Source organism: Ictalurus punctatus, chromosome 29 (assembly GCF_001660625.3).
Source record: "Ictalurus punctatus breed USDA103 chromosome 29, Coco_2.0, whole genome shotgun sequence".
Lineage (NCBI taxonomy): Eukaryota > Metazoa > Chordata > Actinopteri > Siluriformes > Ictaluridae > Ictalurus > Ictalurus punctatus.
The window spans coordinates 8,956,099-9,028,187 of record NC_030444.2 but is presented as its reverse complement, the minus strand read 5'-3'; the positions used below and the strand labels follow the sequence as shown (position 1 = coordinate 9,028,187).

The following is a 72,089-nucleotide window of genomic DNA, read 5'->3' as shown; positions in this document are numbered from 1 at the left end:
ACTAAATTACATAAAAAATGTCAATACTTTTTGGTACCAATGTTATAAACACCAAGGGACCGTTTAGTGTGTGTGTGCGTGCGTGCGTGCGTGTGTGTGTGTGTGTTTGAGAGAGAGAGAGAGAGAGAGAGAGAGAGAGAGAGATTGAGAGAGGGAGATATGTAAAATTGGTATGTGGTTGAAGAGTGTGTCGTGTTTATACACTCTAGAGGGGAAATGTTGAATAGTTGGAGTTATCAGCAGCTGTAGCTGCGCCTCTGTAGCGCATCTGTTCTACAGTAAGTGCTGAGGGTGAGTCCTGAATGTCTGGTTGCCAGATAGAGTAATTTAAACTATAACTTACAGGAGGAAGATGGGTGTGGTTAACATTCGGCTAATACGTCTAGGTCAGTAGTTACTATTTACTACATCCCGCTTTACCTTTTTTGAGACGTGTTGCAGCCATCATATTCAATATTACCTTATTTTTCCCTTAAACTGGTACATAGCCCCAGTTTAAACAACTGATATGTTTTCTATGTTCTTTTGTGAATAAAATATGGGTTTATGAGATTTGCAAATCATTGCATTCTATTTTTGTTTACATTTTACACAGCATCCCAATTGTTTGGAAGGCTTGGATGCTAGAAATGCACAATCAGATTTTACAAAGAAACAGCAATGTAAAAATAGACAAACTAAACAAGGACTAAAGAGTGACTATTGTATTAACAGATACACTGTCATGCCAACACTGAAGAAGGTACATAGAGAACATTTATAGTTACATATATAGTCTCCTTGGTTGGTCCTGATCTGTGAAGTCAGCCACTGCATCAATGGAGAACTGCAGTGAAAGTGCCCCATAAATCATGATGTAGAGTCTGTTGTAGAGTTCAGAGATTGCAGAGGACATGTGTGGATATTATGTGTAATATACAAATATACTCATATCAGTTGCTCAGTATCTTTCTTTGTTGTTCTTTCCAGCTGTAGTGCTTTTTAATGCTGTTATGGTGGAAAGTATAAGGAAGGGATTTGTTTAGCCAGTGTGGCTTGGAGAGATTGATACTTGTATAAAATCTTTTTTATAATCTGTCTTTGTCTGGTTCACATGCAAAAAAAAAAAAAAAAAAAAAAAAAAAAAAAGTATTTGGTGATATGATTCAAATAGAAGCAGATGTTTGGCTACTATGTGAAACTGAATTTTCAAAACAAAATCGTAATAAGCTTAACAACCTATAGTTTAATCATTTACACTCCGCAAACTACAATTCCAAGGAAAGAGACGTCTCAATTCTGAGAAACAAAAAAAATGTAATCATACTGGATTATGTGTTTACAGTACTTTTCTGACAGCCCAGGTCTAGAATGTAAAACATATTATCTGAAATATTTCACATATTATACAAAACATAACATGTATTACTTAACTCATTCAAATGTGGCAACCCCAAAAAATAGGGGGTGGTGGTGAAGGAATATTGTTACGATTCCCCCTTTAGATGGCGCTGCGGCATGCACGTCGCATGAGCCAGAGTGTGTGAAAGCTCAGCAAAATCATGCTCTTTGACTGTGGATGATTGTGACTGTGTTTACTATGGACACTATGGTTTCTGTTTTGCCTCCTCCCTATTTAGTCACTGTTTTTTGTTTGAGGGTGTGTCATTATTGTTTCCAGCTGTCTGCGTTCAACCTTGATTATGATAGTCATTTAAACCCCTCGTGTTTCTGTGCCATATTGTATCAGTTGCCTTCATGCTAAGCAGTCGTGATCTTGTTTAATGTTTGATACCTCGGTTCCTGTTTCATGTTTAGTCCTCGTTTCATGTATTGACCGTGCTTTTGAGTGAATAAAGACTTTGATCTGCACTTGCTTCTGCTTCCCAGTCCCGGTTCGTAACAAACATTCTAAAATATTTTTAGAGATCAAGTATGCAGATTTTGAGGTATGCAGAATGTTTTTAAATGTGCAAGAATATAAAGTATAGGATTTACACAAAAAAAATTTCAGAATTTGTTAGAGGTTCACTGACTAATGGACTCTTGCCCAGTCTGAGTTCTGATGGTAGGTGTACTCTAGGTAGAATGTTTGTGCCATATTATTTCTATTTTTGGCTTACTACAAACATTTTCAGGAAAAATACTTGTGGCAAAGGGGGTGTAGTCGATGAAGGAAGGACAGAAACACACACACACACACACACACCCACACACACACACACACACACACAGGGTTCTATAGAGTATTTTGCATTACTACCTGATTTTAGCTTCTGTTTGTACACTCACCATCCACATTAATAAGAACACATTACTAATACTGGGTAGGATCCCATTTGCTCTCAGAACAGCCTCAGGTCCTCATGGTGTGGACTCCACCGCAAGGTGTTGGAAACATTCCTTTGAGATTTTGGTCCATGTTGATATGATTGCATTACATAATAGAAAGAAAATATTCTGCACACATTGCACCACCAGCAGCAGCCTGGATTGTTGACACAAGGCAGGTTCATGTTGCTGATGCCAATGTCTGACCCTATCATCTACATGTCACAACAGAAATCAAGATTCATCAAATCCAGTTCCAGTGAGTCCACGCCCACTCTAGCCTCAGATTCCTGTTCTTGGCTCACACACAGGAGTGGAACCAAATATGGTTGTAGCTTATCCACCTCATTTGGTTTGACGTATTGTATGTTGTGAGATGGTTTTCTGCTCATCACAACTCTAGAGATTGCTGTCTGTTAAAATCCCAAATTAGCCTCTAAAATTCTCAAAGCAGCTCATCTGGCACCAACATTCATACCATCATCACTGAGATTCTAATATTTGATGTGAACACTAACTGAAGTTCACTGAAATACTTACCTGTATCTACATAATTTAAGCATTGTGCAGCTGACACATGAATCAGGTTAGTTCTTTTTCAAATACATTCTGCAGAAGCAAATAAGATCGGCACTCCGGGTGCTTTGAGTAGCCTAATGCAAAGTGTATTCAAAATACTATTTTCCCTAAACAATTCTTTAAGAAGGCCAAAACACCTGAAATAGGATTCAACACACTCACTCTTACTCATAATTAATGTCGCTTTACAATTACAATGTTTAAAAAAACATGGAACGTGTGGTAGGTTAGAAAAATATGATGTAAAGTTTACATAAAAATATTACATTCTCATCAAAACATGATTTCACTGCTTATGATAACAAGTTTCTAATTACAAGATTGAATTATGTAAATTGAGCATTATCATTATGTAAATTGAGCATGTAGTATTAATGTAAACCTATTACATTGTGAAATCTTGTGCGGTTGTTGGCACTGACAGGTATTATAACTATAGTATTTAAATTAACATGATTAAAATGTGTGTGACAGATTAGCACAGTAGTTATATGGCCGTTACAATATGCCAGCAACCTGGGTTTGATTGTTTGATCGTCACTCTCAGGTGAAAGTGCAGATTTTGATTTTATTCAGGGCATTTAAAATGTATGACCAAATCATGTTGGATGTGCAAACTGTGTTAATGTAACTCAATTCAATCACATGGAATCATTGTACGCGTTTGAATGAGGTCAATTCAATGCTAATGAATATTATTAGCACATGAATATTATGTGCTATTATTAATTAATATTATCCTGGTTTCTAATATAATTTTTTTTTAGAACAGTTTCCTCTTAAAATACAATTAATCTGCACATTTAAACAGTTCAAGTGGAGATGGTCTTAATGTTTTGTCACATTAAAGATTCTGTGTCTCATAGCTAGAAATAAAAAAAACCTCTCGACTCTGAAAGTCAATTTAACAATATTCATCTCTTAAAGGAGAAACAACAATTAATGTGTCTTCAGATGACCAAAGGGAATGCTGGGTGATCATTACATCAGTTTTAGCCTGACATTTTTGCTTTTGCACCACACATTTGTACAACAGTTTTTATGAATCAGACATAAATTGATTCATGAATCAGTTATCACACTGGATAAAACCTATTCCTATATTATGTATTTCTGTATGTGTAAAACCTAAATGGAAAGTTTTTTCTTCATGGTTTTTACAACTTTGCTATAGACTGGTGTTTGAGGCAAACTTATTTGCATTTGTGAAGCACAAAGTGCATTTGCCTTTTAAATAAACTACATATTCATTTACTGATACACCAAGTGGACAGCTCTGAGTTTAAAGGGTCAAAGAGATGAAGAGCATGTAGAGCAAGGTAAGAAATCTCTCTAAACGGGGGCTTTATTTGGCTTAATGCATTAAATATTTGCTATATGATGCACTCATTTAAATTGAAGTACACATTTTCTTCATTGAGTGCTGTTGTAAATCTGAAGTTGTTATCTTTCTATTTGTACAGAAAATGGAGAATTCACAGAGGCCCATGCTTCTATTTTTAGGTAAACTACATAAGTATCAAACTGATTTCAAGTATAGTTAAAACAAACAAACAACAACCAAAAAAACTATCTAGTGTTAGTTTGTTGCAATAAAGTAATAATGATTTAATACCTTTTATAGATTTTTGTAAAAATACCAATCAAAAGTTATTCCTATTACGTCTCTCCCCAAGCAGACACACAGTCAAATGTATAATTTTAGATTGCATTTTTTTGCACAGGGATATGCATTTTCTCATTGCAGTGGATGCTGACCCATCAGGAAAGTAAGACTATACTAACATATATACATATACACACATGTACATATATACACACCACCGGGGTTCAAATGTCTGAGACCACAATGAAAATCTGGAAATAAACAAGTTTTAGAATTTTGAATTCAAAATTCAATTCTCCCTAATTGTAAAATACATTTGTGATATTGACCATGTTAACTGCATTGTACAAATGTCTAATCTCTTCTATTGAAGTATATGTTCATAGGACACTACTATGGATTTGATCTAAAATGGAATATAAGGTTTTGCACAAACTTGTGGAGTCCATGCCAGCTCGAGTTCACAAAGGGGACATACTAAATATTAATAAACTCAGAAATTCATGTAAATATTTCAAAGATTCTACTTTTCACTGAAGTTATAGTCAATAATATAATTTCTAATGAAAATTGTTAAATTAAATGTAAAAAAATGCAAAATAGAAACATTTTCCACTAGTGCTCTCAGACTTTTGGACCAGACTGTGTGTGTTTGTGCATTTGCGTGTGTGTGTGTGTGTGTGTGTGTGTGTGTGTGTGTAAACAAACAATTAATAAAAATAAAATTTAGTTCAAGATTAATGAAAGAATAAATATGTCCTCTTCTCCCCTCCAGTTGATGTGGCCTTAGGAGGAATAGCAACACAATCTTCTGTATACAGTAACTATTACCAAGCTTACTTTGCTATTGATGGCAACAGAGCATCTTACTTTAATTCTCACTCATGTTCCTGTACAAATTCTGACTATAACCCATGGTGGAGGGTGGATTTGTTGGCAGTGTATGATATTAGCAATGTAATCATCACTAACAGAGGGGACTGCTGTCCAGAACGGATAAATGGTGCTGAGATTCACATTGGCAACTCCTTGCTCAACAACGGCAACAATAACCCTAGGTGAAATTTTTAAAAATACATCTATACAAAGAATATCAGCATAAACGAGTCAGAGGTTATTTATAGAGTTTTGTCAACAGTTCAAAAAGCTTGTTGCATATAAGGCTTTGCAATTTGGTAACAAATATTTGTATGTATTTACAACTTTAATAAGAACAACATTCCAGTACAATTGTTCATAATGTAATATATATAATTATAAAGCATTTGAAGTCTTTTTAAAAAGCTGTTGAAAAATATATTGTGAAATATTTTTAAAGACATCAATTAGTCTTTTAAATAGTCAATCATAGTATTGCTGATATTAAAGTATTTGACACTTTATTTTTACGTATAACTCACATTTAAAATGAAACTTATTACAGAAAATGTACATAAAATATATTACAGCAGTTCTTTACCTGATTAGCAAGGACATTTTAAATTATACAAATTGTATAATTCTCACATGTAAATTGACAAGGAATGAATTACTACTTACTGACAGTAGTTCTGACTACATGTCAAATCGCAGGTTTATATGAATGCACTCACTGTAACATGTTAGTCCTATAATTAAAACTTATAAAAATACATGATAGGGAGATGATACACATAAACGGATTCTTTCTGCAATTGGTAAGAATATAGTAGAATACGGCAATATGTCTCTCTTTCTGTGTGTGTGTGTGTGTGTGTGTGTGTGTGTGTGTGTGTGTGTGTGTGTGTACTTTATAGTAACTAGTCAATTAACTACATAATACATTGTCTCAACTTGCCTCCAGTAAATGGTGAGTCCTTCTATGCCTTACAAGGAATAGTGACACAGTGTGAAGCACAGAAGGATTTACTTAAGAAGGATCCCCCCCCCCCCCCCTTCATGTGAAAGCTTTTAGAATGGAGGGCTGCATTTTTCTTATTAACTTTAGGGGAGAGAAAAAAGAGAGGGTGGTGTGTTAATGACTGTCTACAGCTGCTATAATGTAAGGGATAACAGGAACTATCTTGTCTCACCGGCGTTCTGCAACATTAAACATGACTGTAAACTGAGAAAAAGTATGATCTGTCATTCGTTAATAATTTATCAATTATTCTGCACACTCCGGTATGAAAAGAATCAACTTCAGGGTGGTGACAGATATATTAAACATCATTAACCTTGGATTTAATATGTAAAACTAACTTTAAAACAAATTCCCCTCATCCATCTCTCTCTCTCTCTCTCTCTCGCTCTCTCTCTCTCTCAGATGTGACGTTATCGCTAGCATCCCTGGTGGTGCCTCTGCAAATTACACCTGCAAAATGAGGGGTCGTTATGTGACCATCATCATTCCCAATGTTAGCCAGTATCTCACGCTCTGTGAAGTGGAAATCTATGGGGTTCCAGGTTACACTTTTATATCCAGTTCACAATTTCATATAAACTTAAAGTCAAATAAAGTTTTATAACAGCTACTAAATATCAACCCTGCTAATTTTTTTAGTGCCTGTTACTAAGAGGGCATTTCTGAGACTGAAGTTTAACAGCAGTGAGGATCTCATGAACCCTACCATGATGGACAAAGTTCTTCAAAAGGTTTGTGTTTATGACATGTATGGAAGACACACACACACACACACACACACACACACACATATATATATATATATATATATATATATATATATATATATATATATATATATATATATATAATATATATATATATATATATATATATATATATATATATATATATATACCTAATAATAATTTTTCATCATAGATGATAACTGCGAATGTCCAGCCATCAGTGCTTCATATCCGTTGGACAAAGGAACCAGAGGTGGAAACTGAAACTTAAAGAACGGTAGGAAATATCACTACTACTACTGCAATAATAATAATAGTACAACTACTTCTACTGCTAATAATAATAATAATAATAATAATAATAATAATAATAATAATACAACTACTTCTACTGCTAATAATAATAGTAATATAGCCATAAGCGGCAATCTGCAGGGTCCAAACACTCCTTGCATATAGCACCCCCAATGGCCAGTTCTTGTCAACATTCATAGAACAATAAAGAGACCACACGTGAACATACTCACACATATCACACTTTGTGAAGATAGCTCAATGCTAGTTGTTTAATGTACCTGGTGAAAGCCAACTGGCAAAAGGCAGACATTTTTTTTTTAAGTATTTCAGTTACAGATTAGCAGAAAGCGCACACCAAATTCAGCTCAATTAGAATTTTGGTTCGAGGAGAAACAGCTACTTGAACTTAATGCTGACCCCTATGAACATGAACAGCACCCATCAGGTAGCCATTTTGAGTAAGATTGCATCAGATACTAGGAGGTCCTTCCCTGAATTTTCTATTCAAGTTTTGTGGCAATAGCTTAATGGGAACCTTTTCAATTGTCTGCTGATATCTGATTGGCTAATGACAGGCATGTTTTTTTTAGTTGACATTTTTCATGTTGACATTTGTAAACAGCAACATCTCACTTCCCTGAGTAATGGGAGGGAGTACTACAACCCCAATTCCAAAAAGTTTTGATGTTGTGAAAAATGTCAATAAAAACAGAATGCAGTGATTTGCAAATCTCATAAACCCATATGTTATTCACAATAGAATGTAGAAATCAAATCAACTGTTTAAACTGAGGAAATGTACTATTTAAAGGGGGGAAAAAAATACGTAACTTTGAATCTGATGAGCGCAACATGTCTAAAAAAATTGGGACGGGGCAACAAAAGGCTGGAACAGTAAGTGTTACTAAAAAGAAACAGCTGGAGGAACATTGTGCAACTAACTATGTTAATTGGCAACAGGTCAGTAATATGATTGGGTATTAAAAGTGTATCTTAGAGAGGCAGAGTCTTTCAGAAGTAAAGGCCAGTGTACACAATTCTGCGAAAATCTATAATTTGTGGAACAATTTCAGAATAATGCTCCTCAGTGTAAAATTGTGAAAGCTATGAATATCTCATCATCTACAGCACATGATATCATGACAAAATTCAGAGAATCTGGAGAAATCTGTGGCCCAAGTCTCTTTCAGTAAATCTAAAATAAACACCTCATTACAGATAACTTCACCATATCAATGACTAAAAGTTTTTATTAAAGAATAGCAATGCAAATCTGTTTATGATTAGACTTTGATTATGTGGAGCGTTTGCCATACAAAACTCTGTGAATTATTTGCTATTTGCTATTAAAGGATAATTTATTACAATGAGCACATTAATATAAACTTGAGATATGAATTGCAGCCTTCAGACCTTCTGACCTATCAGATTCCAGAATACAACAGCAGTGTGATATAATTTGTATTAAATACACAAAAATCTCTATTGATAGTGCCATGAAATTTGCAGAACATCAGTTTACTGTTACTTATTTATTAATTCATTGATTTATTTATTTTTACCTGAGTGATATGACAGGCAATAATTTTGTCATTCTGACTTACAGGTGGCAAAAATATATCTTAAACAAGAAGAAGTGGTGAAAGAACAAAAACAACAACAACAAAATAAAAAAACATCAAATGTGTGAGGTTTTAGGTGTAGCACTTGGAACTACTAGCCAACTGATGCAATACATTTATTAGTTAGAAGTACTAGAATTGTTTGTTTGTTTGTTTTGGAAATGTATCTATGAAAAACTATTGTTATTAGGCCTACAACAGCGTTCTTACAAGGTGCTTGAAGTGCTTGATTTTGGCATTTGGTAATTTAAGTACTGGAAACACTTGAAAATAGCCATTTTTTTTTTATCTAACAGTGCTTAAAAAGTGCAAAATCAGGATTTTAGCAGTGCAGAGCAGCAGCTTTCAAAAGGTTTGAAAGTGACTGCTGCTGAACCTATAGTCTTTTATTGGGCCGCGGTTCAGTCACTATTTCATACTTGTTCTGTTGTCTGACAACAGAAACAGAAAAAATACATGAGAACAGCTAAAGTAAATGAGAACAGCTTTATTGGGAATTTGGCTATAAAGGGCTGACATTAGGCAGAAGGAAAATATGATGTAATGATGTAATTAATATGCTAATTAGCACATGACATCATCTAGAAACGTTTGGACACAGTGCTCCTGTCACTCACTTGGAGTATTTTAACATTATAGTGAAGATGAAGCAATGCCTGGGAAATTCAAATTTAGTCCATCACAGCTGGGAAAAGGAGCTATATTAAAATTGGCTGTGTTTATTATTATTATTATTATTAATATTTTTTGGAATTTTAAATAGAAGAAATAAGGAATGTTTGAATGACATCTCTTGTATAGTCCATGAAAACAAAAGCATAAACAGTACTTGAAAAGTCCTTGAAAATCCTGGAATTTCATTATGAAGCATCTGTACGGACTCTGCTACTATGTACTATGTGATTGATGTATTAAACATGACCCCTTGATTTCTGGGTTTAGCATAGTTATAACTTGGATTGAGTTTAAAATAATAGCTATATTTTCTGGTAGAGTGATGCTGATTAAGATTCTCTGACAAATATTATTCAGTAGATAGAGTATATTCAGTAGTCTTTCTGGGAAAGTGAGAATTTCTAGGTTAACATAAAAGAAAATAAAACACTCAAATTATCCTGGTTGTAAGAACTGCTCATTCAGCTGTACACCTTTACAATTTTCACTGCGGATATATCATGAGCTTTATTGAAAGAATATAATACTCCTAATCCTCGTCACCTCCCAGCCAATCAGTCATCACAGTCTTGATGAAATTTGGTATAGTTGGAAGCATGTTTAAAACATAGAAAGTGCTGAAATCATGTAAGAATGAGGTTTTACTCACTGGCCTAACTGTGTTCACTTTAAACTTTGTTCCTTCCCTTGAACACTTCCCATGTTTGTATAATGATGATTCTCAGTACAGCACATTACCAATTATTAATGGGCTTTTAATATATTTATTTATTTGTTTGTTTACTTATGTGAGACAATTATGGGATTTTGTATTTAATACATGTTCTTTTTTATGCTTTTACATAATTTTATCTTATTTGTCTCATCCTTGTTCATTCCCTTAAATCAACATTTCCCATTGTTAGTATCAGAATCTTATTTAACATGCAACATATTCAATAATCTGCAATAAAGAAATTCTCATTACACAGAGTATCCAGAATGTTTCTGAAACACTTCAGCCTATGATTAGCCATAAATTCGTGGGAGGACACTGTAACAGTCTCTGAGGATTTCTTCTTATCACACCACTGTAAAAACCCAAACCACTAAATACTGGCTTCTTCTTTTAATTTGATTGTCAGTGCTCAACTCAAACCAACAACTGAATCATTACAAATATCAGGAATGATTGTGTTTGAAATAAACCACTGATTATATCCTACTTGTTTGTTTCTAGATTGTATGACTTATTTAGCCAAATCTAAACTCACCTCTCTATTTGTGTAATTGGATACTCAGGTTAATCAATTTTCACTCTGGTTTCTTAATTATAAATAAAACTATCAAATAAATATGTGAACCACTTTTAGCACAATGTGCTCTCAGATGACTGTGAGTGGGTGACTGTGTTCACTTTCAAAAGGAACTTCACGTCACGTTAGCTTAACACTGTGGTTAGCGCCCTTGCGTGTGACTTGTATAGCGCTTTTTACAATGGACATTGTCTCAAAGCAGCTTTACAGAAACATATAAACACGGTATACAGATTTTAAATGTGCAAATTTATCCCGATTGAGCAAGCCAGTGGCGACGGTGGCAAGGAAAAACTCCCTAAGATATTAGGAGGAAAAAACCTTGAGAGAAACCAGACTCAGAAGGGAACGCATCCTCGTCTGGGTAACAACGGATAGTGTAAAAGTAAAGGAAATAGCCTCTAATATTCTCAAACCAGCTTGTCTGGCACCAACATTCATACCATCATCCCTGAGATCACTGAGATTCTGATGTTTGAGGTGAGCACTAACTGTAGCATACTGAAATACTTACCTGTATCTGCATGATATATGCATTGTGCAGCTGGCACATGAATTAGGTTAGTTCTTCTTCAAATACATCCTGCAGAAGCAAATAAGATTGGCACTCCAGCTGCTTTGAGTAGCCTAATGCAAAATGTATTCAAAATACTATTTTTCAGTCCTCAGCGCATGGGCATTTAACGTGTAATTTCACAAGTTTTTCCATGTCTGTGTGGGTTTCCTCTGGGTTCCCTGGTTTCCTCCCACCTCCCAAAAACATACTCAGTGCATTGGCTCTGCTAAATTGCCCTATAAGTGTGAATGAGTGCTATACAGGGTGTATTGTTGGTGTATTCCGTGTGCACAGTGTTCCTAGGGTGAGATAGTTTACAGAAGGTAACTGAAATAAGAAAACTGATTATACTGTTTCCCTATAATTTGATGAGACTTATGAACAGCAGATGTCACCACTACACCATTTTCTTCTTGAGAAACATGAAATGTCCTGCAAATGTGTTGGCATGATATGAAGTCTGATCATTATAGGAATGTGGTTAGGTTGTTAAATTAGGTTAAATTAATGCATTTTATAAAGACTTCTATAGCCACTGTGTACACTAACCTTAATGCGTATGACGTCATGCAATATGTTGAAATAATAATAATAATAATAATAATAATAATAATAATAATAGTCGAATAATCGTTATCATTGGTCGGTCAGTTCACTGGACAGGAATGTGATGCAAAAACAGACATAAAAGTAATTGAATAAAGGTCTACTAGCCTGTAGTCTATGAAACAAATATCGTGCATGTGTGTGTTCTATTTCACTCTCTTTTCAGGGTGAACATATTGAAGGATATTTTGTAGATCTCGCACAAAATAAACTTTACATTGGAAAAAAAAAAGAACCTTTGCGTACCAAGGTTATAATCACTGAGTGAACGTAGGGTTTAGCATTTACCTACCTCAATTTCCCCACAGTCTGTGTGTGTAAAGGAAAATTGGTACGTGGATGAACAGTGTGTCGTTGTTTATACACTAGAGGGGAAATGTTGAATAGTTGGAGTGATCAGCAGCTGTAGATGCGCCTCTATAGCGCCGCTGTTCTAAATGCCGAGGGCGGGACCTGCTTGTTGGGTTGCCAGATCAGGATATTTAAGAGCTTCTATTAAAATGAGTGGTGGACTGAACCTTCGGTTAGTACAGAAAGTAGGCACAACTAATACGTCTAAGTCATATATAGTTAGTAGTAGCAGCTGTAATAATAATAATAATAATAACAAAAAAGAACCTATTATCCCGTATTCATAAGAAACTATTGTCAACATAACCTATATTTATATCATATCAAAGTCATTATAACATGATTATCTGGTTATCATACTGACTCCATTACTATAACGCGCTGATCATCTGCATTTCCCAAAGAATGGCTTCTGCAGGCTTTAACGGGAGAAAATTTTTAAAAATATATATTCAGTTGTATTGGTTCTATGTCCGCTCAATACACATTATTAAGACAATGCACATTATGTCCTTTTTGTGAGTTTATTTCTTGAGAAATAGAAGAGAGAAGCTTGAATGTGCAGCAAATGTCCAATATAAACCCAATTTTAACGCTATGCGCGGTTTACAAAACTGAGGGTGCGGATTACAAAACTGAGGGCGCGGATTGCAAAACTGAGGGTACAGTTTACAAAACTGAGGGCGCGGATTGCAAAACTGAGGGTACAGTTTACAAAACTGAGGGCGCGGATTGCAAAACTGAGGGCGCGGTTTACAAAACTGAGGGCGCGGATTACAAAACTAAGGGCATGGTTTACAAAACTGAGGGCACGGTTTACAAAACTGAGGGTACGGTTTGCAAAACTGAGGGTACGGATTACAAAACTGAGGGTACGGTTTACAAAACTGAGGGCACGGATTACAAAACTGAGGGTACAGATTACAAAACTGAAGGCATGGATTGCAAAACTGAGGATACGGATTACACATGGCTGTATTTTTTTTTCTTACCTGACACTAGGGGGGCTCTGTACACAGACACTAACACGAGCCATGTCTAGAAAGAGTGTACATTTCAGATTTACAGATGATATTGGATCACATGTCGAAGAAGAGGGAAAATATAATGGCCATGTAGGCGACGACACAGAGCTCAGTCATGGTAAGTGCCCCAGGCACAAATTCACTCATAAAACCTTTAGAAAATATTGTCTGTTTTTATATTTATGAGCCCTGCATGTATACAAGAGAGAAGAACTTTGTATATTTTGTAAAACCTTATTTTGACAGGTCTAGGTCAAAGGTCATCATCAATCATATTTATGTTGACAGGTTTTGACAGGTGTAGGTCATAGGTCATCACCAGCTGTCATTATCTTGAAAGGTGTAGGTCATTACAAACAGTCATTATCGTATCAGTTGTCATGAACGATCATCACCAGCTGTCATTATTGTAACAGGTGTAGGTCATTACCAACCATCATTTTCCTAACAGTTGTCGTTAACGGTCATCACCAACTGTCATTATCGTAACAGGTGAAGGTTAAAAATTTATAATGTTACACATTCTTTCCCATAGATTAATCATTGATCTTGACAGGCATAGTTAAAGATATATAATGTTACATATGTTAGGTTTGTTGTAATCTGTTGTGTTCCCCTGGATCTGTTTAAATATTTAGGCCATAGCTAATTGATTATTATCAGTAGTAAACTTTAAACCCGGTTCTGTTGCATTCCCGCACACACAAACACACATGTTCTTTCACATAGAATGTATTCATACATAGTATGGTCATGTGCATTCCACACACACACATCCAACCAAAAATATGACACACACACACACACACACACACACACACACACACACACACACACACACACACACACACACACACACACACATCCAACCAAAAATATCACACACACACACACACACACACACACACACACACACACACACATCCAACCAAAAATATGACACACACAGACACATACACACATCCAACCAAAATATCACACACACACACACACACACACACACACACACACACACATGCAACCAAAAATATGACACAGACACACACACATCCAACCAAAAATATCACACACACACACAGACACACACACACACACACACACACACACACACACACACACACACACACACATCCAACCAAAAATATGACACACACACACACACACACACACACACACACACACACACACATACACACACACACACACACACACACACACACACACACACACACACATACATACATACATATCCCTGTCTAACATTCCTGAGCCAGGTCAAAGGTCATCACCAACCATCATTATCTTAAGCGGTGTAGGTCAAAGATTAATATCGGTGGTCCTTCACATAGATCCGTATGTTCAACATTTAAATGACTATATTACTTAAGGTTTAAACATTTTTATTTTGTGATGGCAGCAAGACAAACTATTGTACATTTGGTATCTGGTGATTTTAGAATTAGGCCCCAACTGTCAAATATGTTTTGTGAATGACTTTGTCAGGCAAAGAGAACGTTGGCATGGAAAGAGTATACAAGAGTAATTGGGGTGATCTAATGCTTAGGAGTTCTACAGTACTTCATCTTGGGAACATTCCAACCTGGCTCTCAGAGAGGCACTGTCTAAGGTACATATATATATATATATATATATATATATATATATATATATATATATATATATATATATATATATATATATATATATATATCAGATCACCAGTATCTCTTTACCCACTCCTGATCTGGATTCAAAATGATTACTTTTTATGTCCTTGTATGATTTTGTGACAGCGAGCAGTCATATACACTATAGGCCAAAGGTATAGAAGCCGAGTTATTTTTAAAGGTTCCAAAATAATTTAACAGTTAAGGCATATTTCCAAGAGAACAGAATATATTAGATATTTAGTGTAAACTAGTGTTAACAAACAAACAAACAAAAAACGTTCTCTGAAATATTTCAGTGAAAATATTTTTCCATATTAAATGCATTATATTAGAAATTCTAGTACAGTCTTTGCTGATCAGTTACCAACTCATACTTTATAATAAGTTGTTTAGGAGCATCTGAATCTGGTAAATAACTTTTATTGCATTTAAGCATACAATAAAAGTTAATAAACAAATTAGGAAGAAATGACGTGTACACTACTGCTGCGTATATTAAGACAAACCATTTTGTTCAAACTTCAGCATGATCCATAGTGTAGCAGAAACTTATGACACCTTATGAATACCATGTGAAGGATTAAGTTGACTAGTCACTTACTTGTGTAGGCTCACTTTGCAGCAGCATTGGCCCCGTCATGATTTCCCCTTGAAGCAGCGTGCTCTAAGCGCGGAGGTCAACAGGGTGGCCCCAGCATCAGAGCCCCAGCCGGAGGTTAACCTGACGACCTCAGAGCTCGAACCTGAGACCCACGAGGAGGGCTCACCTGCCGAGATCCAGCTAGAGGTCAACAGGGAGGCTCCAGCACCAGAGCTCAACCCTGAGGTCCAGGTCCAAGTCAAGTCTCAGGTCTCCGAAGTCCAAGTCAAGTTTCATGTCCCTGAGGTCCAAGTCAAGTCTCTAGTCTCTGAAGTCCAAGTCAAGTCTCCAGTCTCTGAAATCCAAGTTAAGTCTCAAGTCCCTGAGGTCCAAGTCCAAGTCAGGTCTCAAGTCCCTGAGGTCCAAGTCAAGTCTCAAGTCTCTGAAATCCAAGTCAAGTCTCAAATCCCTGAGGTCCAAGTCCAAGTCAAGTCTCCAGTCACTGAAGTCCAAGTCAAGTCTCAAGTCTCTGATATCCAATTCAAGTCTCAAGTCCCCGAGGTCCAAGTCCAAGTCAAGTCTCCAGTCTCTGAAGTCCAAGTCCAGTCTCCAGTCTCTGAAGTCGAAGTCAAGTCTCAAGTCTCTGACATCCAAGTCAAGTCTCAAGTCCCTGAGGTCCAAGTCCAAGTCAAGTCTCAAGTCTCTGAAGTCCAAGTCAAGTCTCCAGTCTCTGAAGTCCAAGTCAAATCTCAAGTCCATGAAGTCCAAGTCCAAGTGAAGTCTCAAGTCCCTGAGGTCCAAGTCAAGTCTCCAGTCTCTGAAGTCCAAGTCAAGTCTCAAGTTCCTGATGTCACGTCCAAGCCTGCTGATCCAGTTGACCAAGTTCCGCTAATATCTAAGCCTAACAACCAAGTTCTGCTCATGCCCAAGTCTACTGACATGGCTGACCAAGTTCTGCTCACGCCCAAATCTAATGACACGGCCGACCACGTTCTGTTCAAGCCCGAGTCTACCGACCTGGTCACCCAACTTCAGCCCATGCCCAAGTCTACCGACCCGGTCGTCCAACTTCAGCCCACGCCCAAGTCTACCGACTAAGTCGCCCAAATTCAGCTCACACCCAAGTCTATCGACCCGGTCGCCCAAGTTCAGCCCACGCCCAAGTCTACCGACCCGGTCGCCCAGGTTCAGTCCACGCCCAAGTCTACCGACCCGGTCGCTCAAGTTCAGCCCACGCCCAAGACTACCGACACGCACAGCCAAGCTCTGCTCACGCCCGAATCTGCTGACACGCACAGCCAAGTTCTGCTCACGCCCGAGTCTGCTGACACGGACAACCAAGTGTCTGTTGACACGGACAACCAAGCTCTGCTCACATCCCAGTCTGCTGACATGACCAGCCAAGTTCAGCTTGCAGGCTCCGCCGAGGATGTCGCTCTGCCTTCCTGCTCAGCCGAGGACGTTGCTCTGCCTTCCAGTTCAGCCGGGGACGTCGCTCCGCTTTCATGCTCTGACGAGGACGTCGCCCTGCTTCCCTGCTCTGCTGATTACAGCGCTCTGTTTCCCTTTTCAGCCGAGGACGTCGCTCCGCTTTCATGCTCCAACGAGGACGTCGCCCTGCTACCCTGCTCTGCTGATTACAGCGCTCTGTTTCCCTGTTCAGCCGAGGATGTCGCTCTGCTTTCCTGCTCCCCCGAGGACGTCGCTCTGCCTTCATGCTCCGCCGAGGACTTTGCCCAGCCTGTCTGCCCGGCTGTGGTCGTTGCTCAGTCTGCCTGCCCGGCTGTGGTCGTCGCTCCGCTTTCATGCTCCGCCGAGGACTTCGCTCAGCCTGTCTGTCCGTCTGTGGTCATCGCTCTGCCTTCATCCTCCGCCGAGGACTTCACTCAGCCTGCCTGCCCGGCTGTGGTCGTCACTCCGCTTTCATGCTCTGCCGAGGACTTCGCTAAGCCTGCCTGCCCGCCTGTGGTCGTCGCTCTGCTTTCATGCTCAGCCGAGGACTTCGCTCAGCCTGTCTACCCAGCTGTGGTTGTCGCTCAGCCTACCTGTTCAGCCGGGGACGTCGCTCCACTTTCATGCTCCGACGAGGACGTCGCCCTGCTTCCCTGCTCCGCCGAGGACGTCGCTCCGCCATCCTGCTCCGCCAAGGACATCGCTCAGCCTGTCTGCCCAGCTGTGGTCGTTACTCTGCCTCCCTGTTCAGCCAGGGACGTCGCTCCGCTTCCCTGCGCCGCCAAGAACACCGTGTGGTTTCCTGGCTCTGCTTGGGACATTCAGCGACATTGTGCGAGCACCTGCTTTTCCATTGTTGACAGTAGTGACATCTGGACACGTGGGTTTTGTTAATGTTTCTGTCATGTCTCCTCCCTGTTCTGTTATTGGCTGGGATTTCACGTGTGTCTGTATTGCCCTCAGCTGCTAGCAGTTTAGACGCTGATCATGTCCACATATATACCGCGCGCCTCCCAGCACACAATGTGGAAGAGAGTTAGATTATAGAGTTAGATTAGTTCGTTTAGTAGTCATAGTCATGGGCCATGCTTAGAGTTAGTTCACGCTGGATTATCCGACCCCAGTTCCTCGTCATAGTTCATGTTTCTCCTTTTGTTTATCGACCCTGTTTTCCGTGACCACGACCTTGATTCATGTTTAACCCTGTGTATGCCTGTTTGCCGATCGCCTGACCTTCGCCTGTTTTGGATTACGTTTTTGGATCACGTTTTGGATTTGTCTGCCTGTCTCTCTTTTAAAATAAACAACTGTTCATACTGCACTTGCATCCGTCCTATCTCCTCTCCGTCACGATACGTGACAGCCCCTCTTCTCCCATGTCAACGTATAAGAAAAGGCAAAAGGTAATATAAGATATATAAGAATATATTTATAAAATATAATGCATTATAAGGAAGAAACATAATATTATTTAACAAGGTCTGCCATTCAGCCCCCTTAAGTGTTCGAGCATTATCAGTATTATATGGCAGTTGGGACAGTAGTTAGCTTTCAGATGTTAGATGAAAAACAACTTTTTGAGTCACAGTGCCAAACTACTGCAGAATATTTTGATCCTTATTTTCAGCATGAAGGACTGGCATTTATTTAATAGGCACAGCCATATACTTGGTCAGAGGATGTAGGAATTACTTTAAGAAAGGTTAATTGTTTTTGTTCTTTTATCATAGCTTCAGTTTGTATACTTACTTTGGTTAGTGACTTAAACTGTTTTATTAGGAGGTGACAGATTTCGTTAACAGGGAATGATGATAGGTGAAGATTAAGTTGGTATGCGTGTACAAAATGAAACGGTCTATATGTATATTTGTCTGCTATGTATCTGTTTAAACACTACTTTAATACTGATAGAAAGACAGAGAGAGAAAGAGAGAGACCATTAACTAATTCATAGAACCTCTTTCTACCTTTTCAAGTTGGTTATACATGTTTCTTTTCAAGCATTGTTTGAAAATCATTAGTCTGAATTTTAAAGGTTCCTCAGATTTTTGCTTCTTCAGCATCAACAAAGTCTAAACAAAGACTAAACTCAGAAACAATATAACTGGCTGTTTGTGATCAAAATATAAGGCAACGTGAAAGGTGACTTAATTCCCAAAGCGATAAATGAGATTTCTCTATGTTCTATATGACCTTTCTACAGTATATGCCACCAAGTCCTAGTTTCCAGCCATCATTATAGCATGGGAGAGGAAATCTTGTTCATCAGATGTGTGATGTACATCTAGACAATCTGATAACAAACTACACACAAAATTTATGTTGAGATTCAGCTTGCTCTTTGTTCCCAAATAACATTGAACCAGATCCATAGTTTACATCATTTGCCCACATGTATTCAATCTGTATTACAAGTACTGAACAACTTAGGGGAAGAGAATATGTAGCTTTACTTTTCATTGGAACTTTATTGTTTATTTGGATCTGTCTTGATTCATTTTCATACTCAGGTTTTTTTTAATATTCATTTTATTATTATGTTTTATGAAGTATCTTCAACCTAGGAGAGTCTATCATCTAACATAATGTATGAATGTAGAAACATGGATTTTCACCATACGATCCACCAGCACCCTAGTTGAAGAGAAAGTCAAACATGTCAAATCTTCAAAGATCAGGCAGTTCCGGAGTAAGGAAAATAAAAGGACATCACCTGTTTAGATTATATCTATGATTAAGTTCACATTCAATTATGAAATGAAGCTCATGTTGAGGCTATTTCTTCCACAGATGTCTTCAGAAGAAATTGATGACCATTTAAAATTTAAATAATCAATATCAATTTAAAATAAACACTCACATGCAGATACAGAAAGTATGATATTGTGCACAGAGGCAAGACAGGAATATTTGAAAGGAAATTTTTACAACATTTATTAACTATCATATCTATTTAACGTATCTATTTAAATACTTATTAAGATTACTGTGCTAGTGAGTGTGTCAGATGTTCTTTGACCTTTTTTACTAGCTCTAACAATACCAGATGGGAATGATAATTTTTCTATGACAAACTTTGTTCTCACTTCAATATAGTTCAATTAAAAAACAGTTTTGTCCTCACAATTGCATCACAAGATTCAGATGTGGATAAATTTCAACATGGAAGGAAAAGTGAGGAGCTAACATATTTTGACCCAGACACAGCTTATTTGAAGCTAAGAAAAACCCCAACAAGGGAAATACTGAAACAACACCATGAAAACTCCTAGATTTCACCTGTTTTTAATAAGGATAATGAATTGTTGCAATTCCTGGTTGAGCTTTGAAAAATCAAGAACAGCATTATTAACATGGAATTGAGTATCACCAAAATACTGAACTGTTACTTGATCTTTGTTCATCAGACAGCCAAGCCTAGTCTAGTCGTGTCCTGGAGGACAATGTTGGAACATTGATGAGTTTGACAGAACATTATTTAAACCTCAACTTAGACAGTTTAAAACTTGCCGTTAGAAGTGTCATGCCCTTCTCCAACAAGCTCTAAACGTTCTGCTTACCAACTCCTGACCATGGCTATCACAGATAGTTGTGTGTTCATGTAATTTTGTGCAGATGCATGCTGTAGTATTGCATTTATGTTGTCTATGAATCAGATAAATCTCTATTAGGATGCATTTGGGTGTGTTCATTAACTGCTAATAAAGTGCTTTAGTTTACTGATTTTCATTCACTCAGCTCAAGCAGGTCATTCCTGCTAATATCTATATAACTACTTTCCATGTCACGTCTTTATCTCCACCACCTTTCAAACAAAGTGATGCCCATGTATTGCCTAACCCTAACCTTACCGAGTGTACCTCCTCACAATCCTTGTGGACAGGCTGAACTGCAGGAAGGAGTTGTTAACAAGATGAGGTTATGGTCTGAATTACCAAGCTACAGTACAGTTATGTGTTTATCTATATTTACTCAAAGCCCTATATAGGAATAGTAAATTGGTGTGTGATTTCATGAAAAGAAAAGTAGCTTCTGTGTGCATAAGAAACAGAGAGAGACCATTTTCTGAGTTGCGTGCATGTGTTTTCTATTTCACTTTCTTTTCAGAGATAAACATATTGGAGGATATTTTGTTGATCTGGCACAAAATTAAAAGTAATTAAATTACATGAAAAAAAGGGGAACCTTTGGGTACCAAGGTTATAAGTTATAAACTTATAACCAAGGGAACATTTAGTGTGTGTGTGTGTATGTGTGTGTGAGAGAGTATAACATATGGCTAGTGCATAAATTGCACCTAATACGTCTAGGTCACTAGTTACTATTAGCTGTAATTTAATTTAAAAAAGAGAACCTAGTATGTTTATTAGAAACCAACCAAAATCACTTGAGGAGTGAGACACGCAACCAGAGGTTACAAAGGAACCAGGGTAACTTCTACGCAAACAAAGGCCTCTCTCACATTGGCTTATGTTAATGTTCATGAGTTCCCCATCAGGAGAACACTGAACAACAATGGTGTGAATTACAGTGTTACAAGAAGAAAGCCACTACTCTCCAAAAAGAACATTGCTGCCCACCTGCAGTTTGCTAATGATTATGTGGAAAAGTCTGTTGGAAAAATGTTTTGTGTATGGAAAAATATAACCTTTTGGTTTAAATAAGAAATGTTATGTTTGGAGAAAGCAAACACTACATTCCAGGATAAGAACCTTACTTATAAGAACCTTGCAATAATTGATGGAACAATGCATTCTGAATTATACCAGTGAATTCTAAAGGAAAATTTCAAGACATCTGTCTGTGAACTGAATCTCAAGAGAAAGTGGGTCATGCAACAGGCCAACAACCCTAAGCACACAAGCACATACGGGTCTACCAAAGAATGGTTAAAGAAGAATAAAATTCATGTTTTGTAATTGCCAAGTCAGTGTCCTGACCTTAATCCAATAGAAATGTTGTGGAAGGACCTCAAGCAAGCAGTTCATCTGAGGAAAATCACCAACATCCCAGAGTTGAAGCTGGTCTGTGCTGAGGAATGCGCTAAAATTCTTACAAGCCGATCTGCAGGACTGATCAACAGTAAAAAGAGTGAAAATGTTTAGTTGCGGTTATTTCTGACCAAGGGGTTCACACCATATGCTGAAATCAAAGGTTCAAATAGGATCACATAGTAGAAATAAAATATTCCACACACCATTATACCACCAGCAGCAGTCTTGACTGTTGACACAATGCAGATTCATGCTGCTGATTCCAATGTCTGACCCTATCATCTACATGTCACAACAGAAATCATGATTTATCAAATCAGACAACGTTTTTCCATTCTTCAACTCTCCAGTTCCAGTGAGTCCACGCCCACTCTAGCCTCAGATTCCTGTTCTTGGCTCAGAGACAGGAGTGGAACCTCATATGGTTGTAGCTTAGCCACCTCATTTGGTTTGACGTGTTGTATGTTGCAAGAGGGTTTTCTGCTCATCACACTTGTAAAGAATTATTGTAATTGTAGCCTTTCTGTCAGCTCGAACCAGTCTGGCCTTTCTCCTCTGACCTTTCTCATCAAAAGGTGTTTGTTTTTCTCCACCATTCTGTGTAAACTTAAGAGATTGCTGTCTGAAAATCCCAGATCAGCCTCTAAGATTCTCAAACCAGCTTGTCTGGCACCAACATTCATACCATCATCACTGAGATACTGATGTTTGATGTGAATATTAACTGACGATCTTACCTGTATCAGCATGATTTTATGCATTGTGCAGCTGCCACCTGAATTAGCTTAGTTCTTTTTCAAATACATCCTGCAGAAGCAAATAAGATCGGCACTCCTCGAACTTTAAGTTGCCTAATGCAAAATGTATTCAAAATACTATTTTTATTAAACAGTTCTTGAAGAAGGCCAAAACTCCTGAAATTGGTTTCAAGACACTTTATACAGTGTTACCACCATTGAAAGGACCATTTAATTACATATGCTTCAACAGTTAAAAATATATAATAATAATAATAATAATAATAATAATAATAATAATAATAATAATAATAATAATGTTTAATTTATATAGCTCCTTACTCATAACCAATGTCGCTTTACAATTACCATGTTTTTAAAAAAAGGAACATGTGGTAGATTAGATACAGGAAAAAATACGATGTATAGCTTACATAAAAATATTACATTCTCATCAAAACTTGATTTCCCTGCTTATGATAAACTTAAACCAGTTTCTAATTACAAGATTGAATTAAGTTAATTGAATGTGATCAATTAATGTTGTATTAATTATTAATTATTGTTTATTGATTAAATTATTGTTTATTGTTTATTGTTTATTGATTAAAATGTGTGTGATAGATAGCACAGTGGTAATATGACTGTTGCAAAATGCCAGCAACCTGGGTTTGATCGTCAGCTGAGGTGAGAGTGCAGATTTTGATTTTATTCAGGGCATTTAAAATGTAATGTCAAATCATGTTGGCTGTACAAACTGTGTTAATGTAACTCAATTCAATCACATGGAATTGTTGTATGCGTTTGAATTAAGTCAATTCAATGCTAATGAATTATTAGCACATGCATATTATGTGCTATTATTAATTAATATTATCCTGGTGTCCATTTTTTTAGAGAACAGCTTCCTCTTAAAGTATAATGAATCTGCACATTTTAACAGTTCAAGTGGAGATGTTATTAATGTTTTGTCACATTAATGATTCTGTGTCTCATTGCTAGAAATGAAAACCTCTTAACTCTGAAAGTCAGTTTAACAATATTCATCTCTTAATGGAGAAACAACAATTAATGTGTCATCAGATGACCAAAAGGAATGCTGGGTGATCCATCACATCAGTTTTAACCTGACATTTTTGCTTTTGCTCCACACATTTGTACAACAGTTTTTATGAATCAGACATAAATTCATTCATAAATCAATTATCACACTGGATAAAAGCAATTCCTATATTATGTATTTCTGTATGTATAAAACCTAAATGGAAGATTTTTGCTTCATGTTTTTTTTTTTTTTTTACAACTTTGTTATAGACTGATGTTTGAGGCAAACTTATTTGCATTTGTAAAGCACAATGTGAATTTGCCTTTTAAATAAACTACACATTCATTTAGTGATACACCAGGTGGACAGCTCCGAGTTTCATGGGTCAAAGAGATGAAGAGCATGTAGAGCAAGGTAAGAAATCTCTCTAAACGGGGGCTTTATTTGGCTTAATGCATTATATATTTGATATATGATGCACTTCATATAAATTGATCTACACAGTAAAAGTCTGATTCTTAAGTGGTGAATGCCAAATTGCTTTCTCAGTTGACTACATTCCTTTCCTTCAAGTGCTGTTGTAAATCTAAAGTTGTTATCTTTCTATTTGAACAGAAAATGGAGAATTCACAGAGGCCCATGCTTCTATTTTTAGGTAAACTCTCATTTGAAGGGATCAAACTGATATAGTTAAACGAACAAACAAACAATAACCAAAAAAAAAAATATATATATATATATATATATATATATATATATATATATATATATATATATATATATATATATATATATATATATAGTGTTAGTTGCATTACAGTAATAATGATTTAATACCTTTTATAGATTTTTGTGAAAATACCTATCAAAAGTTATTCCTCTTACGTCTCTCCCCAAGCAGACACACAGTCAAATGTATCATTTTAGATTGCATGTTTTTGCACAGGGATATGCATTTTCTCATTGCAGTGGATTCTGACCCATGAGGAAGGTAAGACTATACTAAAATACAGAAATAGATACATACATATATACATATACACACATGTACATATATACACACACCATGGGGTCCAAATGTCTGAGACCACAATGAAAATCTGGAAATAAACAAGTTTTAGAATTCTGAAAAGTTTAAAACCAAGAGAGAAATGTTTAATATTTTGAATATTTAATATTGAAAATTCTGCACTATTTCTAGGTCCCTAATTGTAAAATACATTTGTGATATTGACCATGTTAATTGCATTGTACAAATGTCTAATCTCTTCTATTGAAGTATGTGTTCATACGACACTCCCATGGATGTGATCTAAAATGGATTATAAGGTTTTGCACAAACTTGTGGAGTCCATGCCAGCTCGAGTTCAGAGTCATTAAAGCAAAAAGGGGACATACTAAATATTAAGAAACTCAGAAATTAATGTAAATATTTCAAAGATTCTACTAAGTTATAGTCAATAATATAATTTCTAATTAAAACTGTTAAATTAAATGTAAAAAATGAAAATAGAAAGATTTTCCACTAGTGCTCTCAGACTTTGGGACCCGACTGTGTGCGTGTTTGTGCATTTGCATGTGTGTGTGTGTGTGTGTGTGTGTGTGTGTGTGTGTGTGTGTGTGTGTGTGTGTGTGTGTGTAAACAAACAATTAATAAAAAATAAAATTTTGTTCAAGATTAATGAATGAATAAATATGTTCTCTTCTTACCTCCAGTCAATGTGGCCTTAGGAGGAATAACAACACAATCTTCTTTATATCTTAACTATTACCCTGGCTACTTTGCTATCGATGGCAACAGAGACTCTTACTTTAATTCCTACTCATGTTCCTGTACAAATTCTGACTATAACCCATGGTGGAGGGTGGATTTGTTGGCGATGTATGATATTAGCAGTGTAATCATCACTAACAGAGGGGACTGCTGTCCAAAACGGATAAATGGTGCTGAGATTCGCATTGGCAACTCCTTGGTCAACAACGGCAACAATAACCCCAGGTGAAATTATTAAAAATACATCTATATAAAGAATATCAGCATAAGAGTAAGAGGTTATTTATGGAGTTTTATTAACAATTCAAAAAGCTTCCTGCGTATACGGCTTTGCAATTTGGTAACAAATATTTGTATGTATTTACAACTTTAATAAGGCATTACAACATTCCTATAAAATTGTTATTATATTGTAATGTACATACTTACAAAGCACTTGAAGTCTTTTTAAAAAGCTGTTTAAGAAATATATTGTGAAATATTTTTAACTGACTATTTTTAAATAGTCAATCATAAGATTGGTATTGCTGATTTTAAAATATTTTACACTATATTTTTAAGTATAACTCAAACATTTAAATTTAAAATTATTACAGAAAATGTACATAAAATATATTACAGCAGTTCTTTACCTGATTCGCAAGGACATTTCAAAATGTACAAATTGTGTAATTCTGACATGTAAATTGACAAGGAGTGAATTACGACTTACTGACAGTAGTTCTGACTACATGCCAAATCGCAGGTTTATATGAATGCACTTATTGTAACATGTTAGTCCTAAAACTTATGAAAATACATGATAGCCATAAACAGATTTTTTCTGTAATTGTTAAGAATATAGTAGAATACTGCAATATGTCTCTCTCTCTCTCTCTCTCTCTCTCTCTCTCTCTCTCTGTGTGTGTGTGTGTGTGTGTGTGTGTGTGTGTGTGTGTGTGTGTATGTTTGTGTGTGTGTGTATATTATAGTAACTTAGCTACATATTACATTTTCTCATCTTCCCTCCAGTCAATAGGGAATCCTTCTATGCCTTAGAAGGAATAGTGACAGTGTGAATCACAGAAGGGTTTAATTGAGAAGTTTTTTCATCCTTTCTTTTAGCTTTTAGAATGGAGGGCTGCATTTTTCTTATTAACTTCAGGGGAGAGAAAAAAGAGAGGGTGGTGCTGGAATGACTGTCTATAGCTGCTATTATGTAAGGGATAACAGGAACTAACTTGTCTCACAGGAGTTCTGCAACATTAAACATGACTGTAAACTGAGAAAAAGTATGATCTGTCATTCGTTAATAATTTATAAATTATTCTCCACACTCCGGTATGAAAAGAATCAACTTCAGGGTGGTGACAGATATATTAAACATCATTAACCTTGGATTTAATATATAAAACTAACTTTAAAAAAAATTCCCCTCATCTCTCTCTCTCTCTCTCTCTCTCGCTCTCTCTCTCTCTCTCTCTCTCTCTCTCTCTCTCTCTCTCTCGCTCTCTCTCAGATGTGACGTTATCTCTAGCATCCCTGCTGGTGCCTCTGCAAATTACACCTGCAAAATGAGGGGTCGTTATGTGAACATCATCATTCCCAATGTTAGCCAGTTTCTCACACTCTGTGAAGTGGAAGTCTATGGGGTTCCAGGTTACACTTTTATACCCAGTTCACAATTTCATATAAACACTTAAAGTCAAATTAAGTTTTACAACAGCTGATAAATATCAACCCTGCTAATTTTTTTTAGTGCCTGTTACTAAGAGGGCATTTCTGAGATTAAAGTTTAACAGCAGTGAGGATCTCATGAACCCTACCGTGAGGGACAAAGTTCTTCAAAAGGTTTGTGTTTATGACATGTATGGAAGATACACACACACACACACACACACACACACACATATATATATATATATATATATATATATATATATATATATATATATATATATATATATATATACCTAATAATAATTTTTCATCATAGATGATATCTGCGAATGTCCAGCCATCAGTGCTTCATATCCGTTGGACAAAGGAACCAGAGGTGGAAACTGAAACTTAAAGAACGGTAGGAAATATCACTACTTCTACTGCTAATAATAATAGTAATATAGCCATAAGCGGCAATCTGCAGGGTCCAAACACTCCTTGCATATAGCACCCCCAATAGCCAGTTCTTGTCAACATTCATAGAACAATAAAGAGACCACACGTGAACATACTCACACATATCACATTTTGTGAAGATAGCTCAGTGCTAGTTGTTTAACGTACCTGGTGAAAGCCAACTGGCAGAAGGCAGACATTTTTTTTTTTAAGTATTTCAGTTACAGATTAGCAGAAAGCGCACACCAAATTCAGCTCAATTGGAATTTTGGTTTGAAGAGAAACAGCTACTTGAACTTAATGCTGACCCCTATGAACATGAACAGCACCCCCCAGGTAGCCATTTTGAGTCAGATACTAGGAGGTCCTTCCCTGAATTTTCTATTCAAGTTTTGTGGCAATAGCTTAATGGGAACCTTTTCAATTATCTGCTGATATCTGATTGGCTAATGACAGGCATGTTTTTTTTCAGTTGACATTTTTCATGTTGACATTTGTAAACAGCAACATCTCACTTCCCTGAGTAATGGGAGGGAGTACTACAACCCCAATTCCAAAAAAGTTTTGATGTTGTGAAAAATGTAAATAAAAACAGAATGCAATGATTTGCAAATCTCATAAGCCCATATGTTATTCACAATAGAATGTAGAAATCAAATCAACTGTTTAAACTGAGGAAATGTACTATTTAAAGGGAAAAAAAATAGGTAACTTTGAATTTGATGGGTGCAACACGTCTCAAAAAAATTGGGACGGGGGAACAAAAGGCTGGAACAGTAAGTGTTACTAAAAAGAAACAGCTGGAGGAACATTGAGCAACTAATTATGTTAATTGGCAACAGGTCAGTAACATGATTGGGTATAAAAAAGTGTATCTTAGAGAGGCAGAGTCTTTCAGAAGTAAAGGCCAGTGTACACAATTCTGCGAAAATCTATAATTTGTGGAACAATTTCAGAATAATGCTCCTCATTGTAAAATTGTGAAAGCTATGAATATCTCATCATGATATCATGACAAAATTCAGAGAATCTGGAGAAATCTGTGGCCCAAGTCTCTTTCAATAAATCTAAAATAAACACCTCATTACAGATAACTTCATCATATCAACGACTAAAAGTTTTTATTAAAGAATAGCAATGCAAATCTGTTTATTATTAGACTTTGATTATGTGGAGCGTTTGCCATACAAATCTCTGTGAATGATTTGCTATTTGCTATTAAAGGATAATTTATTACAATGAGCACATTAATATAAACTTGAGATATGAATTGCAGCCTTCAGACCTTCTGACCTATCAGATTCCAGAGTGCAACAGCAGTGTGATATAATTTCTATTAAATACACAAAAATCTCTATTGATAGTGCCATGAAATTTGCAGAACATCAGTTTACTGTTACTTATTTATTAATTCATTAATTTATTTATTTTACCTGAGTGATATGACAGTCAATAATTTTGTCATTCTGACTTACAGGTGGCAAAAATATATCTTAAACAAGAAGAAGTGGTGAAAGAACAAAAACAACAACAACAAAAAAACATCAAATGTGTGAGGTTTTAGGTGTAGCACTTGGAACTACTAGCCAACTGATGCAATACATTTATTAGTTAGAAGTACTAGAATTGTTTGTTTGTTTGTTTTGGAAATGTATCTATGAAAAACTATTGTTATTAGGCCTACAACAGCGTTCTTACAAGGTGCTTGAAGTGCTTGATTTTGGCATTTGGTAATTTAAGTACTGGAAACACTTGAAAATAGCCATTTTTTTTTATCTAACAGTGCTTAAAAAGTGCAAAATCAGGATTTTAGCAGTGCAGAGCAGCAGCTTTCAAAAGGTTTGAAAGTGACTGCTGCTGAACCTATAGTCTTTTATTGGGCCGCGGTTCAGTCACTATTTCATACTTGTTCTGTTGTCTGACAACAGAAACAGAAAAAATACATGAGAACAGCTAAAGTAAATGAGAACAGCTTTATTGGGAATTTGGCTATAAAGGGCTGACATTAGGCAGAAGGAAAATATGATGTAATGATGTAATTAATATGCTAATTAGCACATGACATCATCTAGAAACGTTTGGACACAGTGCTCCTGTCACTCACTTGGAGTATTTTAACATTATAGTGAAGATGAAGCAATGCCTGGGAAATTCAAATTTAGTCCATCACAGCTGGGAAAAGGAGCTATATTAAAATTGGCTGTGTTTATTATTATTATTATTATTATTATTATTATTATTATTATTATTATTATTATTATTATTATTAATATTTTTTGGAATTTTAAAAAGAAGAAATAAGGAATGTTTGAATGACATCTCTTGTATAGTCCATGAAAACAAAAGCATAAACAGTACTTGAAAAGTCCTTGAAAATCCTGGCATTTCATTATGAAGCATCTGTACGGACTCTGCTACTATGTACTATGTGATTGATGTATTAAACATGACCCCTTGATTTCTGTGTTTAGCATAGTTATACCTTGGATTGAGTTTAAAATAATAGCTAGATTTTCTGGTAGAGTGATGCTGATTAAGATTCTCTGACAAATATTATTCAGTAGATAGAGTATATTCAGTAGTCTTTCTGGGAAAGTGAGAATTTCTAGGTTAACATAAAAGAAAATAAAACACTCAAATTATCCTGGTTGTAAGAACTGCTCATTCAGCTGTACACCTTTACAATTTTCACTGCGGATATATCATGAGCTTTATTGAAAGAATATAATACTCCTAATCCTCGTCACCTCCCAGCCAATCAGTCATCACAGTCTTGATGAAATTTGGTATAGTTGGAAGCATGTTTAAAACATAGAAAGTGCTGAAATCATGTAAGAATGAGGTTTTACTCACTGGCCTAAATGTGTTCACTTTAAACTTTGTTCCTTCCCTTGAACACTTCCCATGTTTGTATAATGATGATTTTCAGTACAGCACATTACCAATTATTAATGGGCTTTTAATATATTTATTTATTTGTTTGTTTACTTATGTGAGACAATCATGGGATTTTGTATTTAATACATGTTCTTTTTTATGCTTTTACATAATTTTATCTTATTTGTCTCATCCTTGTTCATTCCCTTAAATCAACATTTCCCATTGTTAGTATCAGAATCTTATTTAACATGCAACATATTCAATAATCTGTAATGAAGACTCAATAAAGAAATTCTCATTACACAGAGTATCCAGAATGTTTCTGAAACACTTCAGCCTATGATTAGCCATAAATTCGTGGGAGGACATTGTAGCAGTCTCTGAGGATTTCTTCTTATCACACCACTGTAAAAACCCAAACCACTAAATACTGGCTTCTTCTTTTAATTTGATTGTCAGTGCTCAACTCAAACCAACAACTGAATCATTACAAATATCAGGAATGATTGTGTTTGAAATAAACCACTGATTATATCCTACTTGTTTGTTTCTAGATTGTATGACTTATTTAGCCAAATCTAAACTCACCTCTCTATTTGTGTAATTGGATACTCAGGATAATCAATTTTCACTCTGGTCACTTAATTATAAATAAAACTATCAAATAAATATGTGACACACTTTTAGCACAATGTGCTCTCAGATGACTGTGAGTGGGTGACTGTGTTCACTTTCAAAAGGAACTTCACGTTACGTTAGCTTAACACTGTGGTTAGCGCCCTTGCGTGTGACTTGTATAGCGCTTTTTACAATGGACATTGTCTCAAAGCAGCTTTACAGAAACATATAAACACGGTATACAGATTTTAAATGTGCAAATTTATCCCGATTGAGCAAGCCAGTGGCGACGGTGGCAAGGAAAAACTCCCTAAGATATTAGGAGGAAAAAACCTTGAGAGAAACCAGACTCAGAAGGGAACGCATCCTCGTCTGGGTAACAACGGATAGTGTAAAAGTAAAGGAAATAGCCTCTAATATTCTCAAACCAGCTTGTCTGGCATCAACATTCATACCATCATCCCTGAGATCACTGAGATTCTGATGTTTGAGGTGAGCACTAACTGTAGCATACTGAAATACTTACCTGTATCTGCATGATATATGCATTGTGCAGCTGGCACATGAATTAGGTTAGTTCTTCTTCAAATACACCCTGCAGAAGCAAATAAGATCGGCACTCCAGCTGCTTTGAGTAGCCTAATGCAAAATGTATTCAAAATATTATTTTTCAGTCCTCAGCGCATGGGCATTTAACGTGTAATTTCACAAGTTTTTCCATGTCTGTGTGGGTTTCCTCTGGGTTCCCTGGTTTCCTCCCACCTCCCAAAAACATACTCAGTGCATTGGCTCTGCTAAATTGCCCTATAAGTGTGAATGAGTGCTATACAGGGTGTATTGTTGGTGTATTCCGTGTGCACAGTGTTCCTAGGGTGAGATAGTTTACAGAAGGTAACTGAAATAAGAAAACTGATTATACTGTTTCCCTATAATTTGATGAGACTTATGAACAGCAGATGTCACCACTACACCATTTTCTTCTTGAGAAACATGAAATGTCCTGCAAATGTGTTGGCATGATATGAAGTCTGATCATTATAGGAATGTGGTTAGGTTGTTAAATTAGGTTAAATTAATGCATTTTATAAAGACTTCTATAGCCACTGTGTACACTAACCTTAATGCGTATGACGTCATGCAATATGTTGAAATAATAATAATAATAATAATAATAATAATAATAATAGTCGAATAATCGTTATCATTGGTCGGTCAGTTCACTGGACAGGAATGTGATGCAAAAACAGACATAAAAGTAATTGAATAAAGGTCTACTAGCCTGTAGTCTATGAAACAAATATCGTGCACGTGTGTGTTCTATTTCACTCTCTTTTCAGGGTGAACATATTGAAGGATATTTTGTAGATCTAGCACAAAATAAACTTTACATTGGAAAAAAAAAAGAACCTTTGCGTACCAAGGTTATAATCACTGAGTGAACGTAGGGTTTAGCATTTACCTACCTCAATTTCCCCACAGTCTGTGTGTGTAAAGGAAAATTGGTACGTGGATGAACAGTGTGTCGTTGTTTATACACTAGAGGGGAAATGTTGAATAGTTGGAGTGATCAGCAGCTGTAGATGCGCCTCTATAGCGCCGCTGTTCTAAATGCTGAGGGCGGGACCTGCTTGTTGGGTTGCCAGATCAGGATATTTAAGAGCTTCTATTAAAATGAGTGGTGGACTGAACCTTCGGTTAGTACAGAAAGTAGGCACAACTAATACGTCTAGGTCATATATAGTTAGTAGTAGCAGCTGTAATAATAATAATAATAACAAAAAAGAACCTATTATCCCGTATTCATAAGAAACTATTGTCAACATAACCTATAGTTATATCATATCAAAGTCATTATAACATGATTATCTGGTTATCAAACTGACTCCATTACTATAACGCGCTGATCACCTGCATTTCCCAAAGAATGGCTTCCGCAGGCTTTAACGGGAGAAAATTTTTAAAAATATATATTCAGTTGTATTGGTTCTATGTCCGCTCAATACACATTATTAAGACAATGCACATTATGTCCTTTTTGTGAGTTTATTTCTTGAGAAATAGAAGAGAGAAGCTTGAATGTGCAGCAAATGTCCAATATAAACCCAATTTTAACGCTATGCGCGGTTTACAAAACTGAGGGTGCGGATTACAAAACTGAGGGCGCGGTTTACAAAACTGAGGGTATGGTTTACAAAACTGAGGGCGCGGATTGCAAAACTGAGGGCGCGGTTTACAAAACTGAGGGTACGGTTTACAAAACTGAGGGCACGGATTACAAAACTGAGGGTACAGATTACAAAACTGAAGGCATGGATTGCAAAATTGAGGATACGGATTACACATGGCTGTATTTTTTTTTCTTACCTGACACTAGGGGGGCTCTGTACACAGACACTAACACGAGCCATGTCCAGAAAGAGTGTACATTTCAGATTTACAGATGATATTGGATCACATGTCGAAGCAGAGGGAAAATATAATGGCCATGTAGGCGACGACACAGAGCTCAGTCATGGTAAGTGCCCCAGGCACAAATTCACTCATAAAACCTTTAGAAAATATTGTCTGTTTTTATATTTATGAGCCCTGCATGTATACAAGAGAGAAGAACTTTGTATATTTTGTAAAACCTTATTTTGACAGGTCTAGCTCAAAGGTCATCATCAATCATATTTATGTTGACAGGTTTTGACAGGTGTAGGTCATAGGTCATCACCAGCTGTCATTATCTTGAAAGGTGTAGGTCATTACAAACAGTCATTATCGTATCAGTTGTCATGAACGATCATCACCAGCTGTCATTATTGTAACAGGTATAGGTCATTACCAACCATCATTTTCCTAACAGTTGTCGTTAACGGTCATCACCAACTGTCATTATCGTAACAGGTGAAGGTTAAAAATTTATAATGTTACACATTCTTTCCCATAGATTAATCATTGATCTTGACAGGCATAGTTAAAGATATATAATGTTACATATGTTAGGTTTGTTGTAATCTGTTGTGTTCCGCTGCATCTGTTTAAATATTTAGGCCATAGCTAATTGATTATTATCAGTAGTAAACTTTAAACCCGGTTCTGTTGCATTCCCGCACACACAAACACACATGTTCTTTCACATAGAATGTATTCATACATAGTATGGTCATGTGCATTCCACACACACACATCCAACCAAAAATATGACACACACACACACACACACACACACACACACACACACACACACACACACACACACACACACACACATCCAACCAAAAATATGACACACACACAGACACACACACACACATCCAACCAAAAATATGACACACACAGACACACACACACATCCAACCAAAATATGACACACACACACACACACACACACACACACACACACACACACACACACACACACACACACACACATGCAACCAAAAATATGACACAGACACACACACATCCAACCAAAAATATCACACACACACACACACATCCAACCAAAAATATGACACACACACACACACACACACACACACACACACACACACATCCAACCAAAAATATGACACACACACACACACACACACACACACACACACACACACACATCCAACCAAAAATATGACACACACACACACACACACACATCCAACCAAAAATATCACACACACACACACACACACACACACACACACACACACACACACACACACACACACACATACATACATACATACATACATACATATCCCTGTCTAACATTCCTGAGCCAGGTCAAAGGTCATCACCAACCATCATTATCTTAAGCGGTGTAGGTCAAAGATTAATATCGGTGGTCCTTCACATAGATCCGTATGTTCAACATTTAAATGACTATATTACTTAAGGTTTAAACATTTTTATTTTGTGATGGCAGCAAGACAAACTATTGTACATTTGGTATCTAGTGATTTTAGAATTAGGCCCCAACTGTCAAATATGTTTTGTGAATGACTTTGTCAGGCAAAGAGAACGTTGGCATGGAAAGAGTATACAAGAGTAATTGGGGTGATCTAATGCTTAGGAGTTCTACAGTACTTCATCTTGGGAACATTCCAACGTGGCTCTCAGAGAGGCATTGTCTAAGGTACATATATATATATATATATATATATATATATATATATATATATATATATATATATATAGATAGATAGATAGATAGATAGATAGATAGATAGATAGATCAGACCACCAGTATGTCTTTACCCACTCCTGATCTGGAGTCAAAATGATTACTTTTTATTTCCTTGTATGATTTTGTGACAGCGAGCAGTCATATACACTATAGGCCAAAGGTATAGAAGCAGGCGAGTTATTTTTAAAGGTTCCAAAATAATTTAACAGTTAAGGCATATTTCCAAGAGAACAGAATATATTAGACATTTAGTGTAAACTAGTGTTAACAAACAAACAAACAAAAAACGTTCTCTGAAATATTTCAGTGAAAATATTTTTCCATATTAAATGCATTATATTAGAAATTCTAGTACAGTCTTTGCTAATCAGTTACCAACTCATACTTTATAATAAGTTGTTTAGGAGCATCTGAATCTGGTAAATAACTTTTATTGCATTTAAGCATACAATAAAAATTAATAAACAAATTAGGAAGAAATGACGTGTACACTACTGCTGAGTATATTAAGTCAAACCATTTTGTTCAAACTTCAGCATGATCCATAGTGTAGCAGAAACTTATGACACCTTATGAATACCATGTGAAGGATTAAGTTGACTAGTCACTTACTTGTGCAGGCTCACTTTGCAGCAGCATTGGCCCCTGTCATGATTTCCCCTTGAAGCAGTGTGCTCTAAGCGCGAATGTGCGAGCACCTGCTTTCCCATTGTTGACAGTAGTGACATCTGGACACGTGTGTTTTGTTTATGTTTCTGTCATGTCTCCTCCCTGTTCTGTTATTGGCTGGGATTTCACGTGTGTCTGTATTGCCCTCAGCTGCTAGCAGTTTAGACGCTCATCATGTCCACGTATATACCGCGCGCCTCCCAGCACACAATGTGGAAGAGTATCATAGAGTTAGATTAGTTCATTTAGTAGTCATAGTCACGTTCCATGTTTATAGTTAGTTCACGCTGGATTATCCGCTCCTAGTTCCTTGTCATAGTTCATGTTTCTCGTTTTGTTTATCGACCCTGTTTTCTGTGACCATGACCTTGATTCATGTTTAACCCTGTGTATGCCTGTTTGCCGATCGCCTGACCTTCGCCTGTTTTGGATTACGTTTATGGATCACGTTTTTGATTTGTCTGCCTGTCTCTCATGGATGCAGCAGGAGAACGGAGAAAACGCAGAACCCGGAAGTCGACGCCAACCGTCCCCGCTATGGACTCAGTCCAATTCCCACAATGGACAATTATGGAGCTTCCTGATCCATTTGACAGATCTTTCGGTGCCCCAGCATATTTTCTGGTAGACTGTCAATTCTATTTCTCCAGCCTGTTAGACCTTAAGCCAGAGGAGAAGCAATGGCTCCGATTCATGTGGTCCTAGTTATTTTGTGAACAGTTTGTGGGAGAGTTCATGATGCGGTTCGGGAGTCAGGAGGTGAGGGTCGAGCTAGAACAACTTTTCGGGGGGGGGGGGGGTAAGTCTGGCAGGCAAACCTGCCCTGCTGTTTACCCACTACTACAGGCAAACTCATGCAGAGCCCCAGCTGAAGGTTAACCTGGCGACCTCTGAGCTCGAACCTGACACCCACGAGGTGGGCTCACCTGCCGAGCTCCAGCTAGAGGTCAACGGGGAGGCTCCAGCATCAGAGCCCCAGCCAGAGGTTAACATGGCAACCTCTGAGCTCGAACCTGAGACCCACGAGGTGGGCTCACCCGCCGAGCTCCAGCTAGAGGTCAACAGGGTGGCGCCAGCATCAGAGCCCCAGCCAGAGGTTAACCTGGCGACCTCAGAGCTCGAACCTGAGACCCACAAGGAGGGCTCACCTGCTGAGATCCAGCTAGAGGTCAACAGGGAGGCTCCAGCACCAGAGCTCAACCCTGAGGTCCAGGTCCAAGTCAAGTCTCAAGTCTCCGAAGTCCAAGTCACGTTTCATGTCCCTGAGGTCCAAGTCAAGTCTCTAGTCTCTGAAGTCCAAGTCAAGTCTCCAGTCTCTGAAATCCAAGTTAAGTCTCAAGTCCCTGAGGTCCAAGTCCAAGTCAAGTCTCCAGTCACTGAAGTCCAAGTCAAGTCTCAAGTCTCTGAAATCCAATTCAAGTCTCAAGTCCCTGAGGTCCAAGTCCAAGTCAAGTCTCAAGTCTCTGAAGTCCAAGTCAAGTCTCAAGTCTCTGAAATCCAAGTCAAGTCTCAAATCCCTGAGGTCCAAGTCCAAGTCAAGTCTCAAGTCTCTGAAATCCAAGTCAAGTCTCCAGTCTCTGAAGTCCAAGTCAAATCTCAAGTCTCTGAAATACAAGTCAAATCTCAAGTCCCTGAGGTCCAAGTCCAAGTCAAGTCTCAAGTCCCTGAGGTCCAAGTCAAGTCTCCAGTCTCTGAAGTCCAAGTCAAGTCTCAAGTTCCTGATGTCACGTCCAAGCCTGCTGATCCAGTTGACCAAGTTCCGCTAATATGTAAGCCTAACAACCAAGTTCTGCTCACACCCAAGTCTACTGACATGGCCGACCAAGTTCTGCTCACGCCCAAGTCTAATGACACGGCCGACCACGTTCTGTTCAAGCCCGAGTCTACCGACCCGGTCACCCAAGTTCAGCCCATGCCCAAGTCTACCGACCCGATCGTCCAAGTTCAGCTCACGCCCAAGTCTACCGACCCAGTCGCCCAGGTTCAGTCCACGCCCAAGTCTACCGACCCGGTCGCTCAAGTTCAGCCCACGCCCAAGACTACCGACACGCACAGCCAAGTTCTGCTTACACCCGAATCTGCTGACACACACAGCCGAGTTCTGCTCACGCCTGAGTCTGCTGACATGGACAACCAAGCTCTGCTCACGTCCATGTCTGCTGATATGCACAACCAAGTGCCTGTTGACACGGACAACCGAGCACTGCCTTCCAGTTCAGCCGGGGACATCGCTCCGCTTTCATGCTCCGACGAGGACGTCGCCCTGCTTCCCTGCTCTGCTGATTACAGCGCTCTGTTTCCCTGTTCAGCCGAGGACGTCGCTCTGCTTTCCTGCTCCGCCGAGGACGTCGCTCTGCCTTCATGCTCCGCCGAGGACTTCGCTCAGCCCGCCTGCCCTGCTGTGAATGTCGCTCTGCCTTCATGCTCCGCCGAGGACTTCGCCCAGCCTGTCTGCCTGGCTGTGGTCATTGTTCAGTCTGCCTGCCCGGCTGTGGTCGTCGCTCCGCTTTCATGCTCCACCGAGGACTTCGCTCACCCTGTCTGCCCGTCTGTGGTCGTCGCTCTGCCTTCATGCTCCGCCGAGGACTTCGCTCAGCCTGCCTAAACTGTCTCTCTTTTAAAATAAACAACTGTTCATACTGCACTTGCATCCGTCCTATCTCCGCTCCGTCACGATACGTGACAGCCCCTCTTCTCCCATGTCAACGTATAAGAAAAGGCAAAAAGTAATAAGATATATAAGAATATATTTATAAAATATAATTCATTATAAGGAAGAAACATAATATTATTTAACAAGGTCTGCCATTCAGCCCTCTTAAGTGTTTGAGCATTATCAGTATTATACGACAGTTGGGACAGTAGTTAGCTTTCAGATGTTAGATGAAAAACAACTTTTTGAGTCACAGTGCCAAACTACTGCAGAATATTTTGATCCTTATTTTCAGCATAAAGGACTGGCATTTATTTAATAGGCACAGCCATATACTTGGTCAGAGGATGTAGGAATTACTTTAAGAAAGGTTAATTGTTTTTGTTCTTTTATCATAGCTTCCGTTTGTATACTTACTTTGGTTAGTGACTTAAACTGTTTTATTAGGAGGTGACAGATTTCGTTAACAGGGAATGATGATAGGTGAAGATTAAGTTGGTATGCGTGTACAAAAGAAAACAGTCTATATGTATATTTGTCTGCTATGTATCTGTTTAAACACTACTTTAATAATGATATAAAGACAGAGAGAGAAAGAGAAAGACAATTAACTAATTCATAGACCCCCTTTCTACCTTTTCAAGTTGGTTATACATGTTTCTTTTCAAGCATTGTTTGAAAATCATTAGTCTGAATTTTAAAGGTTCCTCAGATTTTTGCTTCTTCAGCATCAACAAAGTCTAAACAAAGACTAAACTCAGAAACAATATAACTGGCTGGTTGTGATCAAATTATAAGGCAACGTGAAAGGTGACTTAATTCCCAATGCGATAAATGAGATTTCTCTATGTTCTATATGACCTTTCTACAGTATATGCCACCAAGTCCTAGTTTCCAGCCATCATTATAGCATGGGAGAGGAAATTTTGTTCATCAGATGTGTGATGTACATCTAGACAATCTGATAACAAACTACACACAAAATTTATGTTGAGATTCAGCTTGCTCTTTGTTCCCAAATAACATTGAACCAGATCCATAGTTTACATCATTTGCCCACATGTATTTAATCTGTATTACAAGTACTGAACAAGTTAGGGGAAGAGAATATGTAGCTTTACTTTTCATTGGAACTTTATTGTTTATTTGGATCTGTCTTGATTCATTTTCATACTCAGGTTTTTTTTTATATTCATTTTATTATTATGTTTTATGAAGTATCTTCAACCTAGGAGAGTCTATCATCTAACATAATGTATGAATGTAGGAACATGGATTTTCACCATACGATCCACCAGCACCCTAGTTGAAAAGAAAGTCAAACATGTCAAATCTTCAAAGATCAGGCAGTTCCGGAGTAAGGAAAATAAAAGGACATCACCTGTTTAGATTATATCTATGATTAAGTTCACATTCAATTATGAAATGAAGCTCATGTTGAGGCTATTTCTTCCACAGATGTCTTCAGAAGAAATTGATGACCATTTAAAATTTAAATAATCAATATCAATGTAAAATAAACACTCACATGCAGATACAGAAAGTATGATATTGTGCACAGAGGCAAGACAGACAGGAATATTTGAAAGGAAATTTTTATAATATTTATTAACTATCATATCTATTTAACGTATCTATTTAAATACTTATTAAGATTACTGTGCTAGTGAGTGTGTCAGATGTTCTTTGACCTTTTTTACTAGCTCTAACAATACCAGATGGGAATGATAATTTTTCTATGACAAACTTTGTTCTCACTTCAATATAGTTCAATTAAAAAACAGTTTTGTCCTCACAATTGCATCACAAGATTCAGATGTGGATAAATTTCAACATGGAAGGAAAAGTGAGGAGCTAACATATTTTGACCCAGACACAGCTTATTTGAAGCTAAGAAAAACCCCAACAAGGGAAATACTGAAACAACACCATGAACACTCCTAGATTTCACCTGTTTTTAATAAGGATAATGAATTGTTGCAATTCCTGGTTGAGCTTTGAAAAATCAAGAACAGCATTATTAACATGGAATTGAGTATCACCAAAATACTGAACTGTTACTTGATCTTTGTTCATCAGACAGCCAAGCCTAGTCTAGTCGTGTCCTGGAGGACAATGTTGGAACATTGATGAGTTTGACAGAACATTATTTAAACCTCGACTTAGACAGTTTAAAACTTGCCGTTAGAAGTGTCATGCCCTTCTCCAACAAGCTCTAAACGTTCTGCTTCCACAGCCTTCTGCTTACCAACTCCTGACCATGGCTATCACAGATAGTTGTGTGTTCATGTAATTTTGTGCAGATGCATGCTGTAGTATTGCATTTATGTTGTCTATGAATCAGATAAATCTCTATTAGGATGCATTTGGGTGTGTTCATTAACTGCTAATAAAGTGCTTTAGTTTACTGATTTTCATTCACTCAGCTCAAGCAGGTCATTCCTGCTAATATCTATATAACTACTTTCCATGTCACGTCTTTATCTCCACCACCTTTCAAACAAAGTGATGCCCATGTATTGCCTAACCCTAACCTTACCGAGTGTACCTCCTCACAATCCTTGTGGACAGGCTGAACTGCAGGAAGGAGTTGTTAACAAGATGAGGTTATGGTCTGAATTACCAAGCTACAGTACAGTAATGTGTTTATCTATATTTACTCAAAGCCCTATATAGGAATAGTAAATTGGTGTGTGATTTCATGAAAAGAAAAGTAGCTTCTGTGTGCATAAGAAACAGAGAGAGACCATTTTCTGAGTTGCGTGCATGTGTTTTCTATTTCACTTTCTTTTCAGAGATAAACATATTGGAGGATATTTTGTTGATCTGGCACAAAATTAAAAGTAATTAAATTACATGAAAAAAAAGGGGAACCTTTGGGTACCAAGGTTATAAGTTATAAACTTATAACCAAGGGAACATTTAGTGTGTGTGTGTGTGTGTGTATGTGTGTGTGAGAGAGTATAACATATGGCTAGTGCATAAATTGCACCTAATACGTCTAGGTCACTAGTTACTATTAGCTGTAATTTAATTTAAAAAAGAGAACCTAGTATGTTTATTAGAAACCAACCAAAATCACTTGAGGAGTGAGACACGCAACCAGAGGTTACAAAGGAACCAGGGTATCTTCTACGCAAACAAAGGCCTCTCTCACATTGGCTTATGTTAATGTTCATGAGTTCCCCATGAGGAGAACACTGAACAACAATGGTGTGAATTACAGTGTTACAAGAAGAAAGCCACTACTCTCCAAAAAGAACATTGCTGCCCACCTGCAGTTTGCTAATGATTATGTGGAAAAGTCTGTTGGAAAAATGTTTTGTGTATGGAAAAATATCACCTTTTGGTTTAAATAAGAAATGTTATGTATGGAGAAAGCAAACACTACATTCCAGGTTAAGAACCTTACTTATAAGAACCTTGCAATAATTGATGGAACAATGCATTCTGAATTATACCAGTGAATTCTAAAGGAAAATTTCAAGACATCTGTCTGTGAACTGAATCTCAAGAGAAAGTGGGTCATGCAACAGGCCAACAACCCTAAGCACACAAGCACATACGGGTCTACCAAAGAATGGTTAAAGAAGAATAAAATTCATGTTTTGTAATTGCCAAGTCAGTGTCCTGACCTTAATCCAATAGAAATGTTGTGGAAGGACCTCAAGCAAGCAGTTCATCTGAGGAAAATCACCAACATCCCAGAGTTGAAGCTGGTCTGTGCTGAGGAATGCGCTAAAATTCTTACAAGCCGATGTGCAGGACTGATCAACAGTAAAAAGAGTGAAAATGTTTAGTTGTGGTTATTTCTGACCAAGGGGTTCACACCATATGCTGAAATCAAAGGTTCAAATAGGATCACATAGTAGAAATAAAATATTCCACACACCATTATACCACCAGCAGCAGTCTTGACTGTTGACACAATGCAGATTCATGCTGCTGATGCCAATGTCTGACCCTATCATCTACATGTCACAACAGAAATCATGATTTGTCAAATCAGACAACGTTTTTCCATTCTTCAACTCTCCAGTTCCAGTGAGTCCACGCCCACTCTAGCCTCAGATTCCTGTTCTTGGCTCAGAGACAGGAGTGGAACCTCATATGGTTGTAGCTTAGCCACCTCATTTGGTTTGACGTGTTGTATGTTGCAAGAGGGTTTTCTGCTCATCACACTTGTAAAGAATTATTGTAATTGTAGCCTTTCTGTCAGCTCGAACCAGTCTGGCCTTTCTCCTCTGACCTTTCTCATCAAAAGGTGTTTGTTTTTCTCCACCATTCTGTGTAAACTTAAGAGATTGCTGTCTGAAAATCCCAGATCAGCCTCTAAGATTCTCAAACCAGCTTGTCTGGCACCAACATTCATACCATCATCACTGAGATTCTGATGTTTGATGTGAATATTAACTGACGATCTTACCTGTATCAGCATGATTTTATGCATTGTGCAGCTGCCACCTGAATTAGCTTAGTTCTTTTTCAAATACATCCTGCAGAAGCAAATAAGATCGGCACTCCTCGAACTTTAAGTAGCCTAATGCAAAATGTATTCAAAATACTATTTTTATTAAACAGTTCTTGAAGAAGGCCAAAACTCCTGAAATTGGTTTCAAGACACTTTATACAGTGTTACCACCATTGAAAAGACCATTTAATTACATATGCTTCAACAGTTAAAAATATATAATAATAATAATAATAATAATAATAATAATAATAATAATAATAATAATGTTTAATTTATATAGCTCCTTACTCATAACCAATGTCGCTTTACAATTACCACGTTTTTAAAAAAAGGAACATGTGGTAGATTAGATACAGGAAAAAATACGATGTATAGTTTACATAAAAATATTACATTCTCATCAAAACTTGATTTCCCTGCTTATGATAAACTTAACTTAAACCAGTTTCTAATTACAAGATTGAATTAAGCTAATTGAATGTGATCAATTAATGTTGTATTAATTATTAATTATTGTTTATTGATTAAATTATTGTTTATTGTTTATTGTTTATTGATTAAAATGTGTGTGATAGATAGCACAGTGGTAATATGACTGTTGCAAAATGCCAGCAACTTGGGTTTGATCGTCAGCTGAGGTGAGAGTGCAGATTTTGATTTTATTCAGGGCATTTAAAATGTAATCTCAAATCATGTTGGCTGTACAAACTGTGTTAATGTAACTCAATTCAATCACATGGAATTGTTGTATGCGTTTGAATGAAGTCAATTCAATGCTAATGAATTATTAGCAAATGCATATTATGTGCTACTATTAATTAATATTATCCTGGTGTCTATTTTTTTAGAGAACAGCTTCCTCTTAAAGTATAATGAATCTGCACATTTTAACAGTTCAAGTGGAGATGTTATTAATGTTTTGTCACATTAATGATTCTGGGTCTCATTGCTAGAAATGAAAACCTCTTAACTCTGAAAGTCAGTTTAACAATATTCATCTCTTAATGGAGAAACAACAATTAATGTGTCATCAGATGACCAAAAGGAATGCTGGGTGATCCATCACATCAGTTTTAACCTGACATTTTTGCTTTTGCTCCACACATTTGTACAACAGTTTTTATGAATCAGACATAAATTCATTCATAAATCAATTATCACACTGGATAAAAGCTATTCCTATATTATGTATTTCTGTATGTATAAAACCTAAATGGAAGATTTTTGCTTCATGTTTTTTTTTTTTTTACAACTTTGTTATAGACTGATGTTTGAGGCAAACTTATTTGCATTTGTAAAGCACAATGTGAATTTGCCTTTTAAATAAACTACACATTCATTTAGTGATACACCAGGTGGACAGCTCCGAGTTTCATGGGTCAAAGAGATGAAGAGCATGTAGAGCAAGGTAAGAAATCTCTCTAAACGGGGGCTTTATTTGGCTTAATGCATTATATATTTGATATATGATGCACTTCATATAAATTGATCTACACAGTAAAAGTCTGATTCTTAAGTGGTGAATGCCAAATTGCTTTCTCAGTTGACTACATTCCTTTCCTTCAAGTGCTGTTGTAAATCTAAAGTTGTTATCTTTCTATTTGAACAGAAAATGGAGAATTCACAGAGGCCCATGCTTCTATTTTTAGGTAAACTCTCATTTGAAGGGATCAAACTGATATAGTTAAACGAACAAACAAACAATAACCAAAAAAAAAAAATATATATATATATATATATATATATATATATATATATATATATATATATATATATATATATATATATAGTGTTAGTTGCATTACAGTAATAATGATTTAATACCTTTTATAGATTTTTGTGAAAATACCTATCAAAAGTTATTCCTCTTACGTCTCTCCCCAAGCAGACACACAGTCAAATGTATCATTTTAGATTGCATGTTTTTGCACAGGGATATGCATTTTCTCATTGCAGTGGATTCTGACCCATGAGGAAGGTAAGACTATACTAAAATACAGAAATAAATACATACATATATACATATACACACATGTACATATATACACACACCATGGGGTCCAAATGTCTGAGACCACAATGGAAATCTGGAAATAAACAAGTTTTAGAATTCTGAAAAGTTTAAAACCAAGAGAGAAATGTTTAATATTTTGAATATTTAATATTGAAAATTCTGCACTATTTCTAGGTCCCTAATTGTAAAATACATTTGTGATATTGACCATGTTAACTGCATTGTACAAATGTCTAATCTCTTCTATTGAAGTATGTGTTCATACGACACTCCCATGGATGTGATCTAAAATGGATTATAAGGATTTGCACAAACTTGTGGAGTCCATGCCAGCTCGAGTTCAGAGTCATTAAAGCAAAAAGGGGACATACTACATATTAAGAAACTCAGAAATTCATGTAAATATTTAAAATATTCTACTAAGTTATAGTCAATAATATAATTTCTAATTAAAACTGTTAAATTAAATGTAAAAAATGCAAAATAGAAAGATTTTCCACTAGTGCTCTCAGACTTTGGGACCCGACTGTGTGTGTGTTTGTGCATTTGCATGTGTGTGTGTGTGTGTGTGTGTGTGTGTGTGTGTGTGTGTGTGTGTGTGTGTGTGTGTAAACAAACAATTAATAAAAATAAAATTTAGTTCAAGATTAATGAATGAATAAATATGTTCTCTTCTTACCTCCAGTCAATGTGGCCTTAGGAGGAATAACAACACAATCTTCTTTATATCTTAATGATTACCCTGGCTACTTTGCTATCGATGGCAACAGAGACTCTTACTTTAATTCCTACTCATGTTCCTGTACAAATGATAACTATAACCCATGGTGGAGGGTGGATTTGTTGGCGATGTATGATATTAGCAGTGTAATCATCACTAACAGAGGGGACTGCTGTCCAGAACGGATAAATGGTGCTGAGATTCACATTGGCAACTCCTTGGTCAACAACGGCAACAATAACCCCAGGTGAAATTATTAAAAATACATCTATATAAAGAATATCAGCATAAGAGTAAGAGGTTATTTATAGAGTTTTATTAACAATTCAAAAAGCTTCCTGCGTATACGGCTTTGCAATTTGGTAACAAATATTTGTATGTATTTACAACTTTAATAAGGCATTACAACATTCCAGTAAAATTGTTATTATATTGTAATGTACATAATTACAAAGCACTTGAAGTCTTTTTAAAAAGCTGTTTAAGAAATATATTGTGAAATATTTTTAACGACATCAATTAGTCTTTTAAATAGTCAATCATAAGATTGGTATTGCTGATTTTAAAATATTTTACACTTTATTTTTAAGTATAACTCAAACATTTAAATTTAAAATTATTACAGAAAATGTACATAAAATATATTACAGCAGTTCTTTACCTGATTGGCAAGGACATTTTAAAATGTACAAATTGTGTAATTCTGACATGTAAATTGACAAGGAGTGAATTACTACTTACTGACAGTAGTTCTGACTACATGCCAAATCGCAGGTTTATATGAATGCACTTATTGTAACATGTTAGTCCTACAATTAAAACTTATAAAAATACATGATAGCCATAAACAGATTTTTTCTGTAATTGTTAAGAATATAGTAGAATACTGCAATATGTCTCTCTCTCTCTCTCTCTCTCTCTCGTGTGCGCATGGACTGAGTGAGTGGGCGGAGTCGGAGCGGAAGTGAGTGAGTGTGTGCGGAGCGTGGCCGAGGCCGCTGCTCCAAGTTCGCTTGTTCATTTTTTCTATCTCTTTTTTCTATCTATTTTTTCTTAAGAAATACGATTTCCTTTAGGTCTTTGGTTTCTGAGAGAGTTCAATTTACTACTGTTTGTTGTGCGCGCGCGCGCGCGCGCGTGTGTGTGTTTGTGTTTGTGTGTGTGTGTTTGTGTGTGCTTCTCGCTGGCCTGGGCGGCTGTTTCCGTGGTGTTTTGGGAAACATGGCTGTCCCAGGTACCGGGAAATATGATTCCCTCACGCGGCGGCATGCTATTAAAGTAGCCACTACCGCCAGCGTTGAGGAGGTGTGTCTGGCCGTGGGGGAGAGTGTAGGATACGACAACATTCTGTCTGCGGCCCGGATGAATAGTGCTGTTGTGCTGTTTCTGAAAACGGTGGAGTTGGCAAACGAAATGGTGGACAGTGGAGTTGTGCTTGATGATGTGTTCCACTTAGTGCTTCCTTTGTCAACCCCGTCAAAAAAAATAATCCTGTCGAATGTTCCTCCTTTTATTAAGGGCGAGGTTCTGTCCCAAGCTCTATCCCGCTATGGTAAACTGGTCTCCCAGATCAAGAGGATTGCAATTACAAGCAAATCCCCTCATGTAAAACATATCGTGTCTTTTAGACGATTTGTGTACATGGTCCTGAAGGATAATAATGAGCTGGAGCTGACACTCAATGTAAAGGTGGAGGATTTTAATTATGTAATTTATGCCACTACTACTACAATGAAGTGTTTTGGGTGTGGTTTATCTGGTCATCTGGTGAGGGCCTGTCCAGAAAAACGGGTAAATCCCGAAAATAGTGATAATGCTAACGTAGCCGCTGGTAACAAATTTACTGTTGGAGAGGGTGTTGGGGTGGATGGGGCCCACACACCGGGAGAGGGAACAGCAGTACCCTCTCAGGTGGAGGCACCTGAAGCTGGCCCCTCTCACCAGGGTATCAATGTTCAACCAGGTGAAGAAGAGAAGGCTGAGGGTGAGCCTGAGTTATGTGATAAGGATACACAGGATAGTACGGTGTCACTAGATAGTGTGGATCCGTCCCTTGGTGATGAAGTTGCGGATGATAGCTCTCATATGGAGACGGAAGAAAATGTGTTCAAGGTGCCCCAGAGAAAGAGACGGAGAAATCGTCCTCATGCACAGGCTAAGAGGAAAGATGGCGTAGAGGAGCTGAATTCTGGGGAGGTAGAGAGTGAGAGTGAAGCCTCCGACTGCAGTATAACATGTAGTGTAAATCTAAGTGGCTTTTCGAGCCATGAATATAGCGTGGACGACATCAAGGTGTTTCTGAGAAAGACTAAGCATGCTAGGAATGTAAGGATAGACGAGTTTTTCCCAGATGTGGAACAGTTCATTAGAAAAACACGTGGGTTTATGTCAGAAGGGGGTTTCACTGATCAGGAGGGGTACCGTCTAAAAAAAATCCTTACAAAAGTCAATGGTATGCTGGACAATAATGATAGTGACAGTCAATCCTAGACATCATGTATGTAATTCTATTAGTTTTCATCATTTTTATGAGTGAGTTTCGAGTTGCTTCGTTGAATTTAAATGGAGCAAGGGAAATAAATAAAAGATTTTTGTTGTTTGAAACGGTGAAGCAAAAGAAAATTGACGTAATCTTTGCTCAGGAAACCCACACAGACGCTAATAATGCTGCGGACTGGGCCAGGGAATTTAAAGGTTTATCCGTTTTAAGTCATAAGACATCTACCAGTGGGGGAGTAGCTATTTTATTTTCCAATAATTTTATCCCCTGTTCTTATCAAGTTGATGAAATCATAAAGGGTCGACTGTTAAAGGTTAGAGCTCAATATGAGAATAGGTGGGTCGTTTTTGTTTGTGTTTATGCCCCGACCACGGCCATTGACAGAATGGTATTTTTACGAAACCTAGATAATGTCCTAAAAAATTGTGACTCTGATGATTTTTTGATTCTAGGGGGGGATTTTAACTGTACAGAGCTGGATATGGACAGGAATCATGTAGAGCCCCATATGCCATCACGTAGAAGGCTAGTCGAATTAATGAATTCCTGTGACCTTGTGGACATTTGGAGAAATTTCCACCACATGCAGAAACAATATACCTGGGTGCACTCCTATAATAATATGCTCTCTATGGCCAGATTGGATAAATTTTATGGTGTTAAACACCAGTTAAGTGCTTTTAGAAGTTGTGCAATTATACCGGTAGGATTTACGGACCATTGTATGGTTCTGTCTACTGTGTTTTTAAGTAAACTCAAGCATAAGAGTGCGTATTGGCATTTTAACACCAGTTTATTGCAAGACGGTCATTTTAAGGATGTGTTTAAGTATTTTTGGAGTGATTTTAGAACAACAAAGCATTCTTTTAAATCTGTGCAACAGTGGTGGGATTTTGCCAAAACACAAATTAAACAGCTGTGTCAACAGTATACCTCCAGTGTCACGAGAGACACAACTCTACGTATGAAATCCTTGGAAGATGAAATAATGGCGCTAATGGAGCCAATGAAAAACACAGGACGGCAGGTATGCATAGAAAATTTAAGGACAAAGAAGAATTTATTGACCAAATTGCTAGACGTTACCGCACAAGGAGCTCTGGTCAGGTCGCGATTTCAGACTGTAGAGTGTATGGATGCACCGTCAAAATTCTTTTTTAATTTGGAAAAAAAGAATGGTCAAAATAAGATGATACATGGCCTGTTTTCTGATGATGGGACACTTTTAGTGGACCACAGAGAAATTCGAAAGAGAGCAGTCGGGTTCTACAAGGAACTGTACATGAGTGAAATCTCCATTGAGCAGGCACATGATAACGTCTTCTTGGAAGATCTCCCTCAGGTGTCAGAGGTAGCACATGCAGACCTCGGAGGGGAGTTGACCCTAGAGGAACTGCTACGAGCCCTCCAGGGTATGGAGAGTGGCAAGGCACCAGGGATCGATGGTCTACCGGCTGAATTTTATAAGTCCTTTTGGCCTGAAATGGGTGCAGACCTACTGGAAGTACTGGGTGACAGTTTAGTCACGGGGCGGCTGCCGCTCAGTTGTCGCAGAGCAGTTTTGACTCTGTTGCCCAAGAAAGGAGATTTACACGACATAAAATCATGGAGACCTGTCTCAGTTCTCTGTGTAGAATACCGACTGCTCTCCAAGGTATTGGCAAACCGACTTAGTAAAGTCATGGAAGAGGTGATCCATCCGGACCAGACCTACTGTGTGCCGGGTCGATTTATTCACGATAACATTTCGTTCATTAGGGATGTTGTAGAGGTCGGAAGGATTTTTAATTTGGAATGTGGTTTGATTTTAATTGACCAGGAAAAGGCTTTCGACAGGGTTGAGCATACCTACTTATGGAACGTTTTGTCTGCTTTTGGTTTTAATTCGGATTTTATCGAAAAAATAAGAGTTCTGTATCGTGACAGTGAAAGCATACTGAAGGTTAATGGTGACTTGTGTGCTCCTTTTAAAGTTCATAGGGGAATAAGACAAGGATGCCCACTATCTGGCATGTTATATTCCCTTGCGATTGAACCTCTTTTAACTAAACTGAGAACTGAACTACAAGGTATAACAATTCCAAAGTGTGAGGGTGTTTTTAAACTATCAGCATACGCTGACGATGTGGCGATACTTGTTGGCAGCCAGAGAGATGTTGATACGATACGGAAGATCACTGACGATTTTAGAATTGTTTCTTCTGCCAAGGTAAACTGGGAGAAAAGCGTGGCGTTTTTAATCGGGGGATGGTTAGGCGGCGTCCCAAACCTCCCAGACCGCTTACTATGGTGCAGAGGTGGTTTTAAGTATTTGGGGGTGTTTTTAGGAGATGAAGGGTTTATGAGGAAAAACTTTGAAGGGACTGTCGAGAAGGTAAAGGGTCGGTTGGAGAAGTGGAATTTTTTAGTTAAAAAAGTGTCCTTTAGGGGGCGGGTACTTATAATTAACAACCTGGTAGCATCATCCCTCTGGCATAGGCTTGCGTGCATCGATCCTCCAATACATGTTTTATCTAAAATCCAGTCAATTTTAGTTAATTTTTTCTGGGATAGTCTACACTGGGTTCCACAGAGTGTTCTGTTTCTCCCCAAGGATGAAGGGGGACATGGACTGGTACACCTGCAGAGCAGGACTGCAGCCTTTCGGTTACGTTTTGTGCAAAGGCTGCTACAAGGACCTGTAAATGCAAACTGGAAGGGTGTAGCATGTGCCATCTTACGGACACTTGAAGGGCTGGATTTGCATAAACCTCTTTTCTGGATGGACCCGAAAAAGATGGACATCAGGAAACTTCCTGTTTTTTACCGAAATGTTTTTAAAGTGTGGGGACTTTTAACAGTGCAGAGAGTACAATGCTCAAGTTCTCTCTACTGGCTGCTGCAGGAGCCGATTATAAAGGGTTCCATTCTTGATGTCTCTCAGAGGAAGCCGTTTCCTGCGCTTACGGAGAGGTTCTGCAGGGCTGGAGTCGTCACTCTGGGTGACCTACTGACCGTAGCAGGACCGGGTTTTGGGAACGCGGTGGCAGTTGCTGGGCACATAAAGATGAGGTCAGTCCGTGTAGTCACGCAGTTCCTTGTGGAATGGAGGTCCCTGTTGACTGAAGAGGTCTTGAAAATGCTGGAGGAATATTCCGGAGGGCTAAACAGTCCCAATGACCAAGATCCCTTACCAGATTTTAGTGTCTCGGCGAATGTACATGAGTGCTCAGGTGTGTTTTTTAAATCTGAACAACTAAGTTTTGTGGGTCCCAAGGTACCATCTGGGAAAGAACTGTATAAAATGTGCGTAATATCCCTAAAGAAAAATTTTTTGGACAAAAGAGTCGACACATCTTGGCGGTCTGTTCTACAAATAAAGGAACATGTAAAGCCACAATGGAGGGCTTTATACAAGTCACCATTAACAAAAAAGTGTGGGGATTTACAGTGGAGGATTTTACACGGTGCAGTGGCTGTTAATTCTTTTATCTGTGTTTTAAACCCTGATGTGAGTTATGAATGTCCTTTCTGTGCTGTGAGAGAATCTGTGTTTCACATGTTTATGCACTGTGTGAGATTGAAGCCTCTTTTTACTGTTTTACAGAGACTGCTTGGCCATTTTAATGAGAGTTTTACAATCGAAACTTTTATCTTTGGTTTTAAATACTCTCAAAAAAAAAGGTTTAAGTGTCAGTTGATAAATTTTATCATAGGGCAGGCAAAGATGGCCATATATGTCAGCAGGAGAAACAAAATTGAATCAAATTCAGGGGACAGCGTTTTAGTGGTTTTTGCGATTCTCTTAAAATCTAGGATATTAATCGATTTTAAGTTTCACCAAGAGATGAAAGACCTTGTGGCGTTTGAAAATATCTGGTGTCTTGAAGGGGCATTATGTGTGGTTTTAGAAGAAAAAGTGAGATTTCATCAACTTTTAGAAGACTGTATACATACTGGTTGATACTTGGTTGCTTATTTTATTTTCTTCACCCTTTTGGGGGTTTTGAAGGCAACTGGAAGGAGAAGTATTTTAATTATCTATTTATTTATTTTTTTATATATATGTATTTATATGTATATAAACTTATTTTACTTTTTTTTTTCTTTTAAGGTCATTTGCAATGACTCTGAGGGACCGAAATAGGTCAATGTAGCTTTTAAAAGCTTGTAAATAAAAGGCCTTTGAAATTCAATTCTCTCTCTCTCTCTCTCTCTCTCTCTCTCTCTCTCTCTCTCTGTGTGTGTGTGTGTGTGTATGTTTGTGTGTGTGTGTGTACATTATAGTAACTTAGCTACATATTACATTTTCTCATCTTCCCTCCAGTCAATAGGGAATCCTTCTATGCCTTAGAAGGAATAGTGACACAGTGTGAATCCCAGAAGGGTTTAATTAAGTTTTTTCCCCCTTTCTTTTAGCTTTTAGAATGGAGGGCTGCATTTTTCTTATTAACTTCATGGGAGAGAAAAAAGAGAGGGTGGTGCTGGAATGACTGTCTATAGCTGCTATTATGTAAGGGATAACAGGAACTAACTTGTCTCACAGGAGTTCTGCAACATTAAACATGACTGTAGACTGAGAAAAAGTATGATCTGTCATTAAAAATAATAATTTATAAATTATTCTCCACACTCCGGTATGAAAAGAATCAACTTCAGGGTGGTGACATATATGAAACATCATTAACCTTGGATTTAATATATAAACTTAACTTTAAAAAAAAAATTCCCCTCATCTCTCTCTCTCTCTCTCTCTCTCTCTCTCTTTCTCTCTCTCTCTCTCTCTCTCTCTCTCTCTCTCTCTCTCTCTCTCTCTCTCTCTCTCTCTCAGATGTGACGTTATCTCTAGCATCCCTGCTGGTGCCTCTGCAAATTACACCTGCAAAATGAGGGGTCGTTATGTGAACATCATCATTCCCAATGTTAGCCAGTTTCTCACGCTCTGTGAAGTGGAAGTCTATGGGGTTCCAGGTTACACTTTTATATCCAGTTCACAATTTCATATAAACACTTAAAGTCAAATTAAGTTTTACAACAGCTGATAAATATCAACCCTGCTAATTTTTTTAGTGCCTGTTACTAAGAGGGCATTTCTGAGATTAAAGTTTAACAGCAGTGAGGATCTCATGAACCCTACCGTGAGGGACAAAGTTCTTCAAAAGGTTTGTGTTTATGACATGTATGGAAGATACACACACACACACACACACACACACACACACACACACACACACACACACATATATATATATATATATATATATATATATATATATATATATATATATATATATATATATATATATACCTAATAATAATTTTTCATCATAGATGATATCTGCGAATGTCCAGCCATCAGTGCTTCATATCCGTTGGACAAAGGAACCAGAGGTGGAAACTGAAACTTAAAGAACGGTAGGAAATATCACTACTACTACTGCAATAATAATAATAGTACAATTACTTCTACTGCTAATAATAATAATAATAATAATAACAATAACAATAATAATACAACTACTTCTACTGCTAATAATAATAGTAATATAGCCATAAGCGGCAATCTGCAGGGTCCAAACACTCCTTGCATATAGCACCTCCAATGGCCAGTTCTTGTCAACATTCATAGAACAATAAAGAAACATATTCACACGTATCACATTTTGTGAAGATAGCTCAATGCTAGTTGTTTAACGTACCTGGTGAAAGCCAACTGGCAGAAGGCAGACTTTTTTCTTTTTTTTTTTTAAAAGTATTTCAGTTACAGATTAGCAGAAAGCGCACACCAAATTCAGCTCAATTGGAATTTTGGTTTGAAGAGAAGCAGCCACTTGAACTTAATGCTGACCCCTATGAACATGAACAGCACCCCCCAGGTAGCCATTTTGAGTCAGATACTAGGAGGTCCTTCCCTGAATTTTCTATTCAAGTTTTGTGGCAATAGCTTAATGGGAACCTTTTCAATTATCTGCTGATATCTGATTGGCTAATGACAGGCATGTTTTTTTCAGTTGACATTTTTCATGTTGACATTTGTAAACAGCAACATCTCACTTCCCTGAGTAATGGGAGGGAGTACTATAACCCCAATTCCAAAAAAGTTTTGTTGTTGTGAAAAATGTAAATAAAAACAGAATGCAATGATTTGCAAATCTCATAAGCCCATATGTTATTCACAATAGAATGTAGAAAACAAATCAAATGTTTAAACTGAGGAAATGTACTATTTAAAGGGAAAAAAATAGGTAACTTTGAATTTGATGGGCGCAACACGTCTCAAAAAAGTTGGGACGGGGGAACAAAAGGCTGGAACAGTAAGTGTTACTAAAAAGAAACAGCTGGAGGAACATTGAGCAACTAATTATGTTAATTGGCAACAGGTCAGTAACATGATTGGGTATAAAAAAGTGTATCTTAGAGAGGCAGAGTCTTTCAGAAGTAAAGGCCTGTGTACAAAAGTCTGCGAAAATCTATAATTTGTGGAACAATTTCAGAATAATGCTCCTCAGTGTAAAATTGTGAAAGCTATGAATATCTCATCATCTACAGCACATGATAAAATTCAGAGAATCTGGAGAAACCTGTGGCCCAAGTCTCTTTCAATAAATCTAAAATAAACACCTAATTACAGATAACTTCATCATATCAACGACTAAAAGTTTTTATTAAAGAATAGCAAGGCAAATCTGTTTATTATTATTTATTAATTCATTGATTTATTTATTTTACCTGAGTGATATGACAGTCAATAATTTTGTCATTCTGACTTACAGGTGGCAAAAATATATCTTAAACAAGAAGAAGTGGTGAAAGAACAAAAAAAAACATCAAATGTGTGAGGTTTTAGGTGTAGCACTTGGAACTACTAGCCAACTGATGCAATACATTTATTAGTTAGAAGTACTAGAATTTTTTGTTTGTTTGTTTGTTTTGGAAATGTATCTATGAAAAATTATTGTTATTAGGCCTACTACAGGGTTCTTACAAGGTGCTTGAAGTGCTTGATTTTGGCATTTGGTAATTTAAGTACTGGAAACCCTTGAAAATAGCCTTTTTTTATCTAACAGTGCTTAAAAAGTGCTTGAATGATAAAAAGTCAATAAATACGACATCACTAAATAACTTTAAAGCGTTTATTTTCTATAGAACACGAATACAGTCCTTTTACTCAAAATATGACTCCCCGCTGCAGCCCCTCCTCCAACTTTTTTGAAAAAACCACCTAGCGTCATATCTAGTGACTTTTTAGACAATTAGTTTCTAACTTTCTCTCTGAGAGATTATTTTACATGGAAATATAGCACAAAATCACAGTGCACCCGTTGTCTTTAACTTATGTGTATGGTGGTTTTGTCAGATGACGTCGTGGTTACAAAATCAGGATTTTAGCAGTGCAGAGCAGCAGCTTTCAAAAGGTTTGAAAGTGACTGTTGCTGAACCTATACTCTTTTATTGGGCCGCAGTTCAGTCACTATTTCATACTTGTTCTGTTGTCTGACAACAGAAACAGTAAAAATACATATGAACAGCTAAAGTAAATGAGAACAGCTTTATTGGGAATTTGGCTGTAAAGGGCTGACATTAGGCAGAAGGAAAATATGATGTAATGATGTAATGAATATGCTAATTAGTGCATGACATCATCTAGAAACGTTTGGACACAGTGCTCCTGACACTCACTTGGAGTATTTTAACATTATGGTGAAGATGAGGCAATGCCTGGGAAATACAAATTTAGTCCATCACAGCTGGGAAAAGGAGCTATATTAAAATTGGCTGTGTTTTTTAAATTCTTATTTTCATTAATATTTTTGGGAATTTAAAAAGAGAAATAAAGAATGTTTGAATGTATAGTCCATGAAAGCAAAAGCATACACTGTACTTGAAAAGTCATTGGAAATCCTGGAATTTCATTATGAAGCATCTGTACGGACCCTGTTACTATGTACTATGTCACTGATGTATTAAACATGCCCTCTTCATTTCTGGGTTTAGCATAGTTATACCTCGGTTTGAGTTTAAAATAATAGCTAGATTTTCTGGTAGAATAATGCTAGTTAAGTTTCTCTCACAAATATTATTGAGTTATTGAGATACAGTATATTCAGTAGTCTTTCTGGGAAAGTGAGAATTTCTAGGCTAACATAAAAGAAAATAAAACACTCAAATTTTCCTGGTTGTAAGAACTGCTCATTCATCTGTACACCTTTACAGTTTTCATTGCAGATATATCATGAGCTTTACTGAACTAATACAATACTCCTAATCCTCGTCACCTCCCAGCCAATCAGTCATCACAGTCTTGATGAAATTTGGTATAGTTGGAAGCATGTTTAAAACACTGAAAGTGCTGAAAACATGTAAGAATGAGGTTTTACTCACTGGCATAAATGTGTTCACTTTAAACTTTGTTCCTTCCCTTAAACACTTACCTGCTTGAGAATTTCCAATGTTTGTAGAAGGATGATTCTCAGTACAGCACATTAAAAATTATTAATGGGCTTTTAATTAATTACTTAATTAATTAATTTGTTTGTTTGTTTACTTATGTGAGACAATTATGGGATTTTCTATTTAATACATGTCCTTTTTTATGCTTTTACATGATTTTTTTCTTATTTGGCTCATCCTTCATTCCCTTAAATCAACACTTCACATTGTTAGTATCAGAATCTTATTTAACATGCAACATATTCGATGATCTGTAACTAAGACTCAATAAAGAAATTCTCATTACACAGAGTGTTCAGAATGTTTCTGAAATACTTCAGCCTATGATTAGCCATGGATTCCTGGGAGGATATTGTAGAATTCTCTGAGGATTTCTTCTTATCACACCATTGTAAAAACCCAAACCACTAAATACTGGCTTCTTCTTTTAATTTGATTGTCAGTGCTGAACTCAAACCAACTGAATTATTGCAAATATCAGGAATGATTGTGATTGAAATAAACCACTGATTATGTCCTACTTGTTTGTTTCTAGATTGTATGACTTATTTAGCCAAATCTAAACTCACCTCTCTATTTGTGTAACTGGATACTCAGGATAATGAATTTTCACTCTGGTTTCTTTAATTATAAATAAAACTATTAAATAAAAATGTGACACACTTGCAGCACAATGCGTTCTCAGATCAATAGTGGGTGACTGTGTTCCCTTTCAAAAGGAACTTCACGTCACGTTAGCTTAACACTGTGGGTAGCACCCTTGCACGTGACCGGTATCTGAAGCGTATATTTTTTAAATTAGCATATGTCTACCAATATGTAAACCAATGCAAATGTTTTACACTACAAATACAAAATATCATGCACTATGAAATAATAATAATAATAATTAATAATAATAATAATAATAATAATAATAATAATAATAATAATAATAATCATTTATTATTATTATTATTATTATTATTATTATTATTATTATGATTATTATTATTATTATTATTATTATTATTATCCTTATTGACAAACAATCGTTAGCAGTGGTCAATCACCTTAGGGCCCTTAAAGACGTTAAAAGATATTACTTAATATTGTCCTATTAGCACCTATATCAAAGAAAAACCAAGATAATTTTAAGAAATATCAGCTTTCATTAAGCTTGTCCATTAGATGCTGAACATTACTCAACCAATGGCAGCCATGTTGTTCAAGATTCACAATTGTCCACGTATATGCTCGCTGGACCTTGGACAAGGACAATTCTTGCAAGATGTATTCATCAAGTCTATTGTACCAGTGGTTCCACATTTACTCTCAATTTCATATTTTGTTCTGTTATAACGCCACCAACTGGTCACATTCAGTATTTTTTAAGAATTGTCCACAGGTTGTACCGATACGTAAGAATCCCAAGTTTGGTGAAAATAGGTCATTCTGTTCAAGAGCCATTGTAGCCATTTAAGTAAAAGTGTTATTATTGATCTAAGTAGTCCAAAGAATGATCCTGCTATAGGATTATTACAGTTGAGCAAAAAACCTAGGACTACCTTGTAAAACTAAGTTTCTGAAATAATCTCAAATATTTAACAAACAATTTGATTTACTTGAATGACAGCAGTGGTCCTAGAGGTAAAGTTGTTCAGAATCAGAAAATCTAATGTATGATACAAAGAATATGTGTATATCTGAAACATTAAATGATATACAATCATATTCACCCCAGTTTTTTTATTTTTTATTTATTTATTTTTACTATTCTATTGCCACCAAATGGCCAAACTCCTCCATTTTTGCCACCTTCCCTCAGACTGGGACCCTACATTAGTTTACCAAGTTGGGTGAAAATTCCTCATTCCCTTCAAAAAACCTAGGACTAGTTCCAAAAAGTAGGTTTTACAAACAATCCAGGATGGCAGAAATGAAATCAGAAATAGAACTTTTATTCGTCTGGTCCTAAGGATTCCACAGGTATGAGACACTTGAGTCTCTGACAAACGGGTCAACAGTTATTTCCATTTTTCTGCTCACTAAACATGCTCACTATAGTGCCACCATCTGGTAGATTGGGCTGAAACATTGTGACACTGTAATACTCTGGGGTACTACCTTCCCTCTAAGTTTCAGTCTCTAGGCCTTAATAATAATAATAATAAAAAATTAAAGCTGCAAGCAGTGATGAATGGGCCCTCGCACCCATGCTTAAAAATTGCTTGAATGATAAAAAGTCAGTGAATACCAAATAGTTAAATAACTTAAAGGGTTTATTTTCGACAGAATACAATCCTTTCACTCAAAATATGACGCCCCGCTGCAGCCCATCCTTCTCCCTCTCCTCCTCTCACTGTTCACTCACTTATTTTAACAGAGACAGCTCTGGTCCACTTCTCAGACCCCTTTAGCAACTTTATTGAAAAAGCACCTAGCAACATATTTAGCGACTTTTCGGTCAAAGGTACTTTCTTTACCTTAGGTACTTTCCATAGAAGAGAATGGCCAGTACTGCCCGGTGAGTGCAAGGTCCTGCTTTCAACCCGGAGACACACTTCTCTCTGCGGCTACTTTGTTCAGTGAGGGGCAGAGAGGAGCGGCACATTCACTCACTTCTAACTGTCTCTGAGAGATTATTTTATATGGAAATATAGCACGAAATCACAGTGCACCCGTTGTCTTTAACTTATGTGTATGGTAGTTTAGTCAGATGATGTCGCGGTTATAAAATCAGGATTTTAGCCGTGCAGAGCAGCAGCTTGGAAATGGCTTGAAAGTGACTGCTGGTGAACATAGTCACTTATTATTATGAAAGCAATATACATACAAAATACATTTTGCTCAAATTAGCCTAAAAATAATAGTTTTCTTCAGAGTAAACAGAAATTCCTGTAGACATAAATTCCTGCAGATTTTACACAATTAAGTTGCCAGTAAACTACTGTAATGATTTCAGGCTGCAATTATAAAATGACCTAGTACAACATGTTATTTTACAGCTCAAGAAAAGTTCCATAATAATTCATACCATTACATGGTTGAAACAATGGTGAGAATCAGTTGAAAATCAAACACACTTTTTTTCAAGAAAAGGTTGAAAATGACTAAAATATCCCAGAATGCATCTCTGTATTACAGTGATTCATTGCACATTTTTAATGCAGGACCTTAATGTGAAATTTTAATGTAAAAATTAAAGCAGTTGCCTTAAATGTGATAGATCTTTAAACACCGTGTACCGTATCATAGTACAGTGTCCCTAAAACACAACACTGTACATATACAGATAACACTTTTGTTTAATCTTAACTTATGTGACATGTCAACCATACAAGTCCATGTAAAAGTTGTTCACATAAGCGCATTACTATTACATGTAGCACCTTCTGACCAATCAGATTTGAGAATTCAGCACTGGTGTGGTATAAATGACATATAATACCCTCTTCTCTTTTCCTCTTTCAGTGTTCTCTTTAATCTTCTACAGGCTTTCACTCAAAGATAAAACTGTTGGACTACATATCATGTTCCATTGAGAATTCATATAAGTACAGGGTACCAACATTCTTCACAAAACTGTGAGTTATTTCATGGCAATTTTTATATTAGTGCATATTTGTATACAGTATATAAAGTCCTGGTTAATTCTTTTCAGAAATATGCTGCAAATAGTATTGATTAAATTGCATTGGGTTGATTATTATAATCCCACAATATTTTTTAAATAGCTATTAGAAAACGTCAGGGTTACGCATGTAACCCTGTTCCCTGAGAAAGGAACGAGACATTGCATTTAGCATAACAGTATGGGAACGCCTTGTGCGCGTGACCGGTATCTGAAGCTTGTGTAAATTCATGCCTCTACTTATAGACCTGCCATGATCAGGTGACGTGGCAATTAAGCACCTCGCATGATATATATGTGGCACCTGTGAACCTTGCCGCCAGCCTCTATTGTCTGAAGCGAAGACACAATTCACAGGCCTGCCCTGGTATGACATGACATAATGTCTCGTTTCCTTCTCAGGGAACAGGGTTACATGCTTAACCCCGATGTTCCCCTTCAAAGGGAACTTCTACGTTGCATTTAGGATAACAGTATGGGAACGGGAATACCCACTCCGTCATACCGAGGGTACGGCCTGTTCAAAAAAAACCAAGCCCGAGGGTCACTGCAAGACACTCGGGCCCGGGGTGGAATGAATATCCAGGCTGTAATAACAAATGACTGTGTGTGGCATAGACCACCCTGCAGCCACACACACATCCTGCAAGGATACCTGTTTGGACAAAGCCTTCGAGGAGGCGACCGCCCTAGTGGAATGAGCTCTTATGCTCAGAGGCGTGGCGAGACTGCGTGTCGTAAACCCTAGAGATTGCTTCCACTATCCAAGTAGAGATGCGCTGCTTTGACACAACATCACTTTTCCTGTCACTGCCAAAGCAGACCAGTAGCTGCTCCAATTTACGCCACTGGCCAGAGCGGTGGACGTAAGTACAGAGAGCCCTTACTGGACACAGCAGGTGCATCCTCTCTTGTTCTGGTGTGAGGAACAGAGGAGGGCAGAAAGCCTACAACACCACAGGGTGGGCAGCTGATGTAGGGACTTTAGGAATATAATCTGGCCTAGGATACAGGAAGGCCTTGGCTAATCCAGGGGTAAAGTCAAGGCAGGAAAGAACAACAGAGAGAGCTTGTAGACCTCTTCTCTTGTAGAGAAGCTTGTAGAGAAGCTTCTCAGAGGCTGACTCTAAGGACTTGAATGGGGCACCCGACAGACCTTCCAGGACTACAGAAGGTCCCAGGAAGGTATGTGCGGCCTACAGATGGGCCTCAGCCGTCTGACACCACGCATGATCCTCAAAGTTAGAGGATGGAGGATGCTGCCCCACATAGGCTCCCTCAACAGGGGCGTGGCTGGCCGAAATGGCGGCCACGTAACCCTGATTGTAGAAGGAGCCCACACCGCTGAGAAATGTTCTTGTAGGAGCCCCAGGACTGTAGCTATTGCGCAGTTTACTGGGTCTACAGTGGATCCCTGCGGACAGGAATCTCCCAAGGAGTGCCATCTCGCAGGGATATTATTCCTCAGAACCATGTTCGAGTTGGCCAAAAGATGCTACTAGCAGACTGTCTTGGCGAACTCTCGCTAGAGCTTGTGGGAGCAGGGCGATGGGGGGAGCAGCATACAGATGTGACCTCGGCTACATGTGTGGACTCCACCCCAAAGTCTCCCAAAATCTAGCTTTATCTTGCTCAGTGTTGATAGGATTGACACTACGCCTGTTGGGGATAGAAACGCCCTCATCGTAGTAGAATCCTATAACCCATAGAAAAGTTTTCCACTGCACCGGGGAAAGCATACTTTTCTGAGATTCAACCTGAGCCCCAACCTCTTCATGTGGGCGAGAACAACATCTCGATGTTGAACCGCCAGCTCCCTGGATCGTGCTAGAATTAACCAGTTGTCCAGGTAGCTTGGTACACAGATGCCCTGGAGTCCCAGTGGAGCCAGAGTGACATCCATGCACTTTATGAAGGTGCGAGGGGATAAAGCTAGCGATATTCCTATGTGGAAATATGCACCTTTTAGATCTATCGTCACAAACCAGTTCACGAACTGAATCTGTGGCACGATAAGTTTGAGCGTACGCCTCTGAACCTGTATGTCCGAAGAGTACGGTTCAGATGATGCAGATCTAAAATTGGAAGCATACTCACACTTTTTTGCGGAACAGGAAATAATGGCTGTAAACCTCCATCCCTTCAGGAATGGGGTACATGTTCTATGGCCCCATTGTCCAAAAGGGGGCTTACTTCCTGCACTAATGTCGGGCTCTGGTCTGTGCTGACTGCTGTGGTGAGCACACCTGTGAACCCGGGGGGGCTGGGGGGTTTAAAGCTATAACTGGACCCGGTAACCCTTTCTACATTAGACAGAACCCATAGAGACACATTTCGCAGTAGTTGCAGGCTGCCTGATGGTCTTTTAGTGACGTTAACTATTCCACATTCTATTGGAGGGAAGAATCAGATTTTCGTTGCCCTGTGACAACTCGCTGACTAGAGAACACTGAAAACTTGGGGACCGCCTTGGCTAGGGGAGGCCCTACAGTAGCACTGGGGGCTAACTGCCCTAACAACCTCATAAGTAGAGGCATCCTATAAGTAGAGGCATGATTTTACACAAGCTTCAGATACCGGTCACGCGCACAAGGCATTCCCATACTGTTATGCTAAATGGAACGTCGGAGTTCCCTTTGAAAGGAAACAACATTTGATTAGTCCAGCTACAATTTTACTTAGAATTATGAAGACATTATGAAGTGTTCATAGGTCTCCTTGTGTAGTATTGTGTGTACGTGAATGTGAGGTGTTATAAAATTATCTGAACCAATTTATTTGCAATAACAAAGACACATACATACAGACAAACAGACAGACAGACAGACAGACACACACACACACACACACACACACACACACACACACACACACAGTATTATAAAAGCAAGGCCAATTCTTGACAGAACATCTGGGCAATGAAAACACCTGTCAATCACATGTTACAATACTTGCTTACGTAAAAATTGTGTGGTCTGACAACAAAGGTGCCATGTTCTAAGTTGTGCAACACTTCTAGACATACATCTCAGGAAATGAAAGCTGAAATTTTGAATTATTGTCTCGTATTCATATTTTGATCTCACTCCCAAATGTGTGCAGTGTATAGCAAAAACAATAGACTTGGCCTTGCCATTCAAACACTTTCTGAGGGGACTGTATAAATGGTCCTTACTTTTTCTCTCATCATATGTAGGATATAACATTTTCCTTACTTATTGATCTCTACCTTTCTCTCTCTATATATATACCCTATTAAGACTGCATACTTAATATGTTACTTTCAATGGCAGAACTGTCTCTGTATCTTATTTAATGTAACTTGTTGAGCATATATTTTACTGAGAAGTAGTCAAGAAGTAATAACAATAAACACATTCAGTAAAAAAGTATCAAATATTTATACGTAGAATATTACATAAATATAACCAAATATAAAGTAAATATAACCAGATGTATAGATAAAAATGCTGCTATAATAAATACAGAGCCACAGATATCAATACAAAAAATACATGCTCAAAATAGTTACAGGTTATTAATATGATAATAAATATGATAATAATTATGAATGCCCAACCAACATCCTCTATTTATTTCAAACATTAAGAGCACCTTCACATGATATTAAGGATTAAAGATTGAAACACTGTTAAACAAGCTCCTTAAAGCTTACAGTGAACTGTGATAGTAATACATTTCATATCATGGTAATTTTTAAACAAGATTCAGTAACTCAATCGATAAAATTTTTGAGGTGGTCTATTTTCTCTATACTCTAGGGCAGAGTAAAGTCTTCCACACCTACAAGGGTTTAAAATGTGTACTGCAGTCAGATGAGAGTAAAAGCTTCCAGCTACAAATTGTATTGAGAGCATAGAGAGTCTAGATTAAAGGGCTACTACACATTAAATGTGCTAATGTGTATATATACGATTTTACTGCTATCTCTGTCTCATCTTAATTTAACACTTAATTTGTATTTATACTCATTAGCCATTTTACAGATATACCTGGTGTGCTTTGCAAGTGACATGGAATGTCAGTGTGTGTGGCACTGGTACAAGTGAATTTAAGATCTTTAAACATCTCAGTGTTATGGCTGAGCTGAGAATCAGTCCTCAAACAAAATATCCAGGTAGCTTTACCTGGTAAAATCCCCACTGAATGTAGATACAGGGCCATGGTACCTAGTAAACTGGCCACTGAGTGCAAGTATGATTTTCTTTTAAGGTTTAAGCCACTTTGTCCAAGACAAGCCATAATAAGAAATATTTGCATATAAGTTCATGACCCTGAATGAGGAAAGTCAAAAAATTTCAAAGAGAAAAAGGGAGATTAACCAGTACTTCAGACATCTCAAATGTGGAAATGGCTTAAATTGACCCATAACATAATAGGAGGGCTAAAATATGAAATATGGTCTGCAGAAAGGATTAATGAATGTGTATGAAAGAATGAACATGCAGGATTTCAGTTTGTATGTGGGTTTTCTTACATGTCATTTTGTTCCATGTGGTAAAAGATCTTACGTGTATCTTCTCTCTTATCTGTCTTATTTTGTCTGTATGCATGTGAATTTGCTCCGTGTGGTAAAAATGTTTCATCTGCATCTTTTCCCATACCTATATCTTATCTGTGCGTAAAATGCTGCCACATGCATGCACACGCACACACACACACACACACACACACACACACACACACACACACACACACACACACACACACTTTTTCTGCATTTATCATGTGGTGTTTAGCTGTCAAGGCGATTTTTCGGATCTTGTAGTACTGAAATAAAAAGACGTTTATACACTGTGAAATTGGAGATTGGGATCAAACTCTGCTTTTGAGATTTAAAAAAAAATGTTTTTGTTGAATATGCCGGTTCAGAAATTAAAGCAATATACATACAAAATACATTTTGCTCAAATTAGCCTAAAAATAATAGCTTTCTTAAGAGTAAACAAAAATTCCTGCAGATTTTACACATTTAATTTGCCAGTTAACTACTGTAATGATTTCAGGCTGCAATTATAAAATGACCTAGTACAACATGTTATTTTATAGCTCAAGAAAAATTCCATAATAATTCATACCATTATATGGTTGAAAACAATGATGAGAATCAGTTGAAAATCAACACACTTTTCTTCAAGAAAAGGCTGAAAATGACTAAAATGTCCTAGAATGTATCTCAATATTACAGTGATTTATTGCACATTTTTAATGCAGGACCTTAATGTGAAATTTTATTGTAAAAATTAAAGCAGTTGCCTTAAATGTGATAGATCTTTATACACCTGTGTACAGTATCATAGTACAGTGTCCCTAAAACACAACACTGTACATATACACATAACAACACATTTGTTAACTCTTAACTTATATGAAATGTCCACCATACAATTCCATGTGAAATTTGTTCACAGAAGCGCATTACTATTGCATGTAGCACTTTCTGACCAATGAGATTTGAGAATTCAGCACTGCTGTGGTATAAATGACACATGATACCCTCTTCTCTTTTCCTCTTTCAGTGTTCTCTTCAATCTTCTACAGGCTTTTACTCACAGATAAAACTGTTGGAGTAAATATCATGTTCCATTGAAAATTCATTTAAGTACAGGGTACCAACGTTCTGCACAAAACTGTGAGTTATTTCATGGCAATTTTTATATCAGTGCATATTTGTATGCAGTATATTAAGTCCTGGTTAATTCTTTTCAGAAATATGCTGCAAATAGTATTGATTAAATTGCATTGGGTTGATTATTCTAATGCCAGAATATTTTTTTAAATTGCTGTTAGAAAACAACATTTGATTAGTCCAGCTACAGTTTTACTTAGAATTATGAAGACATTATGAAGTGTTCATTGGTCTCCTTGTGTAGTGTTGTGTGTATGTGAAAGTGAGGTGTTATAAAATTATCTGAACCAATTTATTTGCAATAACAAAGACACATACAGACAGACAGACAGACAGACAGACAGACAGACAGACACACACACACACACACACACACACACACACACACACACACACACACACACAGTATTATAAAAGCAAGGGCAATTTTTTGCAGAACATCTGGACAGTGAAAACACCTGTCAGTCAAATGTTACAATACTTGCTTACCTAAAAATTGTGTGGTCTGCCAACAAAGGTGCCATGTTCTCTCATCATATGTAGGATATAATATTTTCCTTACTTATTGTTCTCTTCCTTTCTCTCTCTCTCTCTCTCTCTCTCTCTCTCTCTCTCTCTCTCTCTCTCTCTCTATATATATATATATATATATATATATATATATATATATATATATATATATATATATATACATATATATATACACACACACACAGGTAATCATATTCTATAACTACAGTTTGATTTTCAGTCATTCATTTTCCTCTGGGTCTTCAGTGGTGTTGGTAAGTGCTCTTGAATTTCTTTCTTGCTCAAACTTTAGATTTTGATGACTACAAAATAAATTAAAATAAACAGAACATTATAAAAAATATTTCTTCCTAAAGGGTATGTGATTGTTAATAAATGTTAGCATATTGATTATAATATTGATTATAAAAATATTATACTGTAGCACTTTTGAATTCTTACATCTGATTGGTAAAGAATGTTGATGAATTCACAGGGACCAGTATGTAGTACATTCTACATAATCTACAACTATTGATTAATTGGTAAAAATTCTGTAATTTATTGAAGTATCAATGTATAATCATTGATATGGTAAAAAAAAACATTTATTTAACATTAATTGAAGGAGTCTCCAGTCTCAGGGCTTGAAACAGTCGGTATGATTTCCTCCATGGGAAAATCCTCAGGATGAAGACCTTTTTGCTTCACAATTACTCTTTAGCAGGACAAGCTGAATGTTCTGTTTATTAACTTAAAAACATTTCCTTACTGAATCTTTAAATTTTGTGCACCATGTCAGTGGTCCTTCTCACAATATGGGCCATATATTAGATCTAGTACTATATTATGATATCTCTGATTCTAGGTTAGAGGTCTTAGATGATGGCATTTCTGACCATTACTCAATAGTGTTTCAAACTGTCCATAACTGCTCCTTCTCAGCCTGTAAGCCTATAAGCTAGATATTCTTCATCCACATCTTTTCAAAGACATTTTTACAACTGCTGGCTCCAGTGTAACATCTATTTAATAGCTCCTCAGTGAATGGAGTTGTTCCAAGCAGTTTTAAACATGCAATTCTACATGCCTTATTAAAAAACCTCTCGCAAAAAACTGACAATACACAATAATTATAGACCAATCTCCAAACTGCCTTTTATGTCCAAGATTCTGAATAGAGTCTGTTTGCAGCTCTATTCCTATCTAAATGTATTAACATTCTAGATACGTTTCAGTCGGATTTTAGATCTTTGCACAGCACCGAATCTGCATTATTGAGGGTCTCTAATGACATTTTGCCCTCCATGGATTCTGGCTCACATGTTGTTTTTAGTTTTATTAGGTCTCAGTGCACCGTACGACATTATCGACTATAATATTCTTTTCAATCATCTTTAATGTTTGGTTGGCATCCAGGGAATGGCCCTTTTCTTCTATGGCAGTTCAGTTAAAATGTGCTGTCCCTCAAGGGTCAATTTTAGAACCCTTTCTATTGTTCCTGTATATGCTTCCTCTGAGTTTTATTTTTCAGGTTTTTTTTTTTTAGCTTTGTTATGCTGATGATTCTCAATGTAACTTTCCAGTGAGCGTAGACAAAACTAATTAAATTGATTTTTAAAATGTTTCCAATACGTTAAACATTGGTTGGAAAACAACTTTTTACAATTAAATGAAAACAAATCCGATGTTCTTCTTCTTCTTCTTCTTCTTCTTCTTCTGCTTCCTCTTCTTATTATTATTATTATTATCACTATAATTTTAAACATATCTGTGATTGCTTATTTGATTGATTGATTTGTAAACCACTTTGGAACAACTTCTATTGTTTTAAATGTTCTCTATAAATAAAGGTTGACTTGACTTGATGACTAAAAACAGAGAGAAAAGAGAGGCTACTGAAGGAATGTTTGTATTTATCTGCTATAACACAAATGATAACAGGATGTAGTGTTGTGGACTTTCCACAACATTAAATGGAAATATGAACAGCTAAAAATAAGACATACCATTTTTAGCTAATTTAAAATTGGACATGTTGTTATGGAAAGTGATCAACTTCATGCTGGTCCACTTCACCACCTCAGTATTGATTATTTATTACAGTATGATTTGATTAATCTATAGCAGCATATTCCAAAATGTTTTATTCCTTACACATGCCATAATTTATTACAGCGCATAAAGAAGCAGAAGAGAGAAAAAGCCATGTCCATATTCACCTGTCAGAACTTTTACTTTCTACCAAGGAATATAATCACCCTAAAAAACCGTCTGATCATCTTCATCATTACTGGTTTTTGTGGGGGTTTTTTATCTCTGCTTTTGGCTCTCAGTGTTCTGTACCACCATCATAAGAGCAGAGGTCGAATCTCATTCATCGTCATCTTCCTTCTACTCAGTGACCTGCTGGAGCTGATTCTGAGTCCAGTCCTTGTAACATACATTTTCAATGGAAATGCAGGTTGGATGAAACCTGTTATCACCCTGTTATTTGGAGCTAGGCTCTGTGGTCATCTGCTTCACCAGGTGGTGGCATTAGAAAGCATTGTTACTGTAAAATATCCATCAGTTGCTGTTATTTTCTCCAATTCCTGCTCTATTACCTTCTGCATGTTTGTGTGGCTGCTAGCAATTGGATGCCAGTTCATCCGAAGCGACATTTTTTTTGTAATAAATATGTGTTTATGTGTGTTACCTGTAACTACATGTACAGCATGTATAGTAACATTTAAAGCCCCTCTTGACACCACCCAAGCCACAGCCAGGAAACCAGGAGTGTTAGTGCTAAGTGTTGCCATGTTTACTCTGATTTTATATGTGCCATTTTTCTTGGATTGTCTTTTTGAAATACCTTTTATGTTGGACTGTCTAGTAAGTATGAGACTGATTTCAGAGCCCCTCCTGTGTGTTTTCATCTGCAGGGAAAATCGAAACTAAATAAAAAACCAAACAATTTTTCTGCAGCACAATAGCAAATATATATATGATTAAAAAAAAACAGCAAGAGAAGTGATATTTAATGTACAGTAACAATATTTTCTATAATATTATAATATTATTATTCAGCAACTATATATTGCTATAAAATAAATTTTTTACTGGTTACTTCATGTAATAAAATATGACACAACAATATTATAGTAAATAATGTTTAAATAATATTATAGTAAATAATACTTCTCTATATCATATATCACTTCTCTTGCTGTTTTTTTTTGTACTTTTTTATTTCTTTTTTATTTCTTTATTTGTGGTTTTTTATATTCATTGTTTTATTTACACCCAATGGCTTCTGGGGGATAAATGTTGACATTTCACATAAAAAGTAAATTCAGAAAAGGAATTGAACATGATTATGCTTTCTCATTTGTAAGTCGGTTTGGATAAAAGTGTCTGCTAAGTGAATAAATGTAAATGTATGCATGCATTGTATGCACTATATGAACTGCTGCTGTTATGAAGAATAAACAATAATCAATATTTTTTTTTGCTCTGTACAAATGGTGTTGGAGTTTAAGTAACCTTAAATTACTTTAATGATTTGTTGAAATTATTATTTGTTTTGGACGCAATACAATAATCGATTCACTAAATATATAATCATTAGATCTTGAACAAAAATGTTTCACAGGTTTGTCAAGTGGGACTGCACTGGTAGCTCAGAAATAAAGATTCAATAGGCTTTGGATCAACTGCAATAAAGTAGCTACTGAAGATGAATTATGATAATAATAATAATAATAATAATAATAATAATAATAATAACAACAACAACAACAACAACAACAACAACAATAATAATAATAATAATAATAATAATAATAAAATTTTATAATGCTAATAATAATAATTCCTGTTGCATTACTATTCTTTTAATATTTTTATTATTAATTTATTCTGAGTGCATAATAACAACATTTTAAACATTATTATCATTTAAGTTAACCATCACAAAAGGCAGATTAATGTTGGTGTTTTAGTTGGAACACAAACCAACAAATTCATCAACCATTTAATTCAGTAAATACCTTAGATTACATTAAATAATATACAAAATAAGATTAATTCAAAATGAACTACATTTGCATAAATGGAAGTTAGTGAATGTATCCATCCATCGATCATCTACTGCTTACTCCTTTTCAGGGTCACGGGGAACCTGGAGCCTATCCCAGGGAGCATCGGGCACAAGGCGGGGTACACCCTGGACAGGGTGCCAGTCCATCGCAGGGCACAATCACATACACACTCACACACCCATTCAAACACTATGGACACTTTAGACATGCCAATCAGCCTACCATGCATGTCTTTGGACTGGGAGAAAACCGGAGTACCCGAAGGAAACCCCCGCACATGCAAACTCCGCACACACATGTCCCTGGCAGGACTCGAACCCCGGACCCTGGAGGTGTGAGGCTGTGCTTAGTGTATGAAAGATCTTTTATGAAATATATATGTAAGATATTTTTATCTTATATGAAATATGAACGAGATTTCTCTTTCGGTATATGAAAGAGATTTTACAGGCAGGATTTCAGTTTATACCTGGATTTACATGCAAGTGAATTTGCTGTGTGGTAAAAGATCTTATCTGTATATTCTCTCTTATCTGTCTTATCTGGTCTGTGACTAAATGCTGGCAGTTATGTTAAACATACACAAGCATATACCTTCCCTTCTGATTAAATAAAAACAATTAAAAGGAATAAAATGCATATCTAAACTGTAAAGTACAGTTCTAAATATTTAACCACATGTAGGGTAATAAAGCTGTAAAAAATAACAATGTAAATTTTTGATATTTCTCTAAAAGATAATTCGCTCCCTCTATAATGGGGGTATTTCAGAATTAAAGAGAGCTTGTGACATCCACCTCATATTCAGAGTTATGTGGTTTTTGTGTAGATATCTGCAGTGTGCGCTCTTTTTGCCCATCGCATGACAAAATCATGCACACATTCACATACCCATTCACACACTTCAGGCCCCCAATACCAGTAAACATGCTAACCACTAAGACACTGTGCCTCCCAAGCCACAGTATATTAATAGGATATTACTATTCATTTGTTGAATAATAAAATAATATTTTGCCAAAGTTTTAGTTAAAGGTACACTATGTAACTTTATTGTTCAAAATAAACAAAAGGTAAATAATGAGTAAGTACAACATAAATCCATCTTCCAAACCGTGTTTTTGTCTTTCTCTGCTTCAGTAGAGTAAGCCTATTATAAGTATTTATATTTTAGACTTGTCTGGATGGATTTCTCGGGAAATTGCATACATATGTCACTCGTATGT

At 36.9% G+C, this 72,089-nt stretch overlaps 3 protein-coding genes across 5 annotated transcripts; all 3 read left to right on the top strand.

The window, feature by feature from the left end:
• The first annotated feature begins 4,158 nt into the window (after positions 1-4,158).
• Positions 4,159-10,955, top strand: LOC128629434 (fucolectin-like). The gene is made up of 8 exons (XM_053677569.1): positions 4,159-4,208; positions 4,353-4,392; positions 4,614-4,658; positions 5,271-5,553; positions 6,780-6,919; positions 7,017-7,108; positions 7,299-7,382; positions 9,009-10,955. Exons 2-7 carry the CDS (start codon positions 4,356-4,358, stop codon positions 7,374-7,376), a joined length of 675 nt encoding a protein of 224 aa, XP_053533544.1. The 5' UTR covers positions 4,159-4,208; positions 4,353-4,355; the 3' UTR covers positions 7,377-7,382; positions 9,009-10,955.
• A 13,308-nt stretch (positions 10,956-24,263) lies between these two features.
• Positions 24,264-31,300, top strand: LOC108260576 (fucolectin-1). The gene is made up of 8 exons (XM_053677567.1): positions 24,264-24,424; positions 24,626-24,665; positions 24,957-25,001; positions 25,727-26,009; positions 27,283-27,422; positions 27,523-27,614; positions 27,760-27,843; positions 29,359-31,300. The coding sequence occupies exons 2-7, from the start codon at positions 24,629-24,631 to the stop codon at positions 27,835-27,837; spliced, it is 675 nt and encodes a 224-aa protein (XP_053533542.1). The 5' UTR covers positions 24,264-24,424; positions 24,626-24,628; the 3' UTR covers positions 27,838-27,843; positions 29,359-31,300.
• A 13,272-nt stretch (positions 31,301-44,572) lies between these two features.
• Positions 44,573-71,743, top strand: LOC108260999 (fucolectin-1). 3 transcript variants are annotated; one of them, XR_006981437.2, is made up of 9 exons: positions 44,574-44,751; positions 44,953-44,992; positions 45,277-45,321; positions 46,043-46,325; positions 53,389-53,528; positions 53,628-53,719; positions 53,889-53,972; positions 60,462-60,574; positions 66,162-66,882. XR_006981437.2 is itself a non-coding variant. In XM_053677566.1 (8 exons), exons 2-7 carry the CDS (start codon positions 44,956-44,958, stop codon positions 53,964-53,966), a joined length of 675 nt encoding a protein of 224 aa, XP_053533541.1. In that variant the 5' UTR covers positions 44,573-44,751; positions 44,953-44,955; the 3' UTR covers positions 53,967-53,972; positions 70,931-71,743. The 3 variants fall into 3 exon arrangements, 2 of the variants coding, with proteins under 2 accessions (XP_053533541.1, XP_053533540.1); XM_053677566.1 differs by lacking the exons at positions 60,462-60,574; positions 66,162-66,882 and adding an exon at positions 70,931-71,743 and having other exon boundaries at positions 44,573-44,751; XM_053677565.1 differs by lacking the exons at positions 60,462-60,574; positions 66,162-66,882 and adding an exon at positions 55,331-57,295 and having other exon boundaries at positions 44,579-44,751.
• The last annotated feature ends 346 nt before the right edge of the window (positions 71,744-72,089 follow it).

Coding starts and splice junctions, on each gene's coding strand:
- LOC128629434 (XM_053677569.1), top strand. CDS start 4,356: ATGGAGAATTCACAGAGGCCCATGCTTCTATTTTTAG. Junction 4,393..4,613: donor GCCCATGCTTCTATTTTTAG/GTAAACTACATA, acceptor TTTTTTGCACAG/GGATATGCATTTTCTCATTG. Junction 6,920..7,016: donor GGAAATCTATGGGGTTCCAG/GTTACACTTTTA, acceptor TAATTTTTTTAG/TGCCTGTTACTAAGAGGGCA.
- LOC108260576 (XM_053677567.1), top strand. CDS start 24,629: ATGGAGAATTCACAGAGGCCCATGCTTCTATTTTTAG. Junction 26,010..27,282: donor AACGGCAACAATAACCCCAG/GTGAAATTATTA, acceptor GCTCTCTCTCAG/ATGTGACGTTATCTCTAGCA. Junction 27,615..27,759: donor GGGACAAAGTTCTTCAAAAG/GTTTGTGTTTAT, acceptor TTTTCATCATAG/ATGATATCTGCGAATGTCCA.
- LOC108260999 (XM_053677566.1), top strand. CDS start 44,956: ATGGAGAATTCACAGAGGCCCATGCTTCTATTTTTAG. Junction 46,326..53,388: donor AACGGCAACAATAACCCCAG/GTGAAATTATTA, acceptor TCTCTCTCTCAG/ATGTGACGTTATCTCTAGCA. Junction 53,529..53,627: donor GGAAGTCTATGGGGTTCCAG/GTTACACTTTTA, acceptor TAATTTTTTTAG/TGCCTGTTACTAAGAGGGCA.